Here is a 59,784-nt window from a genome sequence, read left to right on the forward strand (position 1 = left end):
AATTCCTGGTCACAAACTTCTTTTTGGGTAAACCCATTAGCTTAGCAAGGAGGTTGTAGAAAGGGTGTGCGATGATCGTGATAATGGCAGAGGCTCTCCCTGCAGAGCTCTGTTCTGCTCTTGTATGCCCAGGTGCTTGGTCAATATTATCAGCCACTTGACTGCACCTAGGAGTCGATCTCTGGGCAAGCTTGTGACCGGTTTCCAGGAAGACACGCCTTGATGTGGCTGGAGTGAACACATGGGGAAAGTGAGCTGCGCATCAGCATTCACTGCTCTCTGCTTCCTGATTGAAGACGCCATGACCAGCAGCCTCACATTCTTGCTGCCATGGCTTCCTGCAGTGATAGACTGTATCCCTAAACTGTGAGCCAGGGCAGAGCCTTCCCCCCTTGAGTTGATTTTGTCAGGCATTTTGTTACAGCAACAAGGAGAGTAACTAATACGAATTTCTCTTGGGAACAGAGTTGTGTGGATCATGGCTGACCTTCCTTACTGATTCTCAGTCTGGGTTCCAGAGGGAACTCCCAAATAAAACATCATAATAGCTACCTCTTTAAAAGCTGAATTTCTTGGCTGGAGAGATGGCTCAGCGGTTAAGAACACTGACTGCTCTTCCAGAGGTCCTGAGTTCAAGTTCCAGCAACCACATGGTGGCTCACAACCATCTGTAATGGGGTCTGATGCCCTCTTCTGGTGTGTCCAAAGACAACGACAGTGCACGCATATAAATGAAGATTAATTAAAAATGTAGAAGCTGTCTTTTGCCAATCAGTAGTGGTACACACCTTTAATCTAAGCACTTGGGAGGTAGAGGCAGGTGAATCTCTGTGAGTTTAAGGCCAGCCTTCTCTACAGAGTAAGTTCTAGGACAGCTAGGGCAACACAGAGAAACTATCTTGAAAAACAAGCAAGCAAGCAGGCAAGCAGGCAAACAAAGCTGTCTTTCGAGGTCCAGTAGATTAATAGTGCTAGCTGCTCTTCCAAAAGACCTGGATCCAGTTCCTAGCACTCACATGGTAGCTAACGACTGTCCATAACTCCAGTTCCAGGGGACTGAGCCCCTGTGATATCTGTCCCAGGCACTGTATTGCACAGGGTGCATAGGCACACGTGCAGACAAAGCATGCATATACATAAATAAAATTAAGTATTTTTCAAACTCAAGTGAAATAAGAACAAAACAAACCAGTAGGCACAATGTTTTTATGTACTGTGTAAGATTATCCTTGTATTATTTAAATGCTGATTTCTGTGCCCCCATATCTTGTTGAAATCCGGACATGGCATTATAATGTTTATTCCAAGAATTTCCTGTTCCAAATTTGTAACATTGCTCCCCATTTATTATATGACTTGTCAATAAAAGCTGAGCAGCCAGTAGCTGGGCAGAAGAGAGATTAGGTTGGCCTTCCAACAGCCAGGGGAAAGGGGGAAGAAGAGAAGGGGCAAGAGGAAAGGGAAGAGGGGAGAGGGGAGAGAGGATTTACCATGAGAAAGATATCTTGGAGACATCATGGGAGGACTCACCTAAAGCCCAGAGACAGACCAATACTAAAATGCAAGTATCTTGGGGATTTTGGCTATGAACTAGCCAGGTTAGAGGATTAGAATAGATTAGTGACTGCCCAGCTATTGAGTTGTAAAGGTAATTAAGTAAGTCTTATAGCCTCTCTCTCATTCATTTAGGAGCTTGCTGGGGTTAGAAAAAAAAAAAAAAAAAAAAAAAAAAACTATCCACTTTAAAAATGTGTTTACATAAACCAAACCAGAAAAGGTTATTTTTACCAGACACTAACTCCATTTGAACCCATACACACTCCTCAGTCTAAAATGTTGCTGCTGGTAAACCCACAACAACCTGGGAGGTAAAACCAGGTGGAGCTTGGAGAAGGCCAAAGGAGCAATCCCCTCAGGTAAGGCAGAGGGGACACCTGTCAACCCCAGTGGCTGCATAGCAGCTGCAGAAGGATGACGGTCCCTCTAGTCACTTTCTTGGGCAGGTGTCACAGGGCAACCAAGATATCTAAACCGTGAATTCCACAAGGTGACCAAAGAAACCTTTATTACCTTCGTCATGTAAATAGTTGGCAACTGAGCAGTTCAGCCAAATGGGTCATTTCTAGAAGGCTGGATTTTGGTTCAACAAAATAAAACCCTGGTCAAGGTCACTGAAACACCTGTATAGATTATTTCACTATCACCCCATGATGCTTGCACTGGAATCACTCCCAGACCCCATGGACACCTGGGAGATTATAGAGACTATTGGCAAAGGCACTTACGGCAAGGTCTACAAGGCAGCCAATGAGACAGATGGGAGTCTGGCTGCCGTGAAGATTCTGGACCCCGTCAGTGACACGGATGAGGAGATCGAGGTGGAACACAACCTTCTACAGTGAGAGGGCAGCTGTGGCTGGTTCTGGAGCTGTGTAATGGGGGCTCTGTCACAGAGCTTGTCAAGGGCCTCCTGAGGCGTGGCAAGCGGCTGGACGAAGCCATGATCTCCTACATTCTGTATGGAGCCCTCTTGGGCCTTCAGCATTTGCACCATCACCAAATCGTCCACCGAGACGTGAACAGGAGGATCATTCTTCTGACGACAGAAGGAGGAGTTGACTTTGGTGTCTCTGCTCAACCTACGACTATGGAGAAACACATCGGTTGGGACCCCATTCTGGATGGCTCCTGAGGCCATTGCTTTCGAGCAGCAGTATGACTCGTCCTATGACACTCCTTGTGATGTCCGGTCCTTGGGTATCACAGCCATAGAGCTGGGCGATGGAGACCCTCCCCTCTTTGAAATGCATCCTGTGAAAATGCTCTTTAAGGTCCCAAGACTTCCTGCCTTTCCCGTTTGGATGCTGGATCAGATATCAGAATAATAGTTTGGCAGATTCTCAGTGTGATTATTTGGACTTGACATTTGCCATTGTCACAGCTCTAATGGGCTGGCTCGCCACTCTTGGGCAGGAGGAAGAGAAATAAACGATGGCGTGCAGCTTCCGTGCTAACACGGCATAGCTTCTTTCCTCCTAAACGCTGGGAGGACTCTGTGCGTTCATATTCGGTAAGTTGGTTCTTTAAGAATTATCCTGTCAGAATCGCACAGTTCCTTTTGAAGGGCTATGGGTTGACTAGAGTTGGGTGACTGTGCGTGCTCATTCCAAGTGCTAAAATGTTGTCATTTCCTCAGAAAGAGCTCTTGGATGCAAAGTGGGGGAAATTAAGCATTTACATCAAAAGTCTTAAATTGAAAAAAAAAATAAAAGAAAAGCAGAACCAAGAATCTTCTTTTGTCTTGTTCAAATATGACAAAGTAAAAGGGGGAAATTCTCAAAAGGAGAGCTGAGACAGGAGGACCACTTGGAGCTCGGAGCTCAAGACCAAGCGCAACACAGCACCTAATCTAAAGCCGAGTGTAGCTCCACGGCAGAATGCTTGCTGGCCTGTACAAAACCTTAGCTTCCACCCCAGCATTGCAAAACTAACAGCATCAATAAACCCCACATACGATTTGTATATAAGCTAAGTATGTCTGTGTATATCTCTGGGTTCCTTATAACATCCAATGTAAGGTATAAAATTTCCTTTGGCGACAATGTGCTGGTCACGGGCTTTGGGTATACCAAGCATGCATTCTTTCCCCGATCTACCGGCCTCTCAATGCCTAATAAAATGCAGAAATGGTGTAAGAGTGGTTGTAGTATACTGTGTAGGGATAACAAGAACAGCCTGAACGTGCTCATAGCACTATTTTCTGGAACTGTTCTTTGTATCCTCAGATCTGGAGCTTGCGGGCAGCTTGGATGGTCTGTATCATGGTTGAGTAGAGACAGAATTTCTAAACAAAGGAAAGTGCCCCCAGAGCACACAGAGCACCGAGCACAGAGTTGAAAAACAACCCAACAGTACCAGCTCCGCAGACAGCAAGGACATAATGGGCAGGAGACTGCACTGGGCGGCATCTGGAAGAAGGCTGGGAGTCCTGACAACCAGGCTTCCTACAGGGCACCCGCCCACTCACTGAGGTGCAGAAAGTGCTGGAGGTGTGGAGGGGCAGGGCAAGCAGCAGTCGAGAGCATGCAGATGCGGCTAGGTGAGCGGTGGCCTGACTCTGGGTGCCTGCCTGCCAAGCAGCAGAGGGCTGGCTGGGAATGCCCGTTGTACTCACCACCACAGTGGGACACAGAACAGCCCAGGCAGCGTCAGTGCCAGCAGCAGCATCCTCCAGTCTCGGATGAAGTGCGCAAACAGCGGCAGTACCATGTAGCCGATTGCAAAAAACGTACAGACTCCTAATGTGGAGAAGAGGATGCGCACAGACTTGATCAGGATCTCAGTTCCTGCTCAGAACAAGGGGCGGCATTAGCATTTCTGTTCTCTCGACATTTGCTTTTTGAGACAGGGTCTCTTTCCGGGGCTGGGGATTGAGCCCGTGTATGCCTGGAAAGGGTTTTTACCAATGAGTTATGTCCGAGCCCAACATCCATTTGTTACAGTCTTATCTGGAAGTTGGAGTTTAATCCCTACTCCTAAAAAAAAAAAAAGGTGTTCATTTGCTGTGAAGAGATAGCACGAGCAAGGTAACGCTCAAAAAGAAGGCGTTTAGTTGAGGATTTGCTTAGTCCATCGTCGTGGTGGGGAACATGGAGGTACGAATGGCACTGGAGCAGCAGCCGAGAGCTACATCCTGACCCTAGGGCTGAGAGCAAGTGAACTGGGCTCTCGAAACCTCGAAGTTCAACCCCAGTGGCACATTTCCTCCAACATGGCCACGCCCTGTCTTTCTAATCCTATCAGAGTTCAATTCTCCGGTGACTAAGCATTCAAGTACCACAAAAGAAGACTTTCACCTTGTGCCCCGAGTAGCAATTTCAGGGTGTGTCATGGTGGAGTAGGGAGGGGCAGTGTTGACAGGGACCCAAGATTGAGGAACTTCATAGGACAATCACGCCAGCTGTGGAATGACTCCCATAGGCTCATATATTTGAATACCTTGACTCCAGTTGGTGGAACTGTTTGGGAAGGATGAGAGGGTCAGAGGTGTGTCACGGGACTGGGACTGGGGTTCCCAGAGGCTTGTATCATCACTACTGCACCCTCTGTCTCCTGCTTATGGGTCAAGACAAGAGCTCAGAGCTGTTCCTGCCAGCATGCCTTAGGTCAGCCATCACAGACTCGAACCCTATGCAGCTGTGAGGTCCTCGTGTTCACAGATAAACACTGGAGAACCAGGAAGGTCAGTCATGCAGGGATGTCTCCTCAGCATAGGAAATAAACACCTGTTTCCCACCTAGAAGCCTGGGGAGAGGAGAGGATGCTGTTAATGACCCAGTGGCCTTTGCTATTAGTAGAGCCAGACCTCCCCAAACACCCCAGGATGTTTATCCTAAATTCTCTCCCTAGACCTTCAGTCCCAGTCAGTCGTGTCTGTCCTTGGGGAGGATGTCACATGTACTTCATAGCCTGCTGACCTCTATGCCATCTCAGTCAGAGACCACACCTGACCCTAGGCCCTTAAGCTCTAGAACCTATCTTCACAGTCCCATGATCTTTGCAATGGAAATTCCATGTAATCATACATGAAGAGTTATTGTGCGCCTGAAGTTAGAATGATTGTTAGGCTGGAAATGTTTCCAAATTGTAATTCGTTTAACCATGCGTACAATAAACCAGCCGGCACCAGACTCCCAGGATTTGAGTCACCCTAAGTAAGTCTAGCTGAACTGAGTTTTGTTTTCGCCTCTTCAAGATTCCCTTCCCTGCTGGTGATGATGCTTGAAGGGACCCCCACGTGTGAGCCCAATTAAACTCTTTCTTTTATAGGTTGCCTCGGTCCTGGTGCTTATCACAGCAATGGGAAGTAACTAAACAGCCTCTGACAGTGCTGTTTCAGCGGAAGAGGCCCATGTGAGACGCAGAGACTGTCAGGTCCAGGACACAAGAAGTGGCTCTTTTTAGACACTGTGGAGTCAGGCTGTGGGTGTCCACAACATCTGTACATGAACAGTCACGGCCCGTGAGACAACAGTGACTCTCTCAGCTGTCAGGACACTGCCTGTCCTTGAACCCCGAGACATGCTACTCAGAAGCCAGCTGCCTCTGGAGTTTCCCGGAGCTGACAGCCTGCACTGGAGCAGCTCAGAAGCCCATTTCTGTACCTTTTCGGGAAACATTCAGATTCTAGAATCAATGAAAAGGTTAATTCCCAAGACAAAAATTTGCCATCCCAAACATTTTTTTCTCAGAGCAGGGGGGACAAAGATTAAGGGACAGACAGAACTTTTCAAACAAAAATCTGTTGGACTCAAATCTGGCTTTGAGGACTCCCCCCCACCACATTCCCCCCCCCCCCCCCACGAAAAGCCTGGAAAGTAGCTATTTTATTTCCGAACCACCAGAGGGCGCTGCTGCACTGCAGGAAAACCAGCAGCCACCATGTCTGTCCTTCCACCAAGTCCTCCCTTGCAGGAGCTGCACCGGGTTCCATCTGTTCTGGGACAGACCAGTGACACTCTTAGACCTTTAGACCTAAGACTTAACACAAGTGCTATCCCAGAACCTAATGTTAGCAGTTTCCCTCGGAGCCAACTAGAACGAGAAGGTGGGTTCAAGCAGACAGGGAGCCATGTCTGCGGTCTTCTCTATTAATTGACACACCTAAGCTCCACCCTACCCTTGACCCGGCCCTCTTCTCTCTCCCCTGCAGGTGAGGCCATGGCCACGTGGGGAGGAGGGAGGGCTGTGGAAGGCAGTGCCAGGGCTGTGGGGCTGGAGGGGGCAGCGGCTTGTGGCTGGGCCTGTGGATAAAGTGCTTGCCATACAAGGATGAGGAAGTGAGCCCAAATGCCCCAGGGCCCACCTAAAAGAGCTGGGCACTGTGGAACACGCCTGGCATCCCAGTGCTGGTGGGGCAGAGACAGGAGGCCCTCTGGGGTAAGTCAGCCCAAGAGCTCTAAGTTTAATGTAAGAGCTTATGCCAAAAAATAAGGTGGTTTTGGGTTCTATAATAAAACAGGCTGAAGACGCCACAGAGAGCAAGCCAGTAAAGAGCAGCCCTCGCTGGCTGTAGGTTCCTGCGTTGTTTGACTTCCTGTTCTGACTTCCTTCAGTGATGAACAGTGATGTGGAAGTGAAAGCCAAATAAACCCTTCCTTCCTTGCTTTTGGATGGTGTTTTATCACAGTAATAGAAACCCTAAGACAGCTCCCAATGCTGTGGTGATGATGGTGATGGTGGTGGTGATGGTGATAGTGGTGGTGATGGTGATGGTGGTGATGGTGATGGTGGTGGTGATGGTGATGGTGGTGGTGATGGTGATGGTGGTGATGGTGATGGTGGTGGTGATGGTGATGGTGGTGGTGATGGTGATGGTGGTGATGGTGATGGTGGTGGTGATGGTGATGGTGGTGGTGATGGTGGTGGTGGTGGTGATGATGATGATGATGTGCTGGTGAGATGGCTTAGAGGGTAAAGGTACTTACTTTGCTGCCAAGCCTGACAACCTGAGTTCAGAGACTCACATGGCAGAATGCAAAATCATCTTCTGTAAGTTTTCCTCTCATCTTCACATGTGTGCTAATTCATGTGAATATACCCCCAGTATAAGTACAGAATTAATTTAGAAATTTAAAGATTCTATACAGAAAAGGAAGAAATGAAAAATACAATAGTTATTTTAAGATTAATTTATTTCATACAAGTACACTGTAGCTGTCTTCAGACACACCAGAAGAGGGCACCAGTTCCCATTACAGATGGTTGTGAGCCACCATGTGCGTACTGGGAATTGAACTCAGAACCTCTGGAAGAGTGGTCAGTGCTCTAACCACTGAGCAATCTCTCCAGCCCACAATTATTTTAAAGGTTATAAGATTGTTACATAAATGACCAGTGATTTAGCCATTAGGGGATGTGTTACATAGGATGGTCAGTCTTGGTTGCCAATTTGACTACTTCTGGGATCAACTGAAAGGCAGGAGCTATAGAAAATGTTCTTGGTTGGATCATTTGAGGAAGGAAGACACTAAATCTGGGCCAGGCCTTTTGAAGGCAGCCCATAGAGAAGGACATTAAAGAAGGAAGCTGTTGGGCTTTTTTGTTTTGTTTGTTTGTCTATTTCTTGCCTGTTTTCAGGGGACTTTCAGGTCCCAAAGAAAGGGATTTCTTTTGCTTGATAAAGGCCACCCTCTACAACTCCACAGCTAACATCTCACTTAATAAAGAAACTGTGCTTAAGAAATGCGACGAGACAAAGCATCTGCTCTCCCTGTCACTGTCACTATCATGACATAGGAGTGCAGAGGCAGGAGAGGCCACCAGGAGACAGAAAGGAGAACAAACGCTCTGGGAGGAGGCAAAAGCAATTACTCTTCACACCTGGTGCAACCACTTACACAGGAGTCTCAAGATCAAGAGACAGATTGTCAGAATGCATGAGTCCGGAAGCCATGAGACCAAAACTAAAAACAATTGGTTGCCCTTGTTCACATTACAAGCAACAACAGGGAACCGACAATCAACATTTGTCGCTAAATTCCTTCCCCGCAGGAAACATAAGCCTAGGAACAGTTCTGCCACAGTTCTCCTTGGAAAACCATGAGTTTACTGGGCTTACTGACTGGAGGGTGGGTGATCTCTTCCCCATGCACAAGCCAGACTGGTGAGTCTTTACACATTGTGGACAAGAGCTTTCCCATCGCCACTTAGATAGAGCACCCCCACTTCCTGTGTCTTCCTGATCTATGTACTCTAGTCCTCTCTGAGGCCATATGCACTTAGGCATGAGTAGCATAGGACAGGTGGCAGGGAGTAGGTGAATACTCAGGTGACCCTCCATGGCCCTCTGTGAGGGGATATGAACAGTTACAACTCCAGATAGGATGATCCTTTTGTAATCAAGCACAGGAACACCTTGAGAAGGTATGGCTTAGAGGACAGTCCTACGTAGGCCCACATTTTTTTGCAACATACTTTTAGAAAGAGTTCAACCTCTCCTCTAGCCACCACCCAGCAGAGGTAGTGGAAGAGAAAAGTTATTAGGATGGGGGAAGTGGACCTGTGCAGCAATAGTTCTTTGGGGATGAGCTCAATCTTCTTGGGCAGCAGTTCAATCCCATAGCAAACACCAAATACGACTCAGCGGCTACAGACCAGTCCTCTAGGCAGGCAGACACCAGACACGAACCAGCAGCTTCAGTCCAGTCCTTTCAGCAAACAGACACCGGGCAGCTGTAGTTCAATCCTGAAGAAACCACCAGGCTCACCAGTCAGCTTGAGGGGAGGCCGTGGAAGCAGCAAACTGCCACAGGAACCCCAGGAGCAGTTCCTTGGTGAGTTTCTCTCATTGGCAGCATTATTACAAATTGAGCTCAAGGCGAACCAATACATGCTTGTCTCTAGCAACAAATAGCAAGGCTCAGTGCTCGTCTCCCACTGTCTATGGGGTCATAGTTATACTCCTTCATCAAGTGTCCTTTCATGTGTTTGCTATAGGAAGACACCCTTTCACCCGTGTACCCCAGCAACACATCATTTGATATAACTAACTTTCTAAACAACTAGAAAAGTTTCCACTTCAGTTCTATTTGACACTAATCACTTGGCATCGGATTATCAGTGAATGAAAGAGTTCTGTTAGTGAAGAGTCTTGAGAAAATCTCTATGAGAAGAGTGTATAAAAGAAAGTAGGAATGGAGCCAGCAGTGTGGACTCAGGTGGTCAAAGCACTACCGGGACCCTGGGGTGCTAGATCTGAAGTGTCCAAGGTTTCCCAGGTCCTCCAGCCCAACCTGCAGGTTCAGAGCCACGTGGACCCCAGCTGTGTCACAGTTTGGGCCCTTCCTGTCTTAGTACCTGCCTGGAGCTTGATGCCTTCTCCGAAAGGACAAACGCTGGAGTAGCAGAGGCTGCAGCTTGCTCGTGGCATCTCCATGACAACAAGATAGTCTTAAGTACTGGTCATCTGCACTCAGAACACCGAGAATACACTGCAGTGTTTGGTGAGACTCTGATACTAAGCCTCACCGTTTGCTGTACTTAGCCCACTGGAACAAATTTGTGCCAAGGCTGAAGCTGCCATAAAGTCTGCCCAAATGCTTTAAGCTCTGTTCACACTGGTCTCTGACACCTGCAAGCATTTTAAACACTTGTTAGGAAAGACAGGACAAATACAGTTAGCTCACTCTCTCTGTTTCTCCTTTTGTGTGTGTGTGTGTGAGAGAGAGAGGGGGGGGGGGAGAGAAGCCCTGCAGGCCACTGCCTCCTGAAGGGGCAGCTCTGACTCACGGGAGAATGGAGCTCTGGCTACTTTTGTATAAACAACATCTGGGGGAGGTTTAGTCAGAATGCTGCTCAGTTTCTCTCAACTGAACAGAAACTAGAGTCTCCTGGCAAGAGGACCCTCAACTGAAGAATTGCCTCCATCAGATTGGTCTGTAGACATGTTTGAGGAAAGGGCCATTTTCTTGACTGAAGACTGATGTGGGAGGGACCAGATCACAACCCTGGCGGTGGTCCTGGGTTTTATTAAAAACAAGCTGAGCAAGCCATGGGGTAGCAAGCCAGCATTTCTCTATGGCCTGTGAGTTTCTGACTCCAGGTTCTTCCTCGACATCCCTCAGTGATGGGCTGTAAGCTGTAATGAACTCTTCCCTAGTTGATTTTGACCAGTGTTTCATTACAGCAAGAGAAACTAGGCTAGAACAGTCATGAAGAGAGAGGACAGGATTCCCAAGGGTAAAGCCAGAGCCCGGTTTTGTAGATGTGTGTGCATTTGAGTGTGGAGGTCAGAGGTTATCATGAGATGTCTTTCTCCATCACTGTGTACCTTAATTTTTGAGACAGGGTCTCTCCATGAACCTGTATCCTGCAGAGGCAGCTGGACTGGCTGGCCAGCAAGCCCCGGGAATCCCCCTGTCTCTGCCTCCCAAGTGTTGGCTTTTATGTGCTGCTGTGGATGGAAGTCAGGTTCTTATGAGTCAGGTTGACTGTATGACAGGCTTCAAATATCAGTTCAGGAGACTAGGCCAAATATCATTCCAAGAACTGGGCAAGTCCAGGCAAGTCTAGGCCTCAGAAGCTGACCTGACACTTGGTCCGAGGCAAGGACAATAGTTCAGCAGCCATTTCCAGACTTCCCCACCAATGGTTCTAAAGTGTCCCTAGATAGAGCCAATGATAGAGGTCACCTAACCCTCCCTGGAATTCCTCTAATGTGCTTAAAATCGGGCCTGCAAGCTCACTTGGGTGTCTCCATCTTGGAATGGGAGACCCCAGCATGCTGGACTTCTGCAGAATAAAGCATTCTTTGCTTTTACATTCTATTTGTGTCTGTGGTGTTATTCTTCTGTGAATCACGGACCCTTCTCTTATTTATGCGTATGTAGTAAGTACCTGCTCTCAGGAGGAATCTCCCCAGGTGTCATGGTCGGTGTTCTATTGCTGTGAAGAGAAACGATGACCACAGCAAGTCTTAGGAAAGGAAAACATTTAATTGGGTTTGGCTTATGGTCTCATACATTCAGTCCATTATTGTCATGGTAGGAATCATGTTGATGTGCAGGCAGACATGGTGCTGGGAAGTAGCTGGGAGTTCACATTTGGATCAGCAGGCAGCAGGAAGAGAGAGTGACACTGGGCTTTGCTTGAGCTTCTGAAACCTCAAAGTTTTCTTTGTGTCCTCCTGTGACCCACTCCCTCCAACAAGGCCACACCTCCAATCATGCTACTCTGTATGAGCCTATGTGGGCCATTTTCCCTGAAACCGCCACATTCTGCTTCCTGGCTTCGATAGGCTTGTAACCATTTTATAATGCAAAATGCATTTAGTCCAACTTCAACAGTCCTTCTAGTCCATCACAGTATCACCACTATTTAAAAACCCAAAGTTCAAGTCTCTTCTGAGACCCATAACTATAACCTCTATAAATTAAAAGAAAAAAAAGCAAATCACATACTTCCAACATACTATAGCATAGAACATACATTAATGTGGTGGTTTGAATATGCTTGGCCCAGGGAGGGGCACTGTTAGCAGGTGTGGCCTTGTTAGAGTAGGTGTGGTCTTGTTGGAGGAAGTGTGTCACTGTGGGGGTAGGCTTTAAGACCTTCATCCTATCTTCCTGGAAGCCAGTCTTCTGTCTGCCCTTGGATGAAGATGTAAAACTCTCAGCTTCTCCAGCCCCACAGCTGCCTGGTTGCTGACACAGCAATAAAATCCTGGCTAATACAAAATGGAGGAAAGGGAGCACAATGAAGTACTTAACCAAACACAAGATCAAAACCTAGCTGGGCGAAATCTGAACTCTGCATCTTCATGTCTGATGGAAAGCTCTCTTCACATCTCCACCTCTTTTTACCTTTTCTGACTCAAACACACTTCTTTCTCTTGAGCTGGTTTCATTTCCCCTTAGCAGCTCTCCTCAGCAGATAACCTGCAGCACTGACATCCAACATTTTGGGGTATCCTGGGCAATTGAGGCTTCACCTTCACAGCTCATACAATGGTCTCTTTGGGATATCCTTGGCACATGACTGGCCTCAGAGGCTTTTCTTAGTCATGGAGGAAGGTTCTTGACTTTAAAGCCAAAACTGGCTGAAGCTACAAAGCTCTACTTCTTGGTAGGGCTGGAAGATGGTCCCCTTATTCAAATACATCTTTGCCAGCTCTCTGTTTTTGATAATTTTCTTCACGGCCTAAGTTTGGCTGTCCTGGAACTCACTCTGTAGACCAGGCTGGCCTTGAGCTCAGAGATTCACCCGCCTCTGCTTCTGAGAGCTGGGATTCAAGGTGTGCAGCACCACACCTGGTCCTAAGATTTTCTTTGTTTTCCTTTATTTTTCCTTAATTCCTTTTTACAAGTGGGGAGCACGCCTGAGCATGACCTTGCTCTGAGGTCACCACTCCCTTTTTTCCACTTAGCATCAGGCTTTTCATTAATCTGTTCATACTTCCTGGTGTTCCTTTTCTCTTCAAACTGCACATTTCGTATTTTTCCTTGCTTGGCTTGCGCCTTTTCACTATAGATCTGCATAAGAGTGGCCACTAATAACCACATGACACAGTCAATACTAGGCTACTTGAAATCTCCTCTGCCAACACAATTAATCCAAAACTCTTCAGAGTAGCCTCAGGCAGACTTTTCAGACACGAGCAAAAAGCAGCAGTATTTTCCCACCAAAATATCAAAAAATGGTCTCTAGGCCACGTACTAACATTCTTCTCCTCTGAAACCTATTGAGCTGACCCTCACAGTCCAAATCACCCTCAGCACCGCTGTCTCCTGTGCCCCACTAGGGTGGCCTGATAAACTGCTTAAAATGTTCAGTCACTTTTCTAGTCCAAAATCCTAAAGTCTATATTCCTTCTTCCAAACCAAAACTTGATCCAACCTGTCATAGCAATACCCCAACTCCTGGTACCAACTCTGTCTTAGTCCATGTTCTATTGCTGTGCAGAGATACCATGACCAAGGTACCTCTTATAAAGGAAAATATTTAACTGGATCTGGCTTACAGTTTTAGAGGTTTAGTTCATTATCATCATGGCAGGAAGCATAGAGACATTCAGGTAATGGTTCTGAGGAAGCAGCTCAGAGCTCTAAATCTGGATCAGCAGGTAGCAACTAGAGAATCATGTTACTGGGCATGGCTTGAATTTCTGATACCTCAAAACCCAACCCCCTGTGACACAGGTCCTTCAACAAGGCCACACTTTCAATAAAGAGACTCCATGTGAGTCTATGGGGGCCATTTTCATCCATACCACCACATCTGGATTTTTTTTTATAGATAGCACACTTGACTAGAGTGCTAGGAAGCAAAGGCTGCCTGAGTTCAATCTCTGGTACACACCTGTTGGAAGGGGATAACAACATGAGTCGCGAAGGTCATCCTCTGACCTCTACATGTATGCTTTGCTGTGCTTCCCCATATATGGTGTAATAAATAAATAAACAACACCCTAAGTATTAGGTAGCAACAAAAATGCAGCCATGAGGTGGAAATGGGTTGGATGGTGTTTTGCTGGGGCAAACCAGTGAGGGAAAGTTTCGTTAAGGTGGACACAACTGTGAAAGGCTAAGGCTGACTCTTGAAGGAACGTTTCACTAAAACAGACACATGAAAGGACAGGAGATGAAGGATTCTTTGCTAATGACACACATGTATTGGTCTGTCTTATATTGTGTAATTGAGCTGCAGTTGTCGGGACTCCATAGAGAGACACACACCAAAAAACTTCTGGTGGTGTGCTGCGGTTTCTTGCTGCTTCCACAGATTCAGGCTGATTGGATGCATGTGCTAAGGCAAGACCTGTGCCAAGACAAGGCACATGGAGAACAGGGAGGGTATAAATAGGACTCCACAGAGTGACGGAGACAGAGCTTGTCTTGCTGGTGCAGCTAGTTGTGCAATGCTTGTGGGCTGGGGCTTCCCTGATCTTTGCTTCCCTGAGAGAGGCACAACGGAGAACTTCTGGTGTTCCTCTGGGTCTCTTCTGTTGACTGGAGCTGAGGCTGAGTCCTGGCTGTCTCTGCTAGGTTGTGACAATGCTGTTACTCACCCAACTCTACGAGACTAGACGGCTGGTGTATCTGTGAAGTGTTTGTGAGTGGATCGAGTTGCCACTGCCTGCCAACCTGTGGACTGAACTGCTGGTTTCAGTTCAGTTTCAGACACCACAGGCAGGCGTTGCTCCAACCTCTGGAGGGTGGTGGGCTAAAAGGGAGGTTAAAACATTTAAGAACCATCATTAAACATAGGATTTGAAAAAAAAAATGGAAGTCACACAGCCATCTTTCCTGAAGGGTCTGAAATCTAAGAGCCCCAGGCAGCCTGAGAACTTTCTGCAGAAGAGTTGATGTCACAGGGCAGTTAAAAGCAGGAAAGTTCTGGGCCTGAGGTCAGCATGTCATGAGAACTCCTGGCAGGAATGGAGTGGCAAGGACTCCCCCAAAGTTTAGATGTTTAGAAAGGCAGAATATAGGTCTGGAGATGAAAATCTTTCTACATAAAATTTCTCTTTTCTGCCCCTTTAAGGCCCTAAGAACTCAGACCACCAACACGGCTTCCACTCACAGAGAACCTCTGCCCTTCACTGTTCTTATTAAAGGACAACCCTGCTTCTTGTGTCTTTGTCTCCTCCTTCTTTTATTTCCATGATATCTCCATTAATCCTAATCAAATATTGCCAGTGTGTTGAACAACAAACAGAACAACTGAACAATAAAATAATAAATGTGGTTTTGGCCTTCAGGGATCATACTTTGTGAGGAAATGAGACCAGTCAGTCAAATCTAGAATGACCATCCCAAATGCTGTGAGCCCAGTGAGATGGCTCAGTAGAGCAGGGCCCTTGCTGCCAAGCCTGATGACATGAGTTTGATCCCCAAGGCCCATGTAATGGAAGGAAGAGAAGTGACTCATCTTCTGGCTTGTATATACAGGCCGTGGCACATGTGCTCACACACATGCACACGAAAGAATAAAAAGATCTAAATGCCATAGGATCACCTAGCAGGTGGGCTGCCTGACCAGCAAATCTCAATCCTCAGCTTCCTGTCAGTCTACCCCAGGCTTCTGCCCTGCTGCCTGCAACCTTTGCAGTTCAGCTTCCTTCGTTCCCAGCCTCCGTTCTCAGCATCAGACCTGTGTCCAGACCTCAGTCTTCCCCAGTCAGCTTGTGTGCCTCTTCCTCCTTATGCTTCCCACTCTCCCCAGCAAACACCACACTCTTCCTTCTGTCTCCCAGCTGGTTGAGGGGGAACCCATACAGACAACAACGGCCTGACACTGACTGGAGCCCTGGAAGGATTTTGGAGAGAGGCCCCAGGAGAGTAGGTCATTGGTGGTTGGTGGGTTGCTGTGGATTGCCGTAGGTTGCTGTTTGTCAAGTAGTCGTGCACGAAGAGATGAGAAGAAGAAGTTAGATATCCTGATGACGAACATCAAACTTGCTCCAAGGAACTCGAGACCCTCAATCAGCAGGAGGTAGTCTAACAGTATCATCACCCTTTCCTATCCCTGAATTTATTCAGGAATGTCTTTCTCTCTCTCCCCTCTATCCTTCTTTCTCTCCTACCTAGTGTTGGGGGTAGAGGAAGAGTGGTGAAGTTTGAAAAAAACTAAACCCTCAAAGTAGCAAAAGTCTGCCTACAAAGACAAGTTATAAACGAACAAAAAGAATTTTAACACAAAGACAAGTTATAAACAAACAAACAAACAAACAAAAGATATTTAACTGGGAGCTTGTTTACAGTTTCAGAGTCCATGACCTTGATGGTGTGGAGTCAGGCAGCAGGCAGGCATGTATGGCACAGGAGAAAAAACTCACCTTAGTTCTTATCCATAAGTTGGAGTCACAGAAGGAGAAACCTGGGAATCCCATAAGCTTCTCAAAGACCACCACCAGTGACACACCTCTTCTATCGAGGCCCACCTCCTAATTCTTCCCAAACAGTTTCATACCCCAAGGACCAAGCTTTAAGTACAGGAGCCTATGAGGGCCAAAATCAGTCAGCCCACCTCAGAGAGCTTCAATTCTGTGTAGCGTGAGTGAGGTGCCAGGTGGGCACAGAACCACCATGTCTCACCTCCCTCCCCAATTCTTCCGGTGCATGTTTGCTCAACAGCATGCTACCAGTCATGTCTTCTTCATGAGGATCTGGTCCATAGATGTCCCCCAAACTCCCCTGATCCAGTTTAGTGCTGCAGCTCTTTCCCTCTAGAGGAAAAGGATTCCTGCCTTAAAAGGAAGTGGGGGACTGAAGAACAAAAAGAGTTGATTCAGTCTTTATAAATGATGATGATGATGGTGATGATGGTGATGATGAGTTGGGTATTTACATCAGGTTTTCTGAAACTACAGCCATGAAAGGTTATGGAAACTGGGAACTGAATCCAGGTCCTCTGCAAGAGCAGCTCCAACTTTTAACAGTGAACCATCTCTCCACATCTCTCCAGTCTCAATCCATGAAGAGGTGTTGTAGGAGGCTGGAGGGAACATGTGCTGGAGACGTCCCACATCATATAGTAGGCCATAACTCTGGACCCAGCCATAATCATTAAAGACCTGGCTCTAGTAACCTAAATTCATCAGCTTAGCCCTTCCTCTTAAAGGCTCCTCAAAATAGCACCACCAGCCAGAGGACAAGTATTCAAACCCCAAGAGTATGGAGGATGTGTCAGATTCAAACCATACCAAGACTGATGATGTATTGCCGATTTTTAAAAATCAGGTTAAAGCCCATTAAAAAAAGCAGTTAATGACAGAGAAGTCTAAGCTGGCCACAGTAGTGTATACCCATAAACCACACTCAGAATGCTCATGATGGGGAAATCACTTAAGCCCATGATTGGAGACCCTACCTGAAAACATGAATATGTGAAGAAGACACACACTCCAAAGCATGCTTTCATGTTTCTTACTACCCAGAAGAGAATAGGGCTTTCTGCCATCTTACGGAGTATCACTCAAAAAACTGTTTAGTAGAATGATTCTTTTTGTCAAATAACAACAATTCATTAATACAGATGGGAAAATGGCAGCTTCAGTGACCACAGGTCCTCACTGCTCACACGCCTCTCTCTGAACAGTCCCCCTGAAGTCATGGAAACAGGCTCTATTGTTCAGCCTGTGCAGAGGGGAAGGTTCTCAGAAGGGACTTGGGCTGTTGCCCCCTCTCCACACAGCACACAAGGCATTCAGGCAGTAGTGTCTGCTGTAGGAGATCATGAATGACTGGAACCAGACACCAAGAATAAAAGCCAGGGCAGGAACTGTTCACCCATGGCAGACATGGCGGGCAGGATTGCAGTTCACAACCCGGGGCTCCTGAGAAGGCAGGCCATCAGGAACCCACTCAGCACCTGGTTTGAGGGGACTGGAAACTGGGTGAATCTTCTAGATGTGCTGCTCTGTATTACCCTGGGCCAGAGGCTTGTCACCTGCCATGCTGTCCAGTAACAGCTGAGCTGTGGACCTGATCCATTCATACTGGAAGCACAGATGACTGTGACAAAGTCTTCATCAGCACTGTGTATGTCTTGTGCAGCCCCCAGCCCAATGCTGTCTGCCCTCAGCAGCTCCAAGGACTGGGTTCTAGTGGCATCTTGTGGAGGTGCAGCCTGAAGGCCTCACTTGGGTCTGTAGTGTGTAACTGCCTGTTCTCCATCCAAGAGACAGGATCTCTGTGTGACTGATGCCTGTGTGAACTGAGAATGTGGGGAACAGATGCCCTCCTGTTGTCTTTGTGAATGGGAGATGATAGGCAAGTGCTTCCCATTTTTCTCCATGGTGCAGATGTATTTCCCAGGCTCCCTCAGAGATTCATGCCATTGTAGGGCTCTGTCCTTAGTGTTGTCCTCTCCAAGAAGACACCCTACTACTGGGTCTCCCTCCTTCCCTGTTCTGTATTCCTGCTCCTCAGAGTCATATATGTAAAATATGTAACTGTACAGAAGCTCTGTGCTTAGGCAGTTTCCAGGGAGATGCAGGCTACACGGAGGTATAATTCATGGTCAATATTAAGTAGATTACTACACAGTATTAGCTAAATCTTAATCCCAAACCACGGCTACAATTAGCTTACAGAAAAGTAGCATGTACTGTGTCCGGGTGGGTCAGTCAGGGTTGTGTGAAAGAACAGAACTGATAGAATAAACTCATATATACTAAAAGAGGGGGAGTTACTAGGATGTTTTAGAGGCTGTGGTCTGAGTAATTCAACAATGGCAGTCTGAGGGAATGACCAACAATCCTGGAGTTGTTCATTCCACAAGACTGCATGTCTCAGTAGGTTCATCTGGTGCTGGAGTCCCACGAAGGTCCTAGAGAACTGTCAGTTTTCAGTCCATGTTGGAATCCAGATGTGGGTTCTAACACCAGTGCTGGAATGGGTTAGGAACAGGCCAGATGAACTAGCTAGTGAGAGTGGGGGCACAGAGGCAGAAAGTAAAAACCTATGCTCCCCTGTGAGCTGTCACCAGAGGGTATGATCCAGATTTAGGGTGAGTTTTCTGACCTTCAGTGATTATGAATTTAAAATAGATCTTCCACCTCAAACAATCTAAGCAAAAAAAAAAAAAAAAAAAAAAAAAAAAAAAAAAAAAAAATTTCCTCAGAGGTGTGGCCAATTCCACATGTCCTCAAGTTGACAATTAAGAAATCAAGATACGCGGACGCAGAGCGGAGCCTGGCCTAAATGCCAGGCGGAACGGCGGCTCATAGAGGCTGAGCAACTGGTGAGTGGGAGACCAAGACTGCAGGGGAGCAGAGAGATCTCTGCGGAGTGCACACGGAAAGTGCACACCATACCTTGCTTTGCCCCGCCCTGCCCGATCCAGCGATTGGGAACAGAAAATTAGAACTTCTGTTCCCACCCGGAGGCAACTTCCGGACGCAGAGCGGAGCCTGGCCTACCTGCCACCCAGATCGGCGGCTCATAGAGGCTGAGCAACTGGTGAGTGGGAGACCTAGACAGCAGGGGAGAGGAAAGATCTCTGTGGAGTACACAAGGAAAGTGCACCCCTGCCTTGCCCTGCCCTGCCTTGCCTGATCTAGCAAACAGAAACAGAACGTTGGAACTTCTGCTCACACCCGACGACTCTGAGGCATAAAACAGGGCTCGACCCATCTGACACCTCAACCAGTGGAGAACCAGGGTCACAGACCAGATACAAGGGAAAGGTAAGAACATATCACTGACAACAAAATGGCAAGAGGAAAGAGAAAGAGTATATCCCAAGGGAACCAAGACAATCTAGCAACACCAGAACCCAGCTCTCTCATAACAACAAACATCGGAACTCCAAACACTCCAGAAAAAGAAGACACAGACCTGAAATGATACCTCAAGATGCTGATAGAGTTAATTAAACAAGAAAGGGAGGAAAAGCAAAAAGATTCAGAAGCTTTTAAAGAAGAAACAAGAAAAACACTCAAAGAACTCAAAGAACGAGAGGAAAACAGAACCAAAGAAATAAAGGAATGGAAGAGGGAAATTAAAACAGAGATTGACACAATAAAGAAAACACTAAAAGAGATAACCCTAGAGTCAGAACACCAAAAAAAGAAATCAGGAGTCACAGAAGCAAGCATTTCCAATAGATTACAAGAGATCGAAGAGAGAATCTCGGGGGCAGAAGACAACATTGCAAACATAGACAAAACAGCCAGAGAAGATGCAAAAAACAAAAAGCTCCTAACCCAAAATGTCCAGGAAATCCAAGACACAATGAGAAGACCGAACATAAGGATAATAGGAATAGAAGAGGGAGAAGAGTATCAACTAAGGGGCACAGTAAATATCTTCAACAAAATCATAGAAGAAAACTTCCCTACCCTCAAGAATGAGATGACCACGAGCATAAAAGAAGCCTCCAGAACTCAAAATAGGTTGGACCAGAAAAGAAATACCTCCCGACACATAATAGTAAAAACATCAAGCGCCCAAAGTAAAGAAAGAATACTAAAAGCAGTAAGGGAAAAAGGTCAAGTAACATATAAAGGCAGACCAATCAGACTCACACCCGATTTCTCAACAGAGACTATGAAAGCTAGAAGAGCCTGGACAGACATCATGCACTCCTTAAGAGAGCACAAGTGCCAGCCCAAGCTGCTATACCCAGCAAAACTATCAATCACCATCGATGGAGAGACGAAGATATTTCAAGACAAATCAAAATTCACACAATATCTGACCACAAACCCAGCACTACAACGAATTATAGGTGGAAAACCCAATACAATGAGGGAAAATACAGCCCTGTAAGAAAACTCCTAAACAAGAAAACTAAAAGAAGAAAAAAACACAGACACAACTCAACCCAAAAAAACAATAATGGCAGGAAACAGAAACAACTATTCCTTGATATCTATTAACATAAATGGTCTCAACTCCCCAATAAAGAGACATAGACTATCAGACTGGATACATAAACAAAATCCAGCCTTTTGCTGCATACAGGAAACTCATCTCAGAGACAAAGACAGACACTATCTCAGAGTAAAAGGGTGGAAAAAAAACTTCCAAGCAAACAGCTCCAAGAAGCAAGCTGGAGTGGCTATTCTAATATCGAATAAAGTAAATTTCCAACCAAAAGTTATCAAAAAAAATAAGGAAGGACACTTTTTACTCATTACCGGGGAAATCTGTCAGGAGGAACTCTCAATCCTTAACTTATATGCTCCAAATAAAAAATCACCCACATTCATAAAAGAAACCCTACTAAAGCTCAAAAAATACATTTCACCCCACACAATAATAGTGGGAGACTTTAATACCCCACTCTCACCAATGGACAGATCAGGGAAACAGAAACTGAACAAGGACACTGCAAAACTAGCAGAGACTTTGAACCAACTAGAATTAATAGATATATACAGAACATACTATCCAAAGTAAAAGAATACACCTTCTTCTCACCACCCCATGGCACCTTCTCGAAAATTGACCACATAATTGGACACAGAACGAGCCTCCATCGATATAAGAAGATTGAAATACTCCCATGCATCCTCTCAGATCACCATGGGCTACGGCTGGTCTTTAACAACAACAAAGACAACAAAAAGCCCACATATACATGGAAACTAAACAATGCTCTGTTAAAGGATAGCAGGGTCAAAGAAGAAATAAAGAAAAAAATTAAGGATTTTCTAGAATTCAATGAAAACGAAAACACAACATACCCAAACCTATGGGATGCAATGAAAGCAGTATTGAGAGGAAAACTCATAGCCCTAAGTGCTTCCAAAAAGAAACTGGAGAGAGCTCACATCAGCAACCTCACAGCACAGCTAAAAGCCCTAGAACAAAAGAAAGCAGATATACCCAAAAAGAGTAGACGGCAAGAAATAATCAAAATTAGGGCAGAAATAGACCAAATAGAAACAAAAAGAACCATTGAAAAAATCAACAAAACCAAGAGTTGGTTCTTTGAGAAAATCAACAAGATTGATAAACCCCTAGCCAGACTAACAAGAGGGCAAAGAGAGAGTATCCAAATTAACAAAATCAGAAAGGAAAGTGGGGACATAACAACTGAAACTGAGGAAATTCAAGAAATCATCAGATCCTACTACAAAAACTTATACTCCACAAAATTGGAAAATCTGGAGGAAATGGATGAATTCCTAGACAGATACAAGGTCCCAAAGTTAAACCAAGACCAAGTAAACCATCTAAATAACCCTATAACACCTAAAGAAATAGAAGAAGTCATCAAAAGCCTCCCAACCAAAAAAAGCCCAGGTCCAGACGGGTTCAGTGCAGAATTTTATCAGACTTTTATTGAGGATATAACACCAATACTCGCCAAACTATTCCAAAAGATAGAATCAGATGGAATATTACCCAACTCATTTTTTGAGGCTACAATAACCCTCGTACCTAAACCACACAAAGACCCTACAAAAAAAGAGAACTTCAGACCAATCTCACTTATGAACATTGATGCAAAAATACTCAACAAAATCTTTGCAAACCGAATCCAAGAACACATCAAAACGATCATTCATCATGACCAAGTAGGCTTCATCCCTGGGATGCAGGGATGGTTTAACATAAGGAAATCTATCAACGTAATCCACCATATAAACAAACTCAAAGACCAAAATCACATGGTCATCTCACTAGACGCTGAGAAAGCATTCGACAAAATCCAACACCCCTTTATGTTAAAAGTCCTGGAAAGAACAGGAATCCATAGCCCATACTTAAACCTAATAAAAGCTATATACAGCAAACCAACAGCCAACATGAAACTTAATGGCGAGAAACTTGAAGCAATCCCACTAAAATCAGGGACTTGACAAGGCTGCTCACTCTCCCCCTACCTATTCAACGTAGTACTGGAAGTCCTGGCTGGAGCAATTAGACAGCAAAAGGAGATCAAGGGGATACAAATCGGAAAGGAAGAGATAAAAACATCACTCTTTGCCGATGACATGATAGTGTACTTGAGTGACCCCAAAAATTCCACCAGAGAACTCCTACAGCTGATAAACAAGTTCAGCAAAGTGGCTGGATACAAAATTAACTCAAACAAATCAGTAGCCTTCCTGTACTCAAAGGACAAACATGTGGAGAAAGAAATTAGGGAAAACGTACCCTTCACAATTGTTACAAAAACTATGAAATACCTTGGTGTGACTCTAACTAAGCAAGTGAAGGACCTGTATGACAAGAACTTCAAACCTCTAAAGAAAGAAATTGAGGAGGATCTCAGAAAATGGAAAGATCTCCCATGCTCATGGATTGGAAAAATCAACATCTTAAAAATGGCCATCCTACCAGAAGCAATCTACAGATTCAATGCAATCCCCATCAAAATTCCAACCCAGTTCTTCATGCAATTGGAAAGATCAATGTGCAATTTCGTATGGAATAACAAAAGACCTAGAATAGCGAAATCCATCCTCAACAACAAAAAAACATCTGCGGGAATCACTATCCCTGACCTCAAGCTATATTACAAGGCAATTGTGCTGAAAACTGCATGGTACTGGTACAGAAATAGGCATGTGGATCAATGGAATAGAATAGAAGATCCAGAAATGAGCCCTCATGTATATGGTCACCTGATTTTTGACAAAGGAGCAGTAAACATTCAATGGAAAAAGGACAGCCTATTCAACAAATGGTGCTGGTCCAACTGGCACTCAGCATGCAAAAGAATGAAAATAGACCCGTTCTTATCTCCTTGTACAAAGCTCAAGTGTAAGTGGATCAAAGATCTCCACATTAAACCAGATACACTGAAACTATTAGATGAGAAAGTAGGGAAAACCTTAGAACACATAGGTACAGGAGAAAATTTCCTGAACAAAACACCAATGGCTCAAGCTCTAAGATAAAAGATTAACAAATGGGACTTAATGAGATTGCAAAGTTTCTGTAAGGCTAAAGACATCGTCAAGAAAACAAAACGGCAACCAACAGAATGGGAAAAGATCTTTACCAACACCACATCAGATAGAGGCCTAATATCCAAGGTGTACAAAAAACTCAAAAAGCTAGACACCAGAGAATCAAATAACCCTATTAAAAAATGGGGTACAGAGCTAAACAAAACGTTTTCAGTTGAGGAACACCGAATGGCCGAGAAACACCTGAGGAAGTGCTCGACATCCTTAGCCATCAGGGAAATGCAAATAAAAACAACCCTGAGATACCACCTTACACCAGTCAGATTGGCCAAGATCCAAAACTCAGATGACAGCAGACGCTGGCGAGGCTGAGGAGAAAGAGGAACACTTCTCCACTGTTGGTGGGGTTGCAAGCTAATACAACCACTCTGGAAGTCTGTCTGGCGATACCTCAGAAAATTGGATATAGTACTACCTGAAGACCCAGCTATTCCACTTCTGGGCATATACCCCAGAGACACTTCAATACACAACAAAGATATATGCACCACAATGTTCATAGCGGCTCTATTTATAATAGCCAGAAGCTGGAAAGAACCCAGATGTCCTTCAGAAGATGAATGGATACAAAAATTGTGGTACATATACACAATGGAATACTACTCAGCCACCAGAAACAATGACTTAACCAAATTCTTAAGAAAATGGCTGCATCTAGAGAATATCATCCTGAGTGAGATAACCCAGTCACAAAAGAACAGATATAATATGCAGTCACTGATAGTGGGATGCTAACCCCAGAGGCTTGCACTCCCCCAGAAGCAACTCACAGACTGTATGAAGTCCAAGAAATAAAGAAAACAAAAAAAATATACATATATTTACAAAACAAGAAGACTTTGACTATTTCCATGTTCCGTTTTGTTTTGAATGTACTTTACGCTTATTGTAACTATTAGGTTTTCAATGCATACTGTCAAGCCCTTGAAAAAAATCAAGTTCTGACGAAAAAAATATATTCACATGGTTTTATGTAAAAATTATTTCAATGTCTGAAAAAACATTACTGACAAAAAAGTATAATTTTAAGCCAAAACTGTTTAAAATCTGTACATTTATCTTTGTTTTGTAAAATAAAGTCGTTTAAAAAAAAAAAAAAGAAGGTTGAGGTTCGATCTGTTGTATTATAGTGCCAAATTCTGTACTAAAAGGCCTAGTTGGCTACAAGTAAATTATCATGTTTACCAGCAAAAAAAAAAAAAAAAAAAAAAAAAAAAAGAAATCAAGATACATTATCACAAAAAAGCCAGTCCAATCCTAGGAAGAAAGACTGTAGTCAGTTGGTATTGTTTAAAAAAAAAAAACAAAAACCACTGTTTATTAAAACCATTTCATTGCCCAAGGCACTTCAGGAGCTTTCACAAAATACGGGTTTTGTGTTTGTTTTGTATCCTAAGAGCGTGAAGCTTGTGCTCCGGGAGCACCATGGCAACATAATCAGAAGAGAAGACAATCACACTGGACACAAACTACCCACCGGTGTGCCATGACTGCAGCCAGCAGCTGAGAGACTGAACACAATTTACATCTCTCTCTTGTAATTTCCCTCATGATTACACATCGTAAAAGGAAGAAGCACACACAGTGTTACTACTGGCACTCAGCAGCTCTAGTGGCTAAGACCGGGAAGGCCTTGTACGGTGGCAACTGGGCTGGGAGTTCCCAAGTCTCTGCTACGGACACAACAGCAGATGACAAACAAACAAACCTCCCATGACAGTGCTGGGAGAAGGAAGGGACACTCTGTTATCCATACATTTCCCTCGAGACACAGATAAAAAGTAGCTGGCAGCCAGAGCTCTGATTTGCACAAGCCTGGCCTCAACAGTAGATGTCTACACAGTACAGCCGGCTATGGGACTGAGCAGTCCACACACTGCTGTATGGACCAGCTTCCACCTTAGTTTCCTTTAGGGTTCCCTTGGTCCTGTGTTCTTCTGTTGTGGGTGAAAACAATCACAGTTAGGAGTTTGGTAACTTAGAGTAAGATGAGAAATCAAAGTATCCTTGAAATCATTTATTTTCTGAAAAGATTTTTTTTTGCTTTCTTTTGTTGTATTTGATCAAATACAGGGCCCTGTGCAACTTAGACAAGCACACGGCCCCTGAGCCACATTTATTCTTTTTCTTTTAAGTTCAGTTAGGAAAAGGAGGAAAAACCAGACCTGTGGTTCTATCTGCAGCCTTATCCTGTCTTACAAAATAACAAAGCGTGTCTAGCAGATGTTTCTCACCGTCTTCCAAGTCCCACTTGTTCAAGACTCATTCACTTCTCTGGAAGACCCAAGTTCACCAGTGTGATGGAAGGTGCAAGCTGTGTGTGGTTAGCCTTGGTGGCCCTGGAGGAAGGTGACTCTCCAGAACAGATGCCCCCGTCCATGAGCATGTTAGATACAAGGTCAACAGAACAGAAAGTCCTCAGTTGTTGAGAGCATTTCTGACAACATGGAGGTTTTCAGTTCACGTCTTTCAGCTTTGGGACCAGGTGTTCAAAGCTTTAGGTGTTAGGGATTTTTCTTTAGAATCTTTTGAGGACCCTTTCTTGCTTAGGACTTGCTCTCGTTTTATTCTATTAGACAAGAAAAACAAAGGTTACTTACAAATCTTATCAAGACACCTATTAGTTACAAAACAGACAAACCACAAGTGGGGTGTGGGGACACCTGGTGGATTCTGAAGTCTCCTTTAGTCTTTGCACTAAAACATAGCTTTTGCTTTCATGGGCGGGCACATGGTCACACAGGATCAAAAACTATTGTTCTCGATAGCACTGTGGTTCAAGTAGTCCAGGTATTTGTGAAACACAGTATGCGAGAGCACTACTTCAAAGACTTGTGGCCTTAAGACTTGGATAGGACTTGACTCAATATACCTTAGTGTTAGGAGGGAGGTCTCTTACCTTTTGACTTTTTGCATCTCATCAATGGTGTCTGGGAGAGAAACCCCAGAGCTCTCTGGGAAGAACAAAGTGATGATAGCTGTCAGGATAGTCAGACTTCCCATGAGGATATAAGGCAGGTGGCGGTTATAGGCACCTGTGGTTGAGCAGAGGACCCAGGTTACAGTGAGACTTGGTCTTAGCTGGGGACTCTATAGAGGGCTTACTGTCCTGTCCTGTTGGTTCCAGTGCTTCCCAAAGCCTGGGCTGCCAGAGTGAAGTTTGGCATCTACAGAGCCAGAATCCAGACCTGGAACACATGTGTCCAGAGGTTCTGCAGTGTTTACCCTGACCAGAGAGAGGAAGAGGGGAACAGAGACAGGACAGCTGCAGGGTTACAGTGCTTGTCCAGGACAGAAACAACCTTCCACCTCTGCAGATGTGTCACAGTCTGATTTGCACTCAGGTTAGACTAGGTACCACCCAGCTAGAGCCATGCAGCATGCTTGCAAAGTGCTTGCTACTCTCTGGACACTGGCAAGTCCTCTCCTGAGCTACACATAGGCAGAGGAGGAGCAGCAGCCAGGAGGGAGCACTTCTTGAACCATAGAAATTGGTGTCCTGCTATATAAAATACCAAAAGGCAGATCTTTACAGGGCATAAAACATCCTGTCAAGTGTGCCATGCAGGCCTACATGCCAGCTAATCAGTAGGCTGAGGCAAGAGGGAAAAAGTTCAAGGGCTGCTGAGGCTACAGAGCAAGTTCAAGCCCAGCTCTTACAACTTAGTGAGCTACTGTCTTGAAAACTAAACTGAGGGCCAGGGAGATGATTCGGCTCCTTAAAACACTTGCTGCTAAGCTTAGAGACTAAAGTTCCATCCCCAGGATCCACATGGTAAAAGAAAAGAACCAACTGCCTAAATTGTTCTCTGACCTCCACAGATACACTGAATGAATGAAGTGTTTTAAGTTCTGGCAACTGCTATTAGACCTCTTGAATGAACAGGATTCTCTTCATGTTTCTAACTCTAAGAAAAATTCCTCCAGTAAAGTACACTGCCTCCCTAAAGCATTTCTTACGATGAAGAAATTGTACGTTGTGATGGAGGGTCTGGGGAGACTGAAATAGAAACTCCCAGACTTTCTCATTCCCATCTAGCTGTTCTGTGAGTTATTTTCCACTTGCAAATGAGTGCCTTCTCCACACTACACTTGGAAAGGAACCTTCCGGTCAGGGATCCTGGAACTGAGGCATCCTGCTAATAACTTCAGGTGTTTGTTCTCCAGCTCACATTAATCTACTTAGCGCTTCTGTCCCGTCGCTCCAGTGCAGCATGGTACTTACCGAGGTAAACGAAGTAGGGAGACAGGATGCTGCCAAGGCGGGATGCTGTGGAGCTGACCCCCACACCCATGTTTCTGACCACAGTGGGGTACAGCTCAGCTGTGTACACATAGACCATGGAATAGGCAGAGGTGATTCCAAACTTGCCTAACATCACCAGGGCAGTGGACAAGTAAAACAATTCTAGAAAGACAAAGTTAACACAGTCAAGAGGGTCAGTGTACGGTTTCCCTGAGAAGTTCTCTTCCATTTTCTGGGATAGAGAGTATTGATCAGTTTCTGTAACTTCCTATTGGAAGAAAACACTATGGCTGAGATTTCTCAAAGGAGATTATTAAAGGAGACAGGCTACTTCATGTATGTACGGGTACATGTCCCTCAACCCAGAGGCCCAGACAGTAAGTGCCCTATCAGCCCAGTCCGCCTGCCTTCCAGAAGTCATCCTGTGTTATGGATGAGCTGCTACCCCAGAACCTCATACTGAGGGCACCGTTGATTTAACTGGGGACTTGTATGTATGTGAATGTTGGAGCCCAGTTCTAACTCAGGTTCATGTTTCCAGTCAACTCCCGAAGTTCATAGATCTGGGTTTTCACCGTGGCTCAGTGGGCAACAGAGCTTTCAGTCAAGACTAAAACTTGAGTTTTATTCCAGGATCAATACACTGGAAGGAGACTACCAGTACTTCACACTGCATGTTGTCCTTTGACCTCTCCATGTGTGCTGGAAATATGTCTCTCTTCTCCAAATAAATAAGTGTAATAAAATTGATGTAAAAAACAACTATAAACCATTTAAACTTAGGGATGACCCTCCCATTGATTTCACTACCTAAGTGTCCCACAGATCACTCTGAGCTCAGATGAGAGTGACTCAAGCCACTCCTTGGTTCCTATGACACATAATGGTGTATTCCTATGCAGGGGTGGGAGTCTCAGTATCACAGTCCTTAAAGTAATGACCTCAAAGTAATGTGGTTCCTAAACCACAGAGGCATGAGTGATTCTGGAATATAGTGAAAGAACAAATATAACTTGTCATCTGGTCAGAAACAATTCCTCCTGCCCTCTTCTGGGTTACCAACCAGCAAAGTCCTGTCTATAGCCTCTGAGACCTTTCTTTTCTATCTTTTTATTGATATTTAAAAATCCTGAATCGTACTGTGCTCCTTCCTATTAGAATATCAAAGCAACAAGTTTCTGGCCCCAGAGGAACCAGCCTTTAGAACCCAGGAAACAGGAACCAAGGAGCAGTCTGGAACAGGATCCTTCCGGGTTTTATCTGTGCCCTGTGTTGACCCTGTGCCACAGTTCTCTGTATCCAGACCCTGCTGAAGAGAGCTGTTCCCCCAGTAGTGGTGACACACAGGCTTGCAGGAGGTTCAAGCCACTATCAGAATCAGTAAGGACAGATAACAGCAGAAATAAGCAGATGGCAAGAGACAAGTCCAAACCTAAACAACAGAAACCAAGGCCACTTGTCATCATCAGAACCCAACACACCAGAAAAGCAAGATTCTGACTTAAAATCACAACTCATGATGATGTTAGAGGACTTTCAGAAGGTCCTTAATAGAAACACAGGACAACACAGGTAAACAGGTAGAAGCCCTTAAAGAAGCAACACAAAAATCAACAACCAAACAGGTGAAGGAATTGAATAAAACCATCTAGGATCTAAAAATGAAAATAGAAACAATAAAGAAATCACAAAGGGAGACAACCGTGGAAATAGAAAACCTAGGAAAGAGATCAGGAGTCATAGATGTGTAAGCATCACCAATAGAGTTCAAGAGATAGAAGAGAGAATCTCAGGGGCAGAAGATACCATAGATAACATTGACACAACAGTCAAAGAAATGCAAAATGCAAAAAGCTCCTAACCCAAAGCATACAGGAAATCCAGGACACAATGAGAAGGTCAAACCTGAGAATAATAGGTATAGAAGACAGCGAAGATTCCCAAATTAAAGAGCCAGTAAATATCTTCAACACAATTATAGAAAATAACTTCCCTAACCTAATCAAAGAGATGCTCATAAACATACAAGAAGCCTACAGAACTTCAAATAGATTTGAAAAGAAAATGAATTCCTCCCACCACATAATAGTCAAAACACCAAATACATAAAACAAAGAAGTATTAAAAGCACTAAGCGAAAAAAGTCAAGTAACATATAAAGGCAGACCTATCAGAGTCACACCAGACTTCTCAACAGAGACTATGAAAGCTAAAAGATCTTTAGCCGATGTCATACAGATCCTAAGAGAGCACCAGACTACTATATCTAGCAAAACTCTCAATTAACATAGATGGAAATACTAAGATATTCCATGACAAAACCAAATTTACACAATATCTTTCCACAAATCCAGTTCTACAAAGAATAATAAATAAAAAAAATCTAATACAAGGAGGGAAACTACACCCTACAGAAAGCAAGAAAGTAATCTTCTTTCAACTAACACAAAAGAAGACAGTCACACAAACATAATTACACCTCTAACAACAAAAATAACAGGAAGCAAGAATTATTGGATCCCAATATCTCTCAACATCAATGGGCTCAATTTCCCAATAAAAAGACATAGATTAACAGACTTGATATATAAAGAGGACCCAACATTTTGCTGCATACAGGAAACACACCTCAGTGACAAAGACAGACACTACCTCAAAGTAAAAGGCTGAAAAACAATTTTCCAAGCAAATGGTCCCAAAAAACAAGATGTAGTAGCCATTCTAATATGGAATAAAATTGACCTTCAACCAAAAGTTATCAAAAAAGATAACAAAAAATGTTTTATACTCATTGCCTTAGTTAGGGTTTCTATTCCTGCACAAACATTATGATCTCAAGAAGCAAGTTAGAGAGGAAAGGGTTTATTCAGCTTACACTTCCACATTGCTGTTTATCACCAAAAGAAGTCAGGACTGGAACTCAAGGAGGTCAGGAAGCAGGAGCTGATGCAGAGGCCATGGAGGGATGTTACTTACTGGCTTGCTTCCCCTGGCTTGCTCAGCTTGCTTTCTTATATAACCCAGGACCACCATCCCAGGGATGGTACCACCCACAATGGGCTAGGCCTTTCCCCCTTGATCACTAGTTAGGAAAATGCCTTACAGCTGGATCTCATGGAGGCATTTCCTCAACTGAGGCTCCTTTCTCTGTGATAACTCCAGCCTGTGTCAAGTTGACACAAAGCCAGCCAGTACACTCATCAAAGGAAAAATCCACCAAGATGAAATTTCAATTCTGAATATCTATGCTCCAAATAAAAGGGCACCTACATTCGTAAAAGAAACCTTGGTATTGGTACAGAGACAGGCGGGTAGATCAATGTAACAGAATTAAAGACCCAGAAATCAATGCACACACCTATGGTCACTTGATCTTTGACAAAGGAGCTAAATAAAACCATCCAGTGGAAAAAACACAGCACAAATGATGCTGGTTCAACTGGTGGCCATCATGTAGAAGAATGCAAATCGATCCATTCTTCTTGCCCTGTACAAAGCTCAAGTCCAAGTGGATTAAGGACCTTCACATAAAACCAGATACACACAAACTAATAGAAGAGAAAGTTGTGAAGAGCTTCGAATACATGGACACTGGGGAAATTTTCCTGAACTGAACACCCATTGCTTTTGCTCTAAGATCAAGAACAGACAAATGGTACCTTATAAATTGCAAAGCTTCTATAAGGCAAAGAACACTGTCATTAGGACAAAACGACAACCAACATAATGGGAAAAGATCTTTTCCAATCCTACATCTGATAGAGGGCTAATATCCAATATATACAAAGAATTCAAGAAGTTAGACTCTAGAGAATAAAATAACCCTATCAAAATATAGGGGACAGAGCTAAACAAAGAATTCTCTTCCGGGGAATAGTGAATGGCTGAGAATCACCTGAAGAAATGTTCAACATCCTTAATCATCAGGAAAATGCCAATCAAAACAACCCTGAGATTCCACTTCATACCAGTCAGAATGGCTAAGATCAAAAATTCAGGTGACAGCAGATGCTGGACAGGATGTGGAGAAAGAGAAACATTTCTCCACTGTTGGTGGGATTGCAACCTGTTACAACCACTCTGGAAATCAGTCTGGCAGTTCCTCAGAAAATTAGGCATAGTACTACCTGAGGACCCAGCTCTACCACTCCTGAGCATATACCCAAAAGATCCTCCAACATATAACAAGGACACATGCTATGTTCATAGCAGCCTTATTTGAAATAGTCAGAAACTGGAAAAAACCCAGATGTTCTTCAACAGAGGAATGGATACAGAAGATGTGGTACATTTACACAATGAAGTACTACTCAGCTATTAAAAACAATGACTTCATGAAATTCTTAGGCAAATGGATGGAAGTAGAAAATATCATCCTGAGTGAAGTAACCCAATCACAAAGAAACACACATGGTATGCACACAATGATAAGTGGATATTAGCCCAAAAGCTTGGATTATTTAAGATACAATTCACAGGCCACATGAAGCTCAAGAAGAAGAAAGATCAAAGTGCAGACAATTCAGTCCCTCTTAGAAGGGGGAATAAAAATATTCACAGGAGGAAATATAGAGACAATGTTTGGAGCAGAGACTGCCCCACCTGGAGAAACAACCCATATACAGCCACCAAACCCAGACAATATTGCTGATGCCAAGAAGTACATGCTGACAGGAGCCTGATATAGCTCTCTCCTTGAGAGGCTCTGCCAGATCATGACAAATATAGAGGCAAATGGTCATAGCCAACCACTGAACTGAGAACAGGATCCCCAATGGAGGAGTTAGAGAAAGGATCAAAGGAACTTAAGGGCTTTGCAACCACATATGAACAAAAATGCCAACCAACCAGAGCTTCCAGGGACTGAACTACTATCCAAAGAGCACACATGGACAGACCCATGGCCCTAGATGCACATGTATGTCATCAGTGGGCGAAGAAGCCCTTGGTCCTGCCAAGGCTCGATGCTCCAGTGTAGGAGACTGTCAGGGTGGGGAAGAAGAAAATGGGTGGGTGTGTAAGGGGACAACCCCCAAAGAAGCAGGGGAGGGGTATGTGACAGGGGGTTTATGGAGGGGAAACTGCAAAAGGGGATACCATTTGAAATGTAAATAGAATATATCCAATAAAAAGGGAAAATATGAGTTTAACTACCTATGGTAAAATTGTTGTACAGTAATATGTAAAATAATGCTTAGCACTTGTGCTTTTTACAATTATTTAATAAGAAATGTGACATTAGACTCCCAATCCTGGAGCCAATGAGGTGAGGGTACGTCATGGTGCTGCACTCGGCGCTGCCTCACGTCGCACCGCGGGCAGGCAGAACAAGTGTGGTTGCGCTGACACCGGTACATAGGCGTGGGCCTGCGTGTCCTTGGGTTAGAGAGCGGGACGTCTGACTAAGAGGCTGAGCGTCTGTGTTGTTGACCAGCCTGGATCGACTTTAAAATGGATGATGTTGAAAAAGGCAAGAAGATTTTTGTTCAGAAGTGTGCCCAGTGCACACTGTGGAAAAGGGAGGCAAGCATAAGACTGGACCAAATCTCCATGGTCTGTTTGGGCAGAAGACAGGTCAGGCTGCTGGATTCTCTTACACAGATGCCAACAAGAACAAAGGCATCACCTGGGGAGAGGATACCCTGATGGAGTATTTGGAGAATCCCAAAAAGTACATCCCTGGGACAAAAATGATCTTCGCTGGAATTAAGAAGAAGGGAGAAAGGGCAGACCTAATAGCTTATCTTTAAAAGGCTACAAATGAGTAATTTCACTGCCTTATTTATTACAAAACAAATGTCTCATGACTTTTAATGCGTACCATAATTTAATTCATACACCAAATTCAGCTCATGAATGGCTAACAATGTTTTTGTTGGACAGTCCTGATTTAAGTAAAACTGACTTGTGATGACGTGGATATGATCTCTTTTAAAGCAACATTTCTGGCTGTATACAATCTAACACTGCTCTCCCTTCCTCAAGATAAAATTGGACTTAATTAGTTATATTTCACTTTCCATAAATATGGGAGTGTAGCCCCAAACCTATTGGATGGTATTATACTTAGATTTATATAACTGGGTATGCGAATGTCTTTGAACACTGGGAAGACTCTATCACTGTCTCAGAAACAAGAAGACTCACCTCTGTCTTAGTTTGTGCTCACTGGCCTCTCACAGGCCGTGCTAAACACCAGGAAGTAAACTAGTGACAATGCTGTTTTAATTAGAATTCCCTACATCAATGCCTTTTACCACTGAAAGGCATTTACTGTGGTTTATGTATGATATGAAATAAAGAGTATTTAACACTTAACAAAAAAAAAGAAATATGACATTAAAAAGAATATCTGAGCGATAATGTAGCCAAGGCCAACGTCAGGTTCCCCAAATGGCCAAGGATGACTGAACTGATTCTCCTGTCTCTTCCTCTTGTGCTGGGATTACAGGTGTCACCCACCACGCCTCACTCTGTCTTTTCTATCAAATCATCTGAAATGTTCTCCCTGACTTTCCCAAGGTGTTCTGTTACCTCGTGTAAACTTTACTGAATGCCTCTTGTTCAGGGTGCTACCCATGACTGCTCTTTAGTTCACAGATGGAATAACCTCTGCGAAGGACCAGCATCTAACTTTCTTCTCCACTAGAAACAGTCCATGCGGACCCACTCCAGCTAGTCCTTGAACAAGTAATAAGACAGAACTAGTGGGATGACTCTCTTCTCTTTATTCTAGAGAGGAAAGTATACATGAATACATTAACTTGGGTCTAGGGCTTAATTAACCAACAGCCTGATGGTTTCTTCCCACTGAACAAAGCCCAGGCTATGAAGAACACACTAGTTTTGTGACACCATCTCTTGATTTTTAAGTGAGCACTGTATACATGCAGCACACGTGTGATGGTCTTTGCTTTATTCAGTTCACTGATTGCCTGGTTCAAGAAAGGGAAACAGCAGACTCAGGATTGTAATGAATATGGTCCATACCTGAAGGCACTAGCTGCATGAAGAGAAGGACACTGCCACCCAGAAAAAGGGAACCAGCCATGGAATAACGCCGGGTCACATGCTGCAGCAACAGCCAGGCCAGCACGTAGGCGGGGACTTCAACAGCCGCCATCAGGAAGCTGTTCACATACATGTTTCCGTTCAAGTTTGGAGTGTCAAGAGAGAGTCCGAAGTAGCCCACGGATATGGTCAGCCTGCAACAGGGGACAGAAGAGAGCTGGAGAGACCAGACCCACACACAACAAACTTTCATCCTGAGAAGTTCTGAACTGCTCTTGATGCAGGGAATGGGAGGGCAGCAGTGACTCCATTCCTGATTTATATCTCAGAACATTCCACAAAAAAGTATCTCAGCAAAATGATTACATTTCAGCATTAGAATCTTACACTGAACCTTGGGTTTACAAAAACCCATTTTCCCAATTCTTTTGGCAAACCTCTGTCTTCAAAAAATACATACATTATGATTCACAGCAGTAGAAACATTACACGTATAAAGTAGCAACGAGAGTAATTTTATGGTTGGGGTTTACATGAGGAACAGTGCTAAAGGTTCACAGCATTAGGAAGGTTGAGAACCATTGGGTCTATGAACATTCCCAAAGGGTCCTCTGCCGTTTTGTTTCCAGAAATCTCTTAGCAGCCTCAGAAACATAAAACATAAAGTATCTTCACTGAGTCCCTTCTTCAAACCCAGAACTGTCCCAGCCAGAGAGTGTGTCATCAACAGAACTTTTAATAGGAACAGCCAGGTATAGGGTGGGGGCCGTGTAGGGTATGTGTGTAAATGACAATGTGGCCCCAATGTATGGGTGCTCCCTCTGTCTCCATGAGCTCAGGAGAAATTCTGTCAGCTTCCTCCTGGCTATTTACCACAGATAATCTGTGGGGGCAGGGGACAAGGACAGAACCACTAAGGAAGGACCTGATTCCCTTGTGAGATCCCAAGATCTTAAACAGCCCCCAAAGATCATTTTCTCCTTTTCTGGGTTCCCATTACATTAAAAACCTGTGATGTGCCCGTGGCTGCCATCCATCCATCACAGGGAAGAAGCCTTGTATCATGTGATGACAGAGGCTTCAGCTTTGGTCTGAAGCATGTCTGTAGACAAGAGTCCTGAGAGTGGGTGTGGCTCAGGCAGGTCTCACTTACGCACCACAGGTTTATGGACATGATGGTGATGATCCTGATATTCCGTGTTCGGACCAGATCATAAATGTGGTGTGACTGAGGTTTTTTTGAATCTCCATCTTGTAACTTTGAGGTCTAGGAAGAAGAACAAGTTGAAGATGTGCTTTATACACACACACACACACACACACACCTAGCACCCATCATTTTTGCTATCTACCACTCAAGAGTTAGGGAGCATTCTAAGGTTCTTCCTTGAAAAGACAGATGTACAATGACTCGAGGGCAGCCTTAGTCAAGGACAAACTGGAATCAGAGACAATGAGGGATTAAAGAGAGATGAACAAAAGATCAGGCAGACAGCCACCTCACTGTATGACTCCACCCACCCTCACTGTATGACTCCACCCATCCTCACTGTATGACTCCGCCCATCCTCACTGTATGACTCCGCCCCATCCTCACTGGCCACCTCCCAGGGAGGCTTTTGGGAATTCCTATGGTAGGCTGACTCCCTGCTTTCAGTCAGAAAAAAATGAGGCTATGTATTTTACTGATCTGATATTTAAATGGAATGAATGTTTGGGGTCCTCATATCTTATAGTTACTGGTCTTCTTCCAGAAAAATCATCTGACAGAAAACTGACCGGCTTTTCACCCAGAGTAGCTTCCTATGAGATTCAGCCAAGACAACGATGTGTAAACACACTGTTACTGCTTTCTAAGTTAACCCAGCTCCGAATTTCAGCAAAAGTCAACTTGGGACCCAAATCCTCAGAAACAGCCTCATTTCCCCAGTGATGCCAATGAGGCTTACGGGTTCACCCAAACCTAACCCCTACTTAAGTGCCACCAAAGCAACCTGAATTAAAAGGCCCTCATCCACATTCCAGGCCTCTCTCTGTGCTCCAGAGCCCTTGGAGTGCGTGCTGAGTCACAGCTGCTTCTGGGCTAGCATTTAAGGACTCTTGGTGGCTATCAGCATCTGGGCTTCCTATAACCAAGCCCCAAGTCCTCATAAGCCCAGAGCATGTCAAACATCCTTGTTGTCTACACTGCAAGAAATTCTTCATGGTCTAGGAGAATAGGTAAGAGATGGCCATGAGAAAGGACCTGGACGGACAACGACGAGTAAACCCTGTTGGACACAGGACACTGATGAGTGCAAACCTACAGTGTTATATCTTGAGATGGCAGTCCCCAAGGTGTAAGAAACAAGGTCTTCCCAAAACGCTAAAGTCAAAAAATGCCCTATTCTCATGAAGGGTGTTTAGTATTAAAAATTGATGGTTAAGCCAGACATGGAGGCATATGTCTTTAATTTTAACTCTTGGGAGGCAGAAGAGTCAGTGTGAGATAAAACTGGTCTACACAGAGATTTCCAGATCAGTCAGGGTTACAAAGTAAGAATCTGAGTTAGAAAGGCAAGCAAGGAGGCAGGCAAGCAAACAATGTTTAAAAAATATGGTTACGTGAATAGGAAATAAGGGAAGCATGGGGGGAAAAATCATGGGGATTTGGAACCATCCCTCTCATAATCTGAGGGTTGCATGTACTCATGTTCATGAATGTATGTGTCTGCACCACATGAGTGTGTGTGTGTGTGTGTGTGTGTGTGTGTGTATGCGTGTAGGCTACAGCTTGATCTGAGATGTCACTGCCAATCACTTTTCTAGCTTATCTTTGAGCTTTGAGACAGGGTCTCTCATTGACTGGTTATCCATCTGACCAGTAAACCCCCAGAGACCCTTCTGTCTCTGCTTCCCCAGTACTGGGATTACAGGCACACTCAGCCACGCCTGGTTTTCAGTCTGTTGTTGGGGATTCAGGCCCTGATGCTTGTGTGGTGAGCACTTAACAGACTCAATCATCCCTCTATTGTTCCAACTTCTGCATTTTAACAACCCTTGCCTTAGGGGTATGGCCATGCTTAGGGAAGGCAAGGGCTAAGATCCTGTGAGCTGTGTTGTACAACACTGAGCTAAAATGGCCAGCACGAGCCGCCCCAGCAGCTTTCACATAGAATTTACCTCACTAGGATCGAAGATAGTGGAAGGTGCCACGATCCCATTGAATCTGGCAGCTTTGCGGATGATCACCTCTGCCTCTTTAACTCGGCCTTGAGAGATGAGCCATCTGGGGGACTCAGGGATGAACCTGGAAGTACAGTGTAATCTAGTGAGGCCTCCTGCTCACTTCTCTCCAGAGGCTGGACATTGCTCAACTACATATGGGAAGTGAGATCTCAGACAGAGAGGCAGGTGTGTGGACTGTCTGGTATTCACAAGCCAGAAATGGAGATGGCCCAGGGACTACCTGAGGTATGAGCTCTGCTGAACACTGACAGGAGTGAGCAAAACCTGACACATCCTCCTGTACATCCCAAGGGGACCCCACTCTGCCTGACTCCTGCATGTCTGCAATGGTGGTGCCCCCTTCTGGGCTCCTGATGCCCGGCCTCTGCTGAGAGTCAGGCCCACTCGGATCCCACTGTCTTCTTCTCAGTCCCCGAGAGGCACGAGACCTTCTGCAGAGATCACTTAACATCCATTTGTTCTCACTCCACCTCTGATTTATTCAACAGACGTGTCAGTCTCTCTACACAAAACAGCACTGTTATCAAGGCCAGAGATGGGTGGATAGTTTCCTCATCCTTGTGACCAGGCAGCCCTCTCTCCTCTCTCATAATCAGGAACCATGATGCATTCATTGCTTCTTCTCCTCCCATTCTTCTCCAGGATGCTCTCCACTGTGCAAGGGATTAGGAAGTCACCTTAGTCTAGTCTATTCTAAGGAGTAATTCCTGCCAGGATCCATTCTTGGCTTGGAATAGCTTTTGCTTTACCTGCCCAGTCTCTCTCTGTTGGCAGCATAGCTGGAGCCTGCCTTCCTCTGCATAGCCACTCAAGGAAGCTCAATTTGGAGCTCTCCCTCTCTTTCCTTTCCAACCCGTGGTCTGGGGCCTCAGTATCAAGCAGCTACAGTCCAGGTCTTGCTAGGCTCTGAGAACTTCCCAGAGGTTTGACTGGCCTCTATCTGCTTGCAGCAAATCCTTAGTTCAATCTAGAACAGGGCAGGGGAGATGCCCACTTATGCATTGGGACTCTGTGTTGTTTTGGCTTTTCTGAGCATGGAGAGATTTTATGAACTGACTTATAAATAATATGCACCCCCTTTTTCTGGGATCTAGAATTGAAATTTGGGGACTACTGCTGCCCTCTACTGGATGTGAACCAGAAGCCAGCCACACTCACCACCAGAGAGCCCCACATAGCACTCCTGGTAAAGTAATTGCCAGCAGCAGCATCCTCCAGTCTCTGATGAAGTATGCAAACAGAGGCAGCACCATGAAGCCAAATGCATAAAATATGCAAACTCCTAAGGTGGCGAATATAATTCGAACTGACTTGGAAAGAATTTCTGTTCCTGTTCAAAACAAGAAAGGAGTCAAGTTAATCATTCATTGGTGTTACTTCCTCATGAATCTTCTGTGATATCATTTTTAACATAGAGACAAGGAGGGAGTCAGAAATAGCTGTGTTCAGAGTCTCTGGGAGGGGTTACATCTGAACAAAGTCAGCTGTCCTTTGCTCCTGCGGTGTTCCTCTGAGGTCCCTAGGCAACAGTTCTCTTATGAAAACATCATCACCACCCTCAGACACATGCTAAAGAGAGTTAGCCCCCTACAGGGAGGGCCTACACAAGGAAGCATTAACCAAAGGCAAAGTCACCACTAAAGCTAAACATGCTAAGTATTGTCCTTCATAGGAAAAATATTCTAGTAAATGTGAAAAGAAAATAATCATCCTTCCCATTATACAGCCAAAGGAACCCAGCGATCTGATTGGTCAGAGCAAGGCTCTTCTAAACAGGGAGACTAGAAGCTTTCCGGTGGGAACAATGTAGTGTGTTTAAGTCACAGCATTGAAGGGTAGACTCTGACCAATACCTAAACTGGACTTCTCCACCTCTCTCTTTGGCAGACAATGAGAGGCACCAATGCTCTGCAGCCTCTCTTTCCTGGGGAGCCTGCCCATCATGGTCCATCTCCCCTAGGTCAGCTTCCTTCTTTCCTCAGCTGCCTAAGCCCTTTCCATACAAGCCTTTCACAAGGGAGTCCTGGTTAATGACTGAAGTACTAATAAGGCCAGGAGGACACAAGTCAGAGGCCAGAAGAACCGGACATCAGAAGTCAGAACCATTGTCAGGCTCAACTTTCCATCTGGTAAACTAGTGTATTTATAGGAAATTCTAGTGAGGGCATCACAACTTGTCTCCAGTAAAGAAAAACACAGGGTCAAGTACTCAACTCCAACCTGATGTCCTTACCCAGGACAAATGCTGCCACGTAGTTGGATATATGTCCCATTCCAACAAGGACAAAAAGCACTGTAAACATCTCGAAGTTCACCGAGAAGACCTGCAGGAAGCTGAAGCCAGTCTGCATGCCCATGGTCAAAAACAGCACATTCTTGCGACCAAACCTGGAGAGGAAAGGAGGGTCACAGAGAAGCAGCTGGGAGAGGCAGCAGCCACTGGCTCCACTGAGGAGCTGTCTCCTGACACAGGGACTGGCACCAGAGGAGTCCCACCCTCTCAGGCTCCATGTGGACACTGAATCCATACTTTCCAGGATGAATGTGTAGTCTGGACACTCGGGCTGCCTCAATGGCAGTGCCACAATGATGCCATTGACTGCAGGGGATGGAAAGACATTTGTAAACCCACATATTCATAATAATTATTAAAGGCAAAAATACACATAAACATGTTAAATGTCTAATTGATTTTTAAAACAGTATAAAAATAGAAAATTACAGAATAGAAAATTAACGTTGCTTATTTAAATTTTTAAGAGGGTTTGAAAAAGACCATGACAGAATATTTCATATACTTTACACAATAAAATAGACAATCACACATATATTTTGATGACTATCCAACAGTCACATGTAGGTAACATTCAGGAGCAAGATATTTGTAAAGGAGTGGGTCAAACCCACCGTGTGCCCTGTTTTATTCTGTAGTCAGCTTCAGCAGCCCTGATGGACATCCTGAGCCTTTCTTTTGTGGTATCAAGGCTGGAAACCTAGTTCTAGACCCATGTTCCACTATTGTGGTCCAGCCCAGTTCACGATTCTAACTTGTTTTGTTTTAAAATCTCTTTCATTTTTATTTGGGTGCATCCATGTGGAGATCAGAGGACAGCTTCTGGGAGTTCATTCTTCCCACTAATCAGCTGAGTGCAGGTGACTAAACTCCGTTCCTTATGGGCAGCCAGCAGTTACCTGCAAAAGGGAAAAAATTGCCAGCCAAGCAATCTACCTTTTTTTTTTAATTAAAAATTTTAATTTTAATTTTAATTTATGTGTACAGGTGTTTTCCCCCAGATCCCCCAGAACTGGGCTTAGGTTGTAAGCATCTATGTAGGTATTTTAAAAAAATTAAACCCAGGTCCTTCAAGTGCTACCAGTGCTCTCAACATCTGGATGGTCTCTCTGACCCCCAATCTAACTTGTGGGGATCAAAAGACCCAACAAAAAATTAAGAAACCCAACAACAGTAACCACCCCTCCATTTGTCACCCAAGGATCTGTAGAAATGTTTCTCTTTTACAAGGACAGATATGCAAAGAGTACATTTCTTCATTTATTGAGGATGTTTCAACCTATTGGAACAATAGTTACAAATGAAATTGATGTTGCGAGAATATATTTTCATAAAACAAAGTATTCATGAAATGCACAAAATAAAAAAGCCTATATATAATCTATATGCCTAGAATTGGAAATTATGCAATTATGACATCTATTGAATACTGAATTACAGAAAACAATACTTGGAATTCAGAATAATTGGAACAAATGGGTATAGTTCAACATCAGACCGCATGCTTAGCACACACAAGGACCTGAATTAAATTTCCATCACAAATGACATGTAAAAATATGGCAAAAGGAAGACCCAACACACAAAAAAGTATATTATGGGATAGATTATGGGCAACTGCAGAGGCAGCAGAGGAACAGGAGACTGGCATCACTACCTAGAGCCCAGACTGCTGTCTGTGCTAAATTAGCGTGTTCGTTTTCTTTTGGTCATGGCTGTTTCTGAAGAATACACTCACATGCACTGTGCACATGGTGGACCTTCTCGTAAGTCCATGCACACTCACACACTAATCTCTGTGGGAAGCACTCTCTGACACACCTCAAATAACACTTCCTCGGGTTTCTAGGCGTCTGTTCTGACTAATGTGCTGCAGTTTTCCTGAGTACTATCAAAGCGTGCATCAACCCTTCCTGGGACATAGCTTTCTATTTTCTTTACATCCTTCTTTATGATGAGAATCTCAGTTTGGAGGATTTCTTTGGTGTGTGTGCACGCACACATGCCCGCACATGTACATATGTGTATAAGCATGTGGAGACCAGAGGTCAATCTCAGTGTTATTATCCAGAAGCTGTCCACCTCATTTTAAGCTGGTTTCTCACTGGCATCTAGAACTCACCCATTAGGCCAGGGTGGCTTGCCAATAAGCTCTAGAGAGCCTCCTGCTCCTGCCCTTCAGTTTCTGGGATTGTGCAGGCACGCCATGCCACCCTGAGATCACATGGGTGCTGGGGACTGAGCAGGGAACTTCATGGGTGTGGCTCAGCCCTTCACTGTGCTATTTCCCCAGGTTCCGGATTCAGAGTTTTAGGTTTCTGTTTGTGATTTGGGGCGGTTTTAGGCTCTAGGGTTTGTTGCTTTGAACTGTCCCTCTGCGGATGACAGGCACTGACACGGAAGTGGTTAGTGGGCGCTCACCTGGATGGGCAAACGCTGGACAGGCTTCTGAGGCACAGAGTTCTCCTGCCTGAGGAGCAGTTGCGGTTGGGCCGCCTCCATTCCACTCCAACTGCGACGGCGACGACAGAATCGAACGTAATTGGAACTAAAGCAAGAGCTAAAGTAAACTCGTTTCTCCAGATTCTTCCCCTCCCCAACCTTAGAGCTCCCCGCAGTCATGACCCACCAACAGAGACCATTATCCATTGCCCACATTCTTGAACTTACCCCTCCCTGATTGCACTGCAACTGCCATCAAGAGTGTGAGTCACGTGGGCCCCAACTCTTCTCTGAACTCCTGCTCTGCTGCTGTTGGCCAGCCTGGGATGCTAATCATTCCAATAATCCCAACCCACAAGTCAGCCTGAGGGAAAGCAGAGCTTCTGCTTGAGACTGGTCTCAGCTGGCTCACACCATGTGCATTCACGTATGCGTACCCTCTTATGTTAGAAAACCGGCAATGTTTGTGTCCTCAAGAAGGTGGTGTCTGGTTGGTGAGGCACTATCAACCACGATTAGTTACCATGCTACTGGACACGCCATTATACACCGGGACAAGCGCATAAAAGAGCCGGTCTCCAGGTCCACAGAGACACGTGAAGGAACTCAGACTCCAAGGGTAGGTACTGGGCACTATGAGATGATTTCCCTGACAATGGGGAACTGATGAGGTCCAAGGAAAAAGTAACGGTGCCAATGGGGAAGCACTGAGTCTAGAGCAAGAGACCATTGTTGATCCTGGGATGTCACTTTCCGTTCACTAATTTCTCTTCAGTGCCATGAAGTCCAGGAACTGAGGCCATGGAAACTGCCACCTAGAGCCATTTGTGTCCATTCGTGTGGCCGAGAGATAGCATTAGATTGAAAGAGTCAGATTCTCAGCTCGTGCGCCGTGGCTGGAGAGCACGTCTATGTGGTTCACTCAGGGCTTTAGAGAAAGCCATTAGCTGCTCCAAAGGACTTTGGAGGAAGAAAGACGTCTACACTGCAAAAGGCTTTGCGGCCATTAGACAGTGAAGGAGACTCCGACGTTCTTGTGTAAGGAGGGAATCCTACAAGTACAAGCAGTGTAAACCCTGCCCTCTTTCCTTCCAAAGGCCGCTCAGGACGAAGGAATCTAGGGAACACTCTCTCTATGCTTGGGCAGCTGGAGGTTGTAAAGAAAGAAAACTTGCTTTTTATTTGTGGGTTTCTTTAAAAAAAATGTGTTTTGCTTTTAAACAGTGTCTTACATAGAGCTAGGCTAGCCCTGAAGTCTCTCCTTCTGTTTAGCTTCTAGTGCCTGAATTATAGGCATGCATACGATTAGATCAGAAAACCTCATTTTCAACTTTACTTTTTAACTTTTTATATTGTGGGTGAGGGGTGGGAGGTGAGGGTGCGTGTGGTAGTCAGAGAACTTCCTAGAGATGCTTCTCTCCTTCTACCATGTGGCTCCCCATGACAGAACTCAGGGGCTTGAGCAAGGATCTTTTTACTCCGAGCAATCTCGCCCACCCACAGATCAGGTTTGGTCTCTTTTAAAGACTGTCAACAAAATGGCAGACGTACACATTTACAAAACCAGAAAATGTCACTCTACTTCTTCTCAGGGTGGTGCCTCTCATAATCCATAAAGCCGGTTTAATAATTTCAAACAGTCATGGCAACGTGACAGATGGTGGTGGCACATACCTTTAATCCCAGGCAGGCAGATCCTATACATTCAAGGACAGCCTGGTCTACAGAGCAGGTTCCAGGGCAGCCAGGGCTACACAGGGAAACCCTGCCTTGAAAAAAAAAAACCCAAAAAACAAAAAACTAACCAGACAGACAGACACACACACTCACACACACACATGCATGCATAAATACACATACACACATGCATGCATAAATACACACACACAGACATACACACATACACGAATAAATACACACACACACACACACACACACACACACACACGCATGAACATATAAAAGATGCCTCTTGTTTTCCTTCCATCAATTCAAGCCTAATAAGTCCTTATTCAAAATGCACATCTGATAGTCACACTCTGGTTTAAACCGCTCTCAAGGCTCCTCGCTTCTCGAATCCAAATGCCTCCCTGTGGTCTGAGCTAAGCTACGTTTGCTCATCTGCTCAGGCCTCTGCCTGCCTCGTGGTCCTGTCTCCACCCGAGTCTCCAGACCTCAACCACAGCGGACTTTTTCTATTCCTAAGCCTCTGGTCTACACTGCAACACATGGTGGGTTTTCCTGCCCAGAGTCCTCTTCTCTCCACCTCTTTGACACCAAATTCCCATTCATCTTTCCACTCTCAGCTCATGCTCTGTGTCTCAGTAAACCCTCCCCTGACCCTGATGGAGACTCCATGGCACTCTGACCTTCCCTGGTATCATTTCCCATGGCCAAAGAAAACAATCGCTTCTTCAATAAGTTGAATCTATCTGCTTTGTCAAAAGGCACGTTCTGGGTGAGCAGAGACCTTCAGCAGTAGTCCAGAGAACCAGAGAAGCAAGGGGCCCGGGTCTCAGAATAACCTGCCACTTGCCTACTGCATACTCTGGGCACATAAATTAACCACCGTGTTTTATTTGCCCCGCTTATAAAATGGAAATAACAGTTCTTGTCAGAGGGTTATGAGGATATGATTATCTATTCGGTTTTTAGAACAGAGCATGGCACATATTATATACTATGTATTTGCTAAATAAACAAGGTCAATTACTGCTTGTTACCAGATTAAGAGAAGTATCATTCCCCAACAGGGAGGTACCTTAGGCTCAGCCAGAGCTGCCAATCTTATGGTCACAGCCTACTGACATCTTTATGTTTAAAAATCTTTAGTTTTTTTTTTTTTTTTTTGAAACAGGGTTTTTCTGTGTAGCTCTGGCTATTCTAGAACTCACTGTATAGACCAGGCTGTTTTCAAACTCAGAGAACCATCTGCCTCTGCTTCCTGAGTGCTGGTACTAAAGCCGTGTGCCACTAGACATGACATCCTAGTGATGTCTTTAGTGCACGCTGGTGGCAGTTTAGTATTTTTGTTTTTAGTCACCAAGTGACTTTTGAAAAACTAAATCTAATGAGATATGCGGTTATGTAAGTTTTCCTTAGCTGGAAGTCGTGGTACATCCTTGTGCTTCTAGCATCAGGAACCTGATCCAGGAGGACTGCCAAAAGTTTAAAGTCAACCTGGCCTAAATAAATGTAAGAATTAGAAAAGCCAGAAAGATAGCTCAGTAGGCAAAATGTTTGCTATATAAGCCTGATGCTCTAGTTGAATCCTGGAACTAATATAAAAGCTGTCTCCTAACCTGCAAATATATTTTTATTACTTGCACACCTCTTATACACACACACACACACACACACACACACACACACACACACATACACACCACATACACACACACACAAATTAAGAAAACAACCAAAAAATTTGAGAAACAATCTGAGAATGATCCATATACGTAAACACACAATCACAGTCCCTGAGAGTATGTGACACAGTAAAGCAGCTCTGCTTCCCAGACAAGATGACATCTGTCTCAGCCTGGACTTGCCTATGAGCCTGCGAGTTGGCCAGGAGGACGCTGCAGCGCCCTCTACTGCAGTGGTTCTCATCCTTTCTTAGATGAGGTACTGCTGGGACCCTTCTCATATGGTGGCTCCCCCTTGCCTATAAAATTATTTTCAGTGCTACTTCATAAATGTTATTTTGTTACTGTTATGAATTGTAATATAAATATCTGATGTGCAGGCGATCCAATATGGGACCCATGAAAAAGGGGTTTCTGAGAACTTCACAGTTCTTGATGAAATAACAATAGAGACAACACACCCTCATAGACAATCTCTAATTTTATTGTTGCCTTTGGTTGCTGAGGCAGATTCTCCCTAAGTAGCCCAAGATGACCTTGAACTCTCAATCCTCTGGCTCATTCATCTGAGTGCTAGGAGGAGAGGTCCCCCTCCCCAACTTAAATTTCAAGAGGTTCCCCTTCCCATCACCACAGGCCACTTTGCTAAAGGACACCAGAGTTCTGCATCTTACACACTTCTCTCACCTTGCTCAGAGTTATAAGCTGGTTTTCTTACAAATACAGAAGTGGCCATCAGGTTATTGCTTGATGTACAATACCTGAAGTGTGAATCTCTCTCTTCCTCAGGGACAGGAGAGAGGTATAGTCTCCTTGGGAAAGTGACCCAGACTAGTACAGAAGTGAATTATGACAAAGCAACTGATCATAGGTACCCATGGCTTGACCGCCTTGGGTTTCTCTGTTCAATAGGGATTAGGAAATAATGTGGGAGGCCGTTGGCCCATGTTACTTGACATGGAAAATTTATGCTAGACATAGCTCCTGCTGCTTCTCAAACAAATGGCCCCAGTGTAAGAGAACATCATCATTTGAAGTCAAGTCCAAGTAAATACTCCTTGATCAGTGCTGGACCTTACCTGTCTGAGAGCTGTCCCGAAATGAAGGAGCCTAAGAGCACACCCACGTAAAACAAGGAAGTGGTGAGTGGGGCTTTCCAGTCATCATCACACACCAGGTCCCACTGTAGGAGGAGCAAAGGGATGTATCACTCATTCCTTTTACGGAATTTAAGGCTTCTTGGAAAATGAATCGGCATACCCTACATTCCCGAATGTTCTGACTACAGGAGCTCACTGACCTAGGTAATGACTCACCTGGGCAGCAATGCAGAGAAAGCAGGCGGCTCTCCCTCTCCATCTTCTCTTCATAGAGTAGGCTCCCATGTGACAGTTCAATTCAAGGAGAGGAGGAGGGCAAGCAGCTGCACTCTACCAAGCCTGACACTAACCCTGCTCAGCAATGGCTTTTGTGCAAGCTTCTAAGGATGCCAAGGGCTGTGGAAGAGGCAAAGTACTCTTGTGGGGAGTCTAAGAGGGAAAGCATCCTGCAAAAAATTGAGGCCAAAGAGCTGACAGTGTTCAGTCTAGACCTGTTCAATCAGCTCTGCTTGGGCCCCATCAAGGCAATGGCCCTTAAGTCCTGGTAGTATTCCATGCTGGAATATCTGATACCACACTCCAATATTACTAAACCCAGTATGCCTTGAAGTTATGGACTGGGAGTCTGGAATCTGGGTGTTAACTGCTACTTTGGTGTGAACTGTTTTTCTAACTTGCATAATGCCCTACCCATCACACTGAACAGTGCCTTAATTTCGTTATCTAGAAAACAGAGATTGGGGCAGAAAATAGGCATCGTTGCTTGTATTTCCACAATTCAAAATGTGGTTCCACTACAGTTACCATAACCAGGAAGTGATCTGTGTGGGGGGAAGTGTGGGGTACATGGGGGAAACAGTAACACTTAGGTATTTAGATGTCTCAGCCCAACATGGAGCTGGAAGACTGGCAGACAGTCCAAACAGGGACTTTAGTGGATCCCAGAAAGATATTGCTTGGCCAGAGACTGTATAGACGGAAACGCTGCAGCGTTTGGCAGAAGGCTAAGGGAAGTAAGCTTCCTGGAGGTGGCCTACTGTTCTGCCTGGCTGCGATGGGCATGCTCTGGAGGGCATGAACCCTAGAGACTTCCTTCCAGGATTGCTTATTGCTGCTGACATGCCTTTCCTGCCACTATTACACAGCCCAGTGATTCCTAGGTATTAGCCACTCTATTGGGTGAATTTCCTGCAGATCAACATGAAGATGAACTCTCATTGAGTTGATGCTCTTCGGATGTATTGATGATTTTATAGAATTCCTGATTTGATTTAAATAATTTTAGCAAGTTAGAATAATTGGTAGAAAGTTTAAGGAGCTGATCTTAGTTGTTTGGCTAGAAAGATATAATAAAGTCAGAATCAAGAGTAGAACGTGGGGGTCGCAGCCACCAAAATGAAGTCCAATCCAACGCACCGCCTCACATTCAGAGGAAGACATGTCTTCCCCTCTTTCCAAAGATCTGAGACAGACGTATAATGTTCTGTCTATGCCCGTTCGAAAGGATGATGAAGTTTAGGTTGTTCAAGGACACTACAAAGGCAAAGTGGTCCAAGTGTGCAGGAAAAAATAAGTCATCAAGGGAAAACATTCATTTTAGGTCGGGTCCAAGGCTGAGGCCACGGGTGTGTAGGATGATAAAGGAAGGGCATGGAAAACGGTTGCTTTGAACTAAGATGAGCTTCGGAACGAAGCACCACTTTGAACTTATTCTCACCATTCTGCTTTAACTCCCCTGTGTAACACTTCATCTACGAAGGAACTGTTCTTACTTAGAACACTTCGTCTAAGAATCTATAAAATGCCAAAAGCAAAATAAAAGATGGGTGTAGCTCTTTTCTGTTTTCTGTTTCATCCAGTGTAAGTCTGTCTTGTGTGTCTTGTGTGTGTGTGCATGAGAGAGAGAGAGAGAGAGAGAGAGAGAGAGAGAGAGAGAGAGAGAGAGAGAGAGAGAGAGGAGGGCACATGGCCTTTTTTCCTTCTTTTTCTTTCTCTCTGGCTCATGAAGAGTTAATAAACTCAGAGCCTCCAGCCTCGTGCCCAGCCAATGAGTGGCCCCTGAAAGAGCCCAAGTGGTTTAAACTTTTTCCCTTACCTTCTATTGCTAGCAGCAGGAGTCAATTGCAAAGCCATTAGCCAGGCTCCCTAACAGTAAGCAAGAGTTAACTGGCAGAGCCATCAGCTCCCTTCCCCCAATGATAGGAGAGAGCAAATTGCCAGAAGAATTGCCAGAAGTCATCACCATTTTTTTGCCTCTCCCCACTGCCCAAGTCTATATCCTACCTCAGTTTACCTGGGTGTTGAAGTTGGTCTTTGGCAAGACCTCACATGTACAGCTGCCCTCATGGGAATCTAGACCTACCCCTCCTGGCACCAGACTATTGCCTGCCTTCCAAAGAGCCTGCTGCCTCCCAGTAATTAACACAGACAGGGAGTGTGCTGCTTTCACAAAGAATCACTTTCATGCTGGTGACAGAAAAATTGGGCCTCTTTGCTGTCCTGGGTGTGGAGGGCATCCTAGAGTCTGGACATGTAGACTTCCATTGCTGCCTTAGGCATACTACTAGCTTTGAAGTAACATGTACTTAGATGGGCTAAGTTGGGTGGTGATCCCCAAAAGAGGTAATAATTGGGGTTATCTGATCCTCAATTCAAAAAGGAAGCAGTCAAAATAGAAGCAGAGGCAAGCAGGATTCAAGGATCCTGAGCATCTGGATTTGGATGCTCTCACTCCTACAGGCTCCACCTGCCCTGGTGGTACCAGCACCCAGGTATCTGGTAGGTGGACAAATGTTACTATCCACACATGGCTGCTAAAGCCAATTCTGGGAGTATTTGGGGTCATAAAGCTGAAGGAAACAATAATGGCAGACAGCTTCTGAGCTTCTGTGTCACAGGCAAAACTGTGGCTACTGTCATTCTTAACTGTGATGAAATGTATTGCTTTTGCTACAACAAAGATGACATGAAGGATAAGGTGCTGTAAGCTGTTTATCAACATGTCCTATATGATGGTTGGGAACTGACACATGCAAGGAAGACAAGAAATCCATCTGGAGGGCTGAGCTGTAGCTGAGTCGGTAGAGTGCCTGCCTAGCAAGCATGAAGCTCTGGCTTCAGTCCCCAGCACTGCACAAACCATTGTGTAATCCCTGAAGTGGAAACTTAAGGGTTCTTTGGAAAGTTGGTTGGATGGTGTTTTGCTGGGGCAAACAAGTGAAGGAATAAAGTTTTCTTAAAGTGGCTAGGTGTGAAAGGCGAAGGCAGACTCATGAAGGAACGTTTTGCTGAAGCAGACACAGGAGAGAGGATGTTCTGCTAAAGCAAGCACGTTAGAAGACTCGTGACGAAGGATCCTTTGCTAATGACATGCATGTATTGGTTTGCCTTACATTGTGTAGTTGAGCTGCATGGAGAGAAACACACCAAAAAACTCCTGGTTGTGTACTGCCGTTTGTTGCTGCTTCCAAGGACTCAGGCTGATTGGATGCTCGTGCTGAGGCAAGGCTCTAAAGAACATGTGATGCTTGTAGGGTATACATAGGATTCAATAGTGAAGGAGACAGAGCTTAGTTTGCTGGTACCACTAGCTGTGAAATGCTCGCAGGTCTTGAGTGTTTGCTGATCTTTGCTTCTCTAAGAGAGGCACAGCTGAGCACTCCTGGCGTTCCTGTTGGTCCCTCCTGCTGACTCAAGCCCAGGATGAGGCCGGGCTGTCTCTGCTAGGTCATGTCACTGCTGTTGCTAACCAGACTCTTCCGAAATGGACTGCTGCCGTATCCATGACGTGTTTGTGAGTGGATAAAGCTGCTGCCTGCTAACCTGTGAATGGAACTACTGATTTCCAGAAAACATAGATGGGAGTTTCTCCAAAGAGCCTTTCTAAACAGGTCCACTCCCCCCATATCCTTTCTTTTCCACTACCTCAGGTAGGTGGTGGGTTATAAGGAAGGTTAAAGCATTTAAGAGCCATCATTAAAAATAGGATTTGAAAAAAATTAAAGTTACAAATCCCAGCTCTTGGGAAGAAGGATCAGAATGTCAATATTCAAGGTCTTGTGCATGCCATGGAGGAGGAGCTGCAGGGGACAAGTGAATTTCCCGGAGATGTCGCACCCAGCTGCCATGGGTGAACTCTGAAGAGGCACAGCCCTAGGAACTTCGTCCCAGGATTGCTTCTTGGTATCCATGTACCTTCTCTTGTTTGTCATTGCTCTATTCCCCATACATCTGGCATGGAGAGACCCTTACTGCCTATAGCCTGGTCTGATTACTTCCTGGGTGACAGCCCATTCTGTTGGGCAAGTTTCCTGCAGATCAAACATAAATATGATCTTTCCTGAGACAATGCTGTTTAGATCAATTAATGATTTCGTGGAATTCTGTATTTGATTTAAATAGTTTTAGGAAGTTAGATCGTTGATAGAGAGTTTAAGGGGATGGTTTAAGTTGTTTGGCCAGAAAGATATAGTAAAGTTAGAGTTAAGAGTAGAATGTGCCTCCTCCCTCCTAGAATAGTGAGGTTACATATGTTAGAAAAGGAGTCCAGTGAGCTTTCGTGTGTTACAAGCATGTAATTGTACTAGGGAGTAAAGTAGGCTTGGGACCAGTTAAATGATCAAACAAACAAACAAAACAAACAAAAACACCATTTCATTCTGTGTTGGGTCTGAGTTCCTGGATCTTATGATCTATAGATATGGCCACAAGTTTTGCTGTGCACCATGAAAAGACAGGGTTATAAATAAAGAATAAATAATTCTATTATAAAAATAGGGGTAGATGGTTAGCCAGTTTAGCTGAACAGGCTTCAAAAATAAGATGTAAGACAGATGGTGATCTGTTTCTTGGTAAATACAAATTGTCATCAGCAAAGCACAGGGAAATACAAATTGTCATAATGCAAAACACATTTAGCCCAACTTCAAAAGTTCCATATTCTATAACAGTCTCAACAATGCTAAAAGTTCAAAGTCTCTTCTGAGATTCACCCAATCTCTTAACTGTAATCCCCCCCAAAAATTAAAAAGCAGATCACAGGATATACATTACCATCCCAAAATGTCACAGAAGGAATACTAGACCAAAGTCAGGCCAAAAAACCTGCTGGGAAAACTCCAAACTCTGCATCTCCATGTCTGATATTAAAGTGCTTTCATATTTCCAAGTCCTTTCAACTTTGTTGACTGCAACAAACTTCTTCCTCTTGGGCTGGTTCCATTCCTTTAGCAGCTTTCCTCAGCAGGTATCCCAGGGCTCTGATATCTCTAGCATCTTGGGGTATCCAAGGCAACTTAAACTTTACACCTTCTTGTTCCAATGTCTGGGATCCACACATGATCTGAGGTCCTCCAATGGGCTTGGGTCACATCATCCAGCTCTGCTCTTTGTATCACTTTAGGCTCTGGTTGACTCCTCTCCACTGCCACTACTGTTCTTGGTGACCATCCCATGGTAGTGGCATCTTCAATACGCTAGGGTCTTCTGCTGCAACTAGGCTTAGTAGCCTCTCACAGGCTCTCTTCATGCTGCCAAGCCTCAACATCTTCTGCACGATCCCTTCATTCCTGGGTTGTCAACTGCAACTGAGGCTGCACTTTCACCAATGACTTCTTCTGGCCTTTCACAGTGCCAAGCCTCCATGACTGTTCATGCCTTCAAAACCAGTACCGTCTAGGTGATTCTACATTACCAAGCCTAGCTGCAGCATGAGACACAGCCTTGGTTATCTTCAGAACACAACTTTTTAGTGCTCTCAGAAAACACTTCTCAGAAGACTTCACCTCAGTGGTGCTGGTCTCTTCTCTCACCATTTTGCATCTTAAAGGATTCATGAAGGGCTTGTCTTCTGGGTCTTTCTATTATGGAGAATTAGGTTTTGCATAGCACATCCACCCTGGCATTGCAATTTTCCCCTGAGCCATAAAATCCCTTCATCAACACTAAACCAAGGAATATCAGGCATCTCCAACTCCTTTTCAGCAGGCCATCTTTTGAGAAACGCTTCAGCCAACCATTCAAATAAACTTCTGACACCTTTTTGTAACTTGTGAGCTTCCATATTAAACCTCAAATATCTACTCAGAGGGCTCATATCAATAAACCCAGTCTGATCTAGTTGTATGTCCCTTCCACCATTATCCCACACCATTAAAATGCATTCTCACACACATTCCCTAGACTTCTGCTTGAACTAATTAGCAAGCTCATTAATCTCCTTAGTGCAGCACACTTCCCCATGGACTAGACTTTCCAACCTCCCCTCCAGGGACCTGCTTTGCCTTGAGTCCGGTTATAGGTCTAGAAGAAATGATTAGTTGGCCTTGAAGAACATCAGTATTGTCTTGCCTGGCATTTTCTTTAGAGAAAGTCACTGCTGGCTTATCAAACAATGAAGGATTAATTTTCTCAGGTGAAAAGGGCAATATTTCAAGGGGTGGGACTACGGATAGTGCTTCCTCCGGTGACGTGAGATTCCCCTTGAGAATCTGAGGATTTAAAGTTCTCAGCCTTAATAGGGTCCTCCCACACACCCCCATCCCAAGCTATAGGATCCCATTCTTTGTCAATTAATGCCCTTACTTTAACTGCTGACAGTGTCTGAGGCTGGAACTTAAATTTTCACTATCATTTAGCCAACCTTATAATGAATACTTTGTTTTTTTTTTTTGTTTTTTTTTTTGTTTTTTTTTTTTTTTTTTTTTTTTTTTTGAGCTCCATAGCTGCTGGAGGGGAGATTCTCTTCAAGGGTACCTTAGAAACCCTAAAACAGCTTTTCGAATGTGCAGCCAGTCAATTTTATTATTCAGCTCACCACTTTCTGTTACCAGTTTATCTAGAGATGCCAAAGAGCAATGAGCCAGCAAAATAATTTTCCTCATTTCCCCCCAAACTGTAGAAAATTTCACATACTATGTCACCTAATCCATTGCCAGTCACAATCGATGGATCAAGCTAGTCAACGGCATTTCCTTCTTTAAGTTTGAAATATAGTTTCCACCATGGCCTTCAGTATTCTCCAAGCTCCCTGAGGGTTTGGAGAGCTTTTGGTAATTGAAGGTACTGATGAATTAGAAGGTGCTGGCAAATTATTAGGACAATTGCAGAGACTTAAAAGATTCATCCTTATACTTCTGCTCCTCTAGAACTGCTCTAAGTACCAACTTCTGTATTAGTCAGAGTTCTCTAGAGTTACAGTATGGAATGTCTCTCTCTGTATTAATGGAAATTACTGGAATGACATACAGTCTAACAATAGGCAGCTGTGAATGGGAAGTCCAAGTCTGAATGGGAAGTCCAAGAATCTTGGGTGTTTCAGATGGTCTTCTCTAAAGCTGGAATCCTGAAGAAGTCAGTCCCAATGAATGTGCCCGAAAGTAAGGGCAAGCAGACAAAGAACAAACACTCCCTTTTTCCATTGTCCTTATATAGGCCCCAGCAGCGGGCATGGCCCAGATTAAAGGTCTGCACTACCAGGCCTGGATTTGGAATGTGCTCTGTCCCAGGCTGGCCTTCAACTCAAAGATCTGTTTGCCACTGTCTCTGAGGACTAAAGGCATGTACTGTCTTGTCTGAGCCTAAGCTTTTTCATGGCCATGATGCTTCAAAATCTGGATCACCGATATACCCTCCATTTCTGAACTGTAGCTCATTCTAGATGTAGTCAAGTTGACAACCAGGGATAGCCATCACAGAGTGGAATACGGTAGAATGAATATGCTTGGCCCATGGGAAGTGGCACTATTAGGAGGTGTGGCCTTATTGAAGGAAGTGTCTCATTGTGTGGGTGGGCTTTGAGGTTGACCCAAGCTCTGTCCAGTTCAAAAGAGAGTTTCTTTTTGGCTACCTCCGGATTGAGATTGTAAAACTCTCAGCCCCTCCAGCACTATGTCTACTTGCCTGCTATCATGCTTCCTGATGATGATAATGGACTGAACCTCTGAAACTGTAAGCCAGTCCCAATTAAATGTTGTCCTTTATAAGAGTTGCCTTGGTCATGGTGTCTCTTTATAGCAATAGCAAGCTTTCTTTCAGAGGATCCCATTGCCTTATTTTGGCTCCCACAGGCACTACATTTAGGTGGCACTTCAAATGCATGCATGCAAAACGCTCATACACATAAAAATGAATCGATAAAAAACTTGTTGAGGTTGTTTAAAAGATGAAGAATCATATCTTTTATGCATCATTTAATTCGTATGTTAGTGTGATACTTGTCTATGCATAGGTGGATAGACATGAACGCCTACATGGGGACTAGAGGAATACAGTGGGTGTTCTGCTTTATTCCTTTGAGACATGGTCTCTCCCTGAACTTTGTTGTTATGCCTGGCTTTTCTTTCCCTGTTTTTTTGTGTATGAATATTTGTCTATGTGAGTGTATTCCACATGTGCCGAGCAGACGAGGATGCTGGATTATCTGAGACTGAAGTTACAGGTGGTTGTAAGCTGCCTGATGTGGGTTCTAGAAACTGAACTTACAGAGGACCTTTTTTATTCTTTCCTTCATTTTTCTTCTTTCTCCCTTTCTTTCCTTTACCTCCCTCCCTCCCCACCTCCCTCCCTCCCATCCTTCCTTCCTTCCTTCTTTTAATATAGGGGCTTGTATCCAAAATCAGGTCTTTCTATATGATTGAGCAGCAAGCACTCTTACCCACTGTTATCTCTCTGGCCCCAAGGAGTACCTCTTGACCTCATATATAATGAGGATTATTTTTCTATTATGGGAAGAGAGTGGTGAGTGCAGACCCCAGGAAATTACAGTTGGTGCTCAAGTCCCCAAACACATCCACATGCACCATTAAACAGCACGTCACATCCTCAGCCGAGTGACTGAGAAGCGTCAAAGTCACCCAAGAATAAAGTGCAAGGGGATGAGGAATTCGGTTTCCATCACTCTTCAGAGAAGGTGCCTTAACCAACCTCTCCAGTGATCTTGTCTCAGAATACTGTGGAAAAGACTCTGTACCAACAAGTCACCCTGGATAGATCTGGGGACACACGGGTCCTTAAGAAGTAACAATCCATCGAGGGCAAATGGAAAACAGTTTCTCATGGGGCATGGCAAGACTTCATCTCAGGGCAAGGATAGGTGAGGGAAGGAAGAGCAACTACAGAAAGGGTAGAGATGTTGGAACACATGTTTCTTTAACTTTATAAAAGCTCTGCAAAGAGTATTTCCTTTCTGAACAGAGGCTGAAACTGTGCCCACTTCTCTGGAGCAAGTCCTAATCCCACACCTCTAAATCATTTCAGTATCTTGAAAAAGTCCCACCACTCAGGGTCTCAGGGCATCTCCTTCTGGACTCTATCTTCAATGCGACCCTATGGCCTATGATGACCTGCCTGACACTTAGACACTGAGGGACGTACTATGGCTAGAAGTCGTCTCATAAAATATTCCTGGAGGATGCTTTTCACCAGGGAGCTTGTGAGTTGGATAAAGGCAACAACCGTCGCCCGCGATGTCACCGGATCCTGACAGGGGGCTGCCACCTACCTCTGTCACGATGGTGGCCAGGAAGACATCCTTGCTGTACTCCCAGCCATCCAGGCAGTTCTCCTGCTCCAGCTGCTCCAGGTCCACGTCCCGTCCCGGCTCCAGCCCCAGTTCAGAGAAGTTGGTGATGGTGGCCAGTCGGTAGCGGCGGCATTTCTGAGGCACCTGTCGTCCGTCCTTCGTCTCCAACGGGATACTGTGGTTGCGCCACGCGCTGCTCAAGTTCACGGTGTCTGGTACCAGGCAACGATGCTCCGGAATCGCCGTCAGGAACACGGCCGACAACCCAGTAAAGCCATTGGGGATGATGCTGGAGCTGAGCAGGAAGAAGATGAGGCGCTGGAAGGGCCCCCACTCGCCCAGGAAGGCGGTCACCTCGTCGTAGTCAGGCATACAGTAGGCAGCCCACGGGGAGACCCTTGGGTGCAGTGGGCGGCGCACGGTTTGTCTGTGCGCGTGCGGGCTGAACACCAGTCACTTGTCTTAGAGGAGAGCGAGAAAGCGCCAGGAGACGTTTTCCACAGGAACAAGCTCGTGAGTTCCTTCCGCCGCCTCAGACCCCGCCAGCGCCAAAGACACCCAGGTCGTGAGGCCATACTGGACTCCGCCTCTGGCCTAGACTGCAAGGCCCGCGGTGCAGCCCTGAGACTGAGACGAAACTTTGGGTAGGCGTGGCAGGAGCCTGCGTGATCCATAGTGGACGCTGGACGCGCGTGGACGTGAGGAGGACCCGGTTCGGGACGGTGCGGAAGCGGGATGGAGCCTAGCTTCAGAATTGCGTGGGCGTGAGGGAGGCTTGGCGTCCCTTGCCCTCTACTCAGCTCAAGAAGTCCCTTCATGTCCAGCCTACAGAGTAAGCAAGAAGGGCTGGGGGCGGGGCCTCTGTAGTCCCCGCCCCGAAGAAGCTGTTGCTATGGGAGGAATACGTCTTCTTAAGCCACACCCCTAGCAGGTCTCTAGGCCCCCTATGCAGGAAGTGGTGACCAAGCCAGGTATTGACTTGGAAAAATGCTTAGGAATTCAGTATGAAATATCCTCTCACCTTTTTGTTGTAGGTCAGAAAGGGATTGTATCTCGCCCCAAATTTCCTTCGGAGGTCCTGAGTTCAATTTCCAGCACACATTTGTAGCTTACAACCTTCTGCAACTCCAGTTCCAGGGGAACTAACGCTCTTTTCTGGTCTCCAGGACACCAGACATACATGTAGTGCACAGACATACAGGCAAAATGCCCACTAAATAAGGCAAAATTATCATAATCATTAAGACTGAGACAGAATTTGAGACTGTGGTCATGAGGCTGTGGGCAATGAATTTTAATTTCCAGGCTCTGTTCTGTGCTTTATGTTCTTAATGATTAAGAAATCATCCTGTTGTTCATCAAATTTACTTATGCAAATATAAAAATTTAACTTCAAGATTAAGGATCTTAGTCTAGGGTTAAACCCTCAGATTAGTTATTTTTACAGTTAATTAACAGCTGACTCATGAGGATCTACGTAGGTCTAGGTCAGCCAGGGTTACACAGTGGAAACCCTGTCTCAAAACAAACACACAGTCTCACAATGAAATCCATTATTTTGGGCAAATACTATTTTCTAAACTTAAAAAGGGTAAGGTATAAAAAATAGCAGCCATGTGATTCTAAGGTAATACCGTCAAATGAAGTGAGAAGTTAACATTTATAATTTTATTTATTATTTATTTATTTATCGAGATGGGTCCCACTATATTTCACTGGCTTTATCTGCAACTTTGGTCACAGAAAAACACTTGGCTCATCCTCTCCAGGAGCAGGGACAGCAGATGTATACAGCAGATGCCCATTATCATTAAAATTGTCTTGATAGCTCTTGTATTGGTAACTTTTCTCGTTACAGAGACAAATGCAATTTAAAGGGATAGGGTTTGTTTGGGCTCGTGGTCAGAGGGTGGAGTCGGTCACTCTGGGAAGGCTTGGTGGCAGGAGTCTGCTTGTCCATAGCCTGTCCTCAGCCAGGAAGCCAGGAGTGATAAACACTGGTGTTAAGCTTGTTCTCTCCTCTTTATTTATCCCACACTCCAGGCCATGGAACTGCTGCTGCCCACCGTTAGTGACACTGCCCACCGTTAGTGACACTGCCCACTGTTAGTGACGCTGCCACTGTTAGGGTTTCGCTTCCCACTTCAACTAACCCGATCTAGAAACTTCCTCACAGGTATGCCTAGAGATTTCTCTCTAAGGCGATTCTAGACCATATTAAGTTGACAACAATAATTGTCACAACCATATTAACAACATTTACAGGTTTAGTAACTAAAAGTTTTACGTGGTCAGATTCAAATTTTGCATAAAGAACTAACAATCTGAAGTCTAGTTACATATCCACATATGCAGGGACATGTGAGATTAAGATGTAAGTGGCTGCCCTGTGTTCTCCCCGGCAGTGCTGCGTATTAGAAACCTTTAGAGCTGGGGTGTGGCTCAGTGGGAGAGTGCTTACCTCACATGCACCAGGCCCTGGATTGGACCCCAGCCGTGTAAGAACAGCTTTTCTTTAAAAAGTACAGAATTAACTGCAACAATGTTATCGTTTTCTTATAAAGTTGGCTTGGAAAGTGTGATGGTTTACATATGCTTGGCCCAGGGAGTGGCACTAGTAGAAGGTGTGGCCTTGTTGGAGGAA

At 44.8% G+C, this 59,784-nt stretch overlaps 1 protein-coding gene and 2 pseudogenes across 3 annotated transcripts; 2 read left to right on the top strand and 1 right to left on the bottom strand.

Moving 5' to 3' along the window:
- Positions 1-2,207: 2,207 nt before the first annotated feature.
- LOC308426295 (myosin-IIIb-like) lies at positions 2,208-2,885 on the top strand (annotated as a pseudogene). The gene has a single exon. The product of its transcript is annotated as a myosin-IIIb-like (transcript).
- A 13,903-nt stretch (positions 2,886-16,788) lies between these two features.
- On the bottom strand, positions 16,789-57,512 carry LOC308426296 (solute carrier family 22 member 21; the record flags this gene model as incomplete). Its single annotated transcript, XM_080924033.1, has 10 exons — positions 16,789-16,864; positions 26,832-26,967; positions 28,158-28,340; positions 35,169-35,383; positions 36,347-36,456; positions 38,352-38,478; positions 39,576-39,747; positions 40,651-40,805; positions 47,600-47,703; positions 57,120-57,512. The coding sequence occupies 10 exons, from the start codon at positions 57,510-57,512 to the stop codon at positions 16,789-16,791; spliced, it is 1,671 nt and encodes a 556-aa protein (XP_080780159.1).
- LOC308425585 (cytochrome c, somatic-like) lies at positions 33,630-33,928 on the top strand (annotated as a pseudogene). Its single transcript has one exon. The product of its transcript is annotated as a cytochrome c, somatic-like (transcript).
- Positions 57,513-59,784: the final 2,272 nt, after the last annotated feature.

This window comes from Micromys minutus (genome assembly GCF_963924665.1).
Source record: "Micromys minutus genome assembly, chromosome: 10".
NCBI classification, from domain to species: domain Eukaryota; kingdom Metazoa; phylum Chordata; class Mammalia; order Rodentia; family Muridae; genus Micromys; species Micromys minutus.